We start from the raw sequence: 72,089 nt of genomic DNA, 5'->3' as shown, positions 1-72,089 counted from the left end.
CACAGTCAAATATGTTTCAGTGAAATGGGCTTTCAGAGAATAGTACTAGACCTACGATACCAGAGTAAACACAAGCAGTTCAGGAGTTAGACTTTTATTGTCAGGCTGTTACCCTTTTGTTTGCATACAACTTATATGAGACTCTTCCTGCCATATTGTCTGGTTTATTCAGTACATATCATACACAATACAGGTTTTATACTGGCAATTAACTTTCTACAACTTTTGGATTTATTTCTTATGACAGTACATGCAAGATTATTACTAACCTGCTTCGTGATGCAGCCACTGCAGCCTACAGGCATGGGCTTCCTGATTCACAGCCTGCTCTGCTGCTGCTGTCAAAGACATAAGAGGAATATTTAGCCATACCTATCCATAATATACATGAGCTGGCAATTATTAAACAGGTAGTAGGATGAGTACTTACACATGGCTGGGACATCACCCAACTGTCTAGATTCTTGGATCCACTGATCCAAGAGCTCCCTCTTCCTCCATTTCAGGTCGGCATAGTGATGCCTGACCTGTTCACCAGTTCAAGGGATGCCAGTGGCACTGGTGAGGTCACGGGTGAGACGGTCCCAGGCTTTCGCTTTATACTGGGAACCCTGGTATTGGCCCTATAGCAGTCTCTGTTCATGGTCTTTAACAAGGAGTCCTGCCATGACTTTGGACTCCTGGATGGAACAGCGCTGCACCCGGAAGTGCGATCCTTCTCCCACACTGGCCATAATGCCTACAGGAGGAAGCTGCAACCAGTTATGAGATGTACTCCCATCTGTGGGGTTTAAATAGGGCCAATTTCCTGCACTTCGGTTTTGAAAATGCTAAGCTATGGCCAAACCTGCTTACCTAAGGTTGGCATCGCTTAAAGGGGTATACCAATGGGCAGATTGATTTAGCTGGCCTACACATTACTTACACCTAGTAAGCAGGGGTGTATAAAGCTTAGCATTGCTTATTTTTAAATCTGCACACTATTTGCTGTTTAGCATTGATTTTTCCTTCATTACATGTTATATATTTTAGTATCTGTGATTCATGTGTACATACACTGTATGAGGTACTTGTGTTTATAGGGGGATTTCACCACTTTATTACAATGACACCTCACATCTGGACTTAATGCAGTACTCCAGTTCACATATTTATGTTATGTAGTAGGTTATACAACATAAAACTGTGTATAGATTCCTTTCACATGTAAAGTGTGATTTTGCTATAGTAAGGATCTGTTTGGGGATACCTCAATTTTGTGTACTGCTGTGATGGCTTACTGGTTAACTGCTGTGACAATAATGTATAGGGTTGTGGGTTCAAGACCTGCAAGAGATGTTTATTTTGTTGCTGGGCAGAGCAGAAACTGTTGGATACAGAGTGATTAAGGCACTTTTAACAGTTGTAAGTGGGTTTGCGCAGGTTTGCGTGATGGTAAGAAATGCTAACATCTGGTTAAATATGCTTACAAAGAGTTAGCGTCAAAATTGCTTAACCTGTGTGTGGATTGCTTACCCCCACGCAAACAGACTTAAACCCACTTACTACTGCTTAAAACTGCTTACTCCTGCTTACCCCCGCACTAATTTAGAATGAAATGAAACATGGGTCTTGGGAAAGTGGTAGATTTGGACACTCTATGGATTTATCAGTCATTACACATTATACCTTCATTTAGTATCCCTGATTCATGTGTACATATACTGTATGAGGCACTTGTGTTTATCTGTGGATTTTACAACATTATTACAATGACACCTTACATCTGCACTTAATGCAGCACTCCAGTTTACAAATATATGTTATTTAGTAGGCTATACAGCAAAAAAATGTTCATAAAGGGATTTGACATGGAAAATGGAATTTACTACATTGAGAATCAAACCAGTAATGACTGCTCACAAAGCGAACAGTCTGACCACTACACTACTGCAGTATTGCTTCACTTGCATCTATCTTGCTGTCTATCTTCTTGTGCTATTTAAGCTACAGCATGCGTAGCTAAGCAACAGGCAAACCCGAACACCTACGGTTAAATTTAATCTGTTTGAAAAAATAAAATTCTCTACTGCTATTTTCTCTAGGAAGGGACATGTTTCACTTACTGCTGTGGATTCCTGCGTGCATCTGCACATTTGGCAGACATCCTGGCAACCCCACATACCTCTCAACCTCTTCATGCATATTATCTGGACAACATTTGACAACATGAGGTCCAACTATAGACATATTTTAATTATTGCTCAGAAACTTGGGACAGTTGCTAGTGTCACGGGTTAGTTAAAATATACATTTTCTGATGGATTTGAAGTCTGACACTAAAATGTATGCCATTATTTACCAACCTCCATCCTGAGATCATCCCAGTGATTTGCCAGGACAGATGGGGTGCTGTATGGGTGGGGAATCTGGACATTCTGTGATGATTTCTACAGTTTGGAGGTATGCAGCCCCCTATGAGCATTCTCGCTCATTGTAATTGCCGGGTGGCACTTCCTGAGTGCAGCATGTGTACTGTGAGAGCTCTGCTTTCAGGCACACCTCCTGCACTTGTCCAAGCTCCATGTCTGTTTAGGAGCAGAGGCAGCGCGCCTTCATTTCTTTGCATGGCGCACTGCCGTGCTGCCCTTAAACGGTCGTTTCCATGCAGGAATAACTTATTCCTGCATGGAAGATTAGTGAATCACGGGGAATGTCTATCATATTGCTTTCATATGGAGATCGAGACTGAACCCAGTCAAAACAGGTGTTTTGTACATGGAAAAAGAACAGGGAGGACTGAGTCTGTTAAACCCTATCATACATGCTGCATCATTAAATTTATATAGAGTCTTAGCAGGTTATATTAAACAATGTAAAAGTCTGATAGAATCCATATTATATTACAAATATCAATGATATGGGGAAAATGTAAGTAGGAAACATATTTAAGGGCATTATGAATGAAGCGGTAAAAGAATAGCAAAATAAAATCTTATTATAGAAATTGAAATTCAGTATGAGTGAAAAAACAGAAAGGAATGGCATATAAATATTATGAAGCAATATTATTATATTGACCCTTGGAAGTATTTAGAAATAAGACACAAGAAAGCAATATTAACAAGATTTAAATGGTATCATAATATACATAAATGCAAATACTTTTTATTTTGTTTATCTATAACTAAGTTGCCTGTCAAGGCAAATATATCTTACAAAAAAAAATAGGAGAGAATGTGTAATTTTTGTGGTGAATTTGAAATTACAAAGCATATATTTTTGAAATGTGAAAGAGTTATACAATTTTGGGAAGAAATATGTAGTTCTAAAATGTTGGAAGGTTTTACAAAAGAGGAGCAGATTAATATGGACATGATTGAATATGGTTTTTATGACACACAAAAAAAGAAGAAATGAAGAAAATTGATAGAATTATATTTTATGTTTCATTGGCATTATGGACTGAAAGACTGAATGAAATTAAGTTCAACTGTAAATGGGTTTTGGCAGAGGTTCTTAAGAAAATATGCTTTTGTTTGTGGAAAAAAGGGTGGTGGGAATATTCACTGATATGAATGAAAACAGAATTGTATGAAGTGTATATATAGTTGTAAATATTGTAAATATGTACATAATATTGTTGTATATATGTCTTGTTTAACAATAAAAAAATATATACTCTTTTCCATAGGGGGGTGACTAAGCATGTTATGCTTCCCTCTTCCAGTTTCCATGCCAGAGTTGAAGGCAGCCTGGAGAGAATGGAGGAGATATGGACAATGTGCAGAGAGAAATGGTGAATAGTTTATAATTGGTAGAATCACTACCAGTATCGCATGATAACGAGCAAGGAATGGAGAGCTTGTTTGTACCGGTGGGGAATGAGGCACCAGAGCAGAGTATTATGGCAGAGGCAACACAGATTGACTTGGAGGACATTTTTCGACAGGGGTTATTCTAGGAAGATTCAGAAAGTCAAAAAGGATGCATTATTTCAACCCTCCAGTCAGGTGGGCTGCAGGGTGATTATTTAGAGCAAATGATTAACCAAAGTGAACCGGGTAATGATGTAGCAGTATCTTGGAGTGATATTATGGAGAAAATTGAAGAAATGGAGAAAGAAGGTGAACCAAAAACTAAAACCTATACAAAAACTATGAAATAAGTGGAAGAAAGAAATGAAGAAACAGAAGAGGCCAAAAATGGTATACATTTCTATAAGCAGCAAAAAAGAGCAAGGTTTATACAGGCATGAGTTCTGGGACTCCTTAATAGTACCATTAGGTGTTACTCCAAAGGAGATTAGTGCTTTTATTCTCAGTAATAAAGAGACATTGTGTGACTTATTATTTGAAAAATGCTCAATATATGGAAAATTTTCTGGGAAAGCTTGAAGAAAAAAAAATATGTTTATCTTTGGTCAGAATATGTTATACAGTCTTTTTTTAGACAGACGTTAAAGAGTATTGGTTTAATTTAGAACAGAGGTGAAATCAATGGACTTTAAAAGTACTTATTCACTATGTTTAAAGAAGTAATGGACACAACGAAAGTTTGTAATGAAAGAGGACTTTGGACTGGGGGATGGGAATATGGTATTATATACTGAATATGGAAAACAATAATATAAAGCATAAACCAAGTGTTATAAATGTGAAAGGTAATAGAAGTTTCATAAGATATAGGGTGCAACACAAAACTTGTTTCTTTTGTGGAAAAGATGATTATTTAATAGGACAATGTAATAAAAGGAAATGTTACATATGTGGAAAGGTAGAACATGATGCAAAAAATATGACTTAAAATGTAAAAAGTGTGATAATACTGAACATGTCTGGTTAGAATGTGAAAATGAATTAAAAGTTGAAATGGAAGAAAATATGCAAAATGTGGATCAAGCAATTAATGTAAGGCAGGATGAAATAGATCAGAATGAGACAGATGAGGCTTTAGAAAATAATGTTTAAGAAATAAATAAAATAAGTAAAGAAAATAATGAGACAACTGAAGAAGAATATGTAAATTAGACAACAATAAAAGGAAGGAAGAATATGATAGATAAAAGGGTCAAAGAAAGAAAAGGAAAAATAAACACATGACAATTAAAGAGAACAAGAAAGGTAAAGACTAAGATTCAGTTTCTTTCCTCTGTATTTTCCTTTTACATTTTTTTTGTGAAAACTGAAATTGTTAGCTGCAAATGTAGATAGCATGAAAAATATCAAGAGAATAGGAATATTAGAATGGTGTGCAGTGTTGGATGCTCATGTAATTATATTAGAAGACACATGTTACTAACAGAAGAAGAAAGACTACAAACAGAAAAAAAAATGTGGAATGGATCAGTTATATGGAACATTGGGAAAGTAACGTGTTCTGGTATATATATTCTATGTCAAACAAATATTCAAGTACTGGATGTGACAATAGTGGAATTGTAGAGTATTACTGTAATAGATTTAAGATGGAAAAAAAAGTGTTTTTAGAATAATAGCCATATATGCCTATGTGACAAAAAAGAGAAGATATGTTTAAAAAGATATTAGACTATGTATGTGTTAATATGGATCTAATATTGGTAGGAGATTTGAACGGGCGGCCACGGTGGTGCAGTGGTTAGCATTGCCGCCTCACAGCAAGAGGTTCTCCGGTCGGATCCCGGGGGGTGCCTTCTGTGCGGAGTCTGCATGTCCTCCTGTGGCATGGGTTTCCTCCGGTCCACATCCCAAAGACATGCTGCAGGTGGATTGGACACTCTAAATTGGCCCTAGGTGTGCGTGTGTGTGTGCCTTCTGTGGAAGGTTGGGCGCCGGGCTGGCAACTCGACACCGTAAAACTCCACTGCCATTCAATGTGCGGACAAGGTGATCCGCTGTGGCGCGACCCGGAAAAAAACCGAAAGAAGAAGAAGAAGATTGGTAGGAGATTTGAAATGTAATTGAAGAATACATAAGAAGAAAGGATATAATGTTAAAATAGTTAATGAAATTCTGACATGTGGCAAACTAAATGTATGGGAGAATAGACAATATAAAAGAAATGAGATTACAACTGAAACTGATTATTTTCTGATTTCAGAAAGCTTAATAATTTTGCAACAAGGAGTTAAAACACGTGATTTTCACAACATTTGGCAATATGGATAATAGTATAAGAAAAGGAAGGATATATAAAAATAGGGAAAGGATGTTAAAAGAGAAAGAATTAGGATAGGGCGACAGAAGAGAAATATATATTATGGGAAAGTCACATAGGTATGAGAGACTTTTATGAAAACTGGACAACATGGTGGATTAGTTTTAAAGAAAAATATAAAATGTGTTTTTTGGAATTCATATAACACAAGAGAAAAAAGGAAAAAAAATATGTATACGAAATTAAGACAAGATATGTTTAGAAATGTATTAAAAAGAGAGAGTTTTTTTATGAAAAACAAAGAGAAATATTTGAAAAAATCAAGAGAAAATTAATAAAGAGTTTATATAAACAAGAATAGTGTGTGCAAGTAAAAGAGAGGATGTTGCACCATATTTAAAAAAAAGTTAGTAAAAGAAGAAAAAAGAATAATAAGGGAATTAAAGAATAAAGAAGGAAGGCATGTGAAAACACAAAGAAGTATAAGTGAAATCATTAAGGAGTATGTTGTAGAACTGTTTGATAAGAAAGAAATAATAAAGAGAAATGAAATAAGTAAGCTAATTAAAGAAGATAATGAATATCTGGAGAAAAATGTAAGTATTAATGAGGTAAATGAAGTTTTAAAAGATATTAATATGAAGACAGCAACGGGTTTGGATGGTATAGAATATCATATATATATATATATATATATATATATATATATATATATATATATATATATATATACTAGAGTATTGGCAAAAAACAAAACTTGTAGAAGTAATGCATGAATGGTTGGTAAAAGGAAATGAGTATAAAGAAATATGTATAGGAGTTATAAAGTTTATATGGAAAAAGAGGGATAAGGATGATATAAAGAATTGGTGACCAATAACTTTAAACAATACATATTATAAGATTTTCATTAGACTTTTAGCTAAAAGATTAACAAAATAAAATGGAAAAGATATATGAGAAAACTGTTTTTCTTAGGAAAGGAAAAGGAACTCAAGAATTGTTTTGGATTCATCATCAGCATTAGACTCCATTTTCTCATTTTCTACATGGGTTTGGGGTATTGTATTAACTGTCTCCATCTCACTTGATTCAGTGCCACACTCCTGCCTTCTTCAACACTCATGCCTGACTGACACAGATCTTCTTTCACATGACATGATCCATCCACCTCTTTGCTGGACATCCTCATTTCCTCTTACCTTCTTCCTATCTATCCCAAATCTTCTTCACCAGATTGTCTTCTGCTTTTCTGCATGTGTCCAAACCACTATAATCTGTTCTCTTTGATCTTTTCTGCAATTGGAGTTACTTTGGCTTTTGCTCTTATGTCCTCATTTTTTCATCTGTCCCACAGTGTGCATCCTACCACCCTTCTCAGGCACTTCATTTCCATGACCTCTAGCTTCTTCAGCTGTTCTGCCTTTACTGCCCAGGTTTCTGAACCATACAGTAGTACTGGTCACACCACTGTCTTGTACATCTTACTTTTCAGCTTCTTTTTACATTCTTCTGTCATATACTATACCTGAGAATCTATGGTTGGCTGCAACCCCTCAGATTCTAGCTTTGACATCTTCATTCAGACTTCACTTCTCCTCAACCACCCCTCCCAGATACTTGAAGCTAATTACCTGTTCCATTATCTCCCCTTCTATCTCAATTCTCAGCTTCTTTTGATTTCCCCAAGTTGCTGCCATTACCAATGTCTTATCTGTGCTTAGTTTCATCCCATGTGCTTTCAGTCATGCATTCCTTTCCCCTATCCTTTGCTGAAGTTCTTGTTTGGAGTCTGCCTGTAATGCCACATCATCTGCGTACCATAACTTTGTTGATCTCTTCCCTCCATTCTGTTTGCTAATGTAGTCCATCACAAGTATGAACAGTAGTGGGCTCAGATCTAAACCCTGATGTACACCCACTCCCACTAGGAACCCCTCTGTGAGGCCGAACATTGTTCTTACTTGAGTCATTGGGCCCTTGTACATAGCCTGTGCTAATTCTACCAAAGTTTATGGGACTTTGAACCACTGCAGTGCTGCCCAGATCAGCTTTCTTGTGACCTTGTCATATGCTTTCTCCAAGTCCAGGAATGCACAGGTGGACTCTTTCCTCATCTCTACCTTCTTCTCAACTATTTGTCTTACTGCAAACATTGGGTCACTTGTGCTGCATCCTGATCTGAATCTGAACTGCTCATCTCCCATCTTACATTCTTCTACTCTGCATATCCATTTATCAGTCACCCTCTCCAGAACTTTCATGAAATGTGATAGGAGTTTGATGCCTCTGTACTTCCTACAGTTGTGGATGCCCCCTTTGTTCTTGTACACTGGCATGAGAATGCTTATTCTCCAGTCATCTGGGATATGCCTTTCTCTCCACTCTGCTATGAGTACCCTCTGGAGCCATTTCTTCCCTATCTCACCCAGCATCTTTATCCTATCTGCTGTGACGTCATCTGATTCTGCTGCTTTCCCTGACTTCATTTTCCTTAGTGCTGTTCTTACTTCTTCTAAGGTGGGCTCCTCTTCTTCTCTCATTGTAGGCTGTTTCTGGGGCAGTGCAGCTTCTGTGGGGTTTTCTTCAGTCAGAAGTTGCAGGAAATACTCGTCCCATCTGTCATTGATGTCCTGTGGACTGGTGAGCAAGTTTTTTCTGGCATCCCTTATGAAGGGTGTCTTACTATCTTCTTTATCTTTCTGTCTTTGCCTTGTAACCTGACATAGTTTCTTTGTACCACTTACTGAGTCACTTTCCAGAAGTTGGTAGAGCCCAATGTCCTATTCTTTGCTATTTCAAATCCTTTCTTAGCCTCTTTGTTAGCCAACAAATATTCCTTCTTAGTCTGGTCAGTTTGTTTCTATCTCACATATTTTCCTGCACTACTTCTTTCTTATGATCACTTCCTGGACTTCTAAATTCCACCACCAGCTTTCCTTATGTACCTTATTGGCATAACTGGCTTGGCCACATATATGTTCTGTACACACATGCTGTTTTGAGGCACTGCCATTCTTTTTCAACTCAACATATGTCCTCTTCTTCTTGGGATGCTAGAGCCCTGAGTAATTCCTTGAACTGTTGTACTTTCTCTCCAGTCAACTTCCAGGTCTTCAGCCTGGTCACTATTGACCTTAGAGCCTTCTCTGACCACTGTTTGCAGCTGATTGTGGCAACCAGTGGTTTATGCTGTGGGCTGACTGTTTCACCGAGGATGACTTTGCAATCATGGATTTTACCCCAATGCCTTTTCCTTACTAGAAAAAAGTCTACTCAGTTGCATGTTGGCTACTATTGTGTGTGATCTTTTGATTGTCTCTATTTCTGAACCATGTGTTAGCTACTATCAAGCCATCTGCCAGACAGACGTCTAGAATGGCTTCTCCTGTTATGGATTATAAGAGAGGTAATGGATGATATTGTAAACGAAGAAGTTAATGCAAAAATTATGGTAGGGGATATAATTAAAGCATATTATAGAATTCAACATCAATCAGTATGGAAAATATTGAAGTTTTATAAATGAGAAAATAATGTTTTTAAATCAGTATATGTTAAGAATTATGTTAAAACTGATGTAAATGGATGGATGAGTGAGGAACTGAAAATAAATTCAGGAATAAGACAAGGTTGTCTGGGAAGTAGCTTTATATTTTCATTGGTTATGAATATAATACTGAGTACAATTAACAAAATGATAGAAATGGTAGGTTATAAAATGTTAAAAGAATTGCAGCTGCCTGTAATGTATACTTATGCAGACGATATTATAATAGTTACAAGTAATAAGGAGTATATGGGCAAAGCTATTAAAGAACTAAATAGGTCATTAAATAAAACTGGTGTATGTATAAATAAAGAGAAGACAAAAGGATTTGGTTTAATAGGAAGCATAAGCAATATAGAATATAAATGTTTTAGGTATTACATCTGGACAAAAGATATATAAAGAAGAATAGTGGAAAAAGCTGTTCAATGAAATAAGAGATATGATTTCTTTTTGGAAGTCATTTCATTTCTCATATAGAAAGAAAGCCTATTTGATAAATACTATGATATTAGGAAAGATGGCTTATATGGGAAATGTATATATGATTACAACTTTGTATGAAAAAGAGTTGATGAATATACTGTTTTCATTTATGTGAGGGTCCAGATTAAATCCTGTTAAAAGAGGGATGCTTTATGTGAATAAAGAACAAGGAGGATTAGGATTGATTAACCCTATTGTCAAGGGAGCCCACAGGCAGGTGCATGGGGGTGCACTTGCACCCCCGTGGAACCGACTGGCAGGGAGATTCATTTTCTTTTCATTAAAAAAAATGTTTTTTTTAAGGCGTTCTTCTTTACAAACGCCCTTTGCATACAGTCGCACAGATGAAACAAGTGTTTGCAACCTGTTTACATCTTCTCTGTCTGGATTATGTCTTCATCTTCCACGTGGAATTTGAATTCCAGGAGACATTTGGACTAATGACAAACGTACAAGTGAGAGGTAGGTGTGTGCTTGTGTGTTTGTGTGTGTGTGTGTGTGTGTGTGTGTGTGTGTGTGTGTGTGTGTGTGTGTGTGTGTGTGTGTGTGTGTGTGTGTGTAAGAAATAGGTAGGTAGGGGTGTGTGGATGTAAGAAGTAGGTAGGGGTGTGTGGATGTAAGAAATCGGTAGGGGTGTGTATGCGTGTATGTAAGAAGTAGGTAGGTAAAGGTAGGTGTGTGTGTGTGTGTGTGTGTGTGTGTGTGTGTGTGTGTGTGTGTGTGTGTGTGTGTGTGTGTGTGTGTGTGTGTGTGTGTGTAAGTAGTAGGCAGGTCTGTGTGTGTATATGTAAGAGGGAGGTAGGGGTGTCCAACACCTTAAAAACAAAAACATTTGTCTTCTCAAGCCTTGTCTCTCCTTTTAAAAAGAAGCTACTGGAACAAGTATTAAACAGTCCCACATGCTTTTTAGCAAAACTGTGTACTGAGATCATGGAAGCGGCAAGTAGATCAGGACAGTGTGTGCCTGTATGAGGAGGGGAGCCATGCCTTGAAGTTTTAACTGTAATTTATTTTTTACTGGTTGCAGGTGTTTTGGCAGGCTACTTTGAATTACCCATAAATACAGCTGCAGCTTGTCATATTCCTTGTGGACTGTGTTTGTGTTACGGTATTGTTGCCGACAGTTGATCACATTATTCTTCCATTTATGCACTTTTGCATAATGCCGCTATTTCCTTTTAAGTATTTCTGGCGTCAGAGGGGACTCTTTACATTTTAGATGTAGCAGTTGGTGATTTTATTTACTTATTTTTCTGTTGTCTTTTGTTGTCTTAGTGCCTCTTTGCTTCTGTTACCTGTGTAAAACTACACCATAAACAGGTGAAAAATGAACTGTGACAGCTACAAAACAAGACAGAAGCATGCTTTCATTAGCTTATGCCCCTTCTCTCTCTAGCTACTCAATTTAATGTCCATTCTTTTTAAGTGAGGTTCTCATAGGTGTGTGTAGGAGATGTCTATATATATGTTTTGCATGCATTTTTTGTAGTTTTATTGTGAAAAAAGATAATTAACTTTCACAGTTTGTTTTCTTAGAAATATATATATATATATATATATATATATATATATATATATATAATATGATCCGTTCATAGTTTGTGTGCCCAGTCATAAGAATCAATCTGACTGTCCCTTCTGATAAGAAATGTATCAATAGTAAGATGAAGGTGTTATTTTCTGGGAAGCTAGAGGGTGGTGGTACCAGCATATTTATGTATGTATTTATTTTAGGAAAACTGTGGAACTTCTTAAGGTGGGGAGGGAGTGCTCTTCATTAAAATGGCTTGGTAGTAAAATGTTTGTGTGTATATATTATAATGCAGCGTGTCTTTGGTCCCATGCAGTAGTTTTTTGACCTTATGATGATTAGTGTGAAGTTTCTTTACTTATTTTTCTAAATAGACAATACATTGTGGGGGGGGGGGTGGCAGCACGGCACAAAACACCCATGTGCATAGTACCTTTCTGCTTAGGCTCATTATGAATTTGGTCTCCCTAGTAGTTATTTGAATGTAATTTAATTTTATTTATTATCTATTTTTTGTGTGTGTAGGTTCTACAGTGCAAGTAAATGTGTTTGTGGAATAGTTATTGATTATTATTTTATCAGATAAGCATTAAATCTTTATTTTGTCTGGAAAAGTGAACTATTTCTGAATGTAATATTTGTTTAACTGTAATATCTACATGGAATTTAACCTTGATTGTACTTCAGGAAGTTGAAGAAACATGGTTATTAATTACTCTGAATCTGTTACTTCTGCTAATTCAGCTGTTTTCACTGGCTTTGTTCTGGTGGAAAGACTTCACTTTCAGCATCAGAAAATTTAGTATAATTTTATTTATTTACTTTTGTTGAGTGGGTTTATCTGACTGATATGACACATCTATTTAGCAGACAGTGGAGTCAACAGTTAATAGGATATTTGGAATTACCAAGTTACAATGCCTGCATTATCAACACTTGCTCTGGTCACATCATCTATAGTGGCACTATATGCTATATTATCATAATGCATATGTAAGCTATACCACCATGAAAAGGGTTCGCATAGATGACCAGATGTCACTCCCAGGCATGTCTTACGTACTTTCAGTATCGCAGGTGCACTACAAGGATGTACAGCTGAATGTACATTGCTGTCGTTTCACACCTGCTGCCAGAGCAACTGTAGGTGGTTCTCTTTCTACAGCCCATACCCCTGTTTGTCTACTTTCCACACACCCCAAATGTCTCCTTTCTATACTGCACCCCTCCACTTCTGAAAATTCCTGGATCTGCCACTGGTGTGTGTGTTTGTGTGTGTGTGTGTGTGTGTGTGTGTGTGTGTGTGTGTGTGTGTGTGTGTGTGTGTGTGTGTGTGTGTGTGTTTGTAAGTAAGAAGGAGGTAGGAGTGTGAGTAAGGGGGGGGAGGTCATATCTCAGCTCGCAATTATCCAGATTTGTGTCTCATATTTTCAGTTTGTTTCTCATAAAATTGTGTTTTTCTAGCAAATCATTGAGGACTGAAATTAGAAAATAACGGCAGACATTTACTCTTTAGACCTCATATCTTTCAGAAAAAGGATACTAATGCAAAACCTGTTCCGTCCATTTTCTAATGAGGTAGGGGGATGTATGTGTGTGTCATACCTCTCAACTGTACATATTTTCACAGAATGTCTAGATTTATGCCTTGTATTTTTGTTCTATTCCTCATAAAAATTCTGTTTTTGACAAATCACTGAGATGAGCCAGGATTAAAGTTACTAAATAATGATATGCATTTGAGTTTCAGGCTTGATATCCTTCAGAAATGCATTCTAACACAAATCCTGTTCTAGCAACTTTCTAAATGTGTCCCTAGTTTGGCATCTTTGTGGATATGTGCATTTATGTATAAGAGGGAGATAGCATACCCCTCAACTGTCCAGGTTTTGCAGAATGTCCAGATTTGTGTCCCATATTCCTCCTAAAAAGGATTGCAGTTGCTAAATAATTACAGACAAGTTTTAGACATCATATCCATTAGAAAAATGCATACTAACACAAATCCTCTTCTAGCCATTTTCTAAGTTCATGATAGCAGTATTTATAATCTGTCACTATTTATTTTAGACTTTGTCCAGATTTCTTGCACTAAGATGTGGAGTTTTGCATGTGTGTGTGTGTGTGTGTGTGTGTGTGTGTGTGTGTGTGTGTGTGTGTGTGTGTGTGTGTGTGTGTGTGTATAAGAAAGAGTGAAACACCCTAGTTAGAGTAAGCATGTGGAATTTATTTTCAAGTGCATTTTCAAGGAAATGAGCTTCAAGGGAAGAGAAGTTTACCGGTGCTTATGCTAAGTCTGCTTAAAATGTACAACTGTTTTGTTAGCAAAGGATATCACTATTGTGGTATAGAATTTTAAAGCTGTGTTAGTAGCACAGCAGGTAGCATACTTGCATTTTGATGTAATGGGCTGTAGGTCCTACTCCCACTGCATGCAGATTTGTATTTTAAGGGGAGTGGGGTGCTGCGTTCATGAGTATGTCCTCCTATTGAAATATAGAAGCTTACCATTTTTTAATGTAACATAGGCAGTTTATTCTTCAAGGGCAGCAGGCACTGAATTTGTATATGAACCACTGAAATATAAAGTTGTTTTCTAGCCACAACCTCTTCATTAGTTTCAAATCTCTTTAATGTGGAATTATTCAGATGACTTTTACTTTTGCAGAGATTGTGCATATTGACTGATATTGGTGGATTGTAATGATAGATGTTTGAGGGGCCTTTTATGGCTGAAATGTTCTGAATTGGGCAGTTTGTCATTATTGGTTCATATGTTTTGTTTCATTGCTTACTGGCAATATGTTCAAAACTATAAATTTAAAATACAGTCTATCAAGTGCTGCTGTATTATACAAGGGATATAATTCAATTATTATAATTGATTCACCTTCCTGATTGTATTAAATAATTTTTCCATGATCCTAAATGTGTGCAAGGGATCTATAATTTGAAAACAACCCAAAGGTAAACTTAACCTGCCATGGGCCAGATGCATTTTCTTTGAATGTGGGTTTCAATTCTGTTTCAGTTAATGTGAGTTTCAAAGTCAGAGACATTTTAATATCCAAGTCTGTTTTCATTGTAAGACTATTACTTTGTTTAGCAAATGTCTATCAGTGTTTGTGCTATAAAGTTTGAAATACAATTTGTAAATTAAATCAAAACATCTGTAATCATCATATAAGTAGAGCATAAAACAGTATCCACACAGAGTTTTGAACAGTGTTTATGGCAACTGGGGAGAAATAGTGAAGTAATGGGACACTGGAATGGCTGTATGGGGGGTGTGAGTGGGGGAGCTCTGGGTTTGCACCCCTCTGCAAAAAATGCAATGGGCTCCCTTGCCTGTTGTGTATGCAGCATCAATGAATTTGTATATGGCATTGAAATTTTATATGAAGGAAGAAGAAAGTTTAATAAAGGTTATTATTAGATATAAATAAAAAGCTTTTTTTAAGAAAATGGAAACAGGTAAAAGATTTAAATAAATAAATGAAGAGATAAAAAGAATATCAAAATTAAATGATAATATGGAAATTAAAAATGAATAAGACAGACAGAAAGGAATGGCATCGGAATATTATGAAAGCTTTTTATTTTGTTGATCCATGGAAAGAGTTAATAAATGAAAAATAATAAAATAAGAGTGAGATTTAAATGGTATAAAAAAATTCATGAATGTAATGATTTATTATGGAAGTTGTTCATAAGAAAGTTACTGGTTAAGGCAAACATGCCTTACAAAAGTAAAGAAAATAGAAGTTGTCATAAATGTGGAGAGTATGAAACAGACATGCTTTTCTTCAAATGTATTAGAGTCGAGCAATTATGGAATGAAATATGTAAATGTAACTTATTTAAGGGTATTATAAAAGTGGGACAGTTAAATATAGATATAACTGAATTTGTTTTTTATGATGATAGAAAAAAACAAGAAGAGGTAAAGAAAATGAACAGAATATTATTCTATATTTCATGGACAATATGGACTGAAGGAACAAATGAAATTAAGTTTAATGGAAAACGGGATTTGGCAAAGATTTTTGAAAAAAAAAAATTTTGGTTGTGGAAGAAGGGAGAGTGAGCACACTATAATGTATGAGAAGTGAATGTTTGGAAATATTTGTAAATAATGTGAATATATGAATATTATACCATGACACCCCATTAATATTCCAAAACGTGCACACTGATTGGCCAGCGTGCACGTTGTAAATCGACTTATACTAATGGAAAAAGGTCCGGTCGCCCAGACTTTTTCCATTAGTATAAGTCTCTTTTAAAACACTGTCTCGCTATGTTAAAAGAGTTTAACATAGCGACACAGGTTTAAAAAAAACAACAGAGATCTCTGTTGCTTTTTTTAAAGCTGTCTGGCTATGATAAACCCATTTAACATAGCGAGACAGGTTTTAAAAAAAGCAATGGAGATCTTGCTTTCTCCGTTGCTTTTTACTGTTTCGCTATGTTAAATGGGTTTAACATAGCGAGACAGCTTTAAAATAAGCAACGGACATCTCCATTGCTTATTTTAAAGCTGTCTCACTATGTTAAACCCATTTAATATAGCGAAACAGTAAAAAGCAACGGAGATCTTGCTTTCTCCGTTGCTTTTGGCCACAGCTCTGATGTACTGCGTAGGCATACGCAGTACATCAGAACTGCAGCGGATACCAGACAGCTGCGGAAGGGCAGCAAAGAGGCATTATACAATGCCATTATTTAAGAAAAGTAATTATTTCTTTTCTTAAATAATGTCATAGTATAATAGCAATAACCCACTTCTGGGTGTGGGTAATGCGGGATTTACCCACAGTTGTCTTTGTTTGGTCCCTCGGTCTTTGCCCTCGGGACCAAACCACGCCAACCGTGGGTAAATCCCGCATTACCCACACCCAGGCGTGGGTTATTGCTATAATATATAATGTATATATGGTTGTATTTCAATAAAAAAACCTAATTGTTACTGTTGTGAATGAGACCCATTTTGTAGGAACACTTCCTGCTCCCATTCCAGGCACATAGGTGGCCCAGAGAAACAGGGAGATGTATGGAGAGAGAAGGAGATGATGGAGTAGTGAAAGAGATGAAGGAGAAAGCAAATATTGAGACTGAAGAATGTGTGGAGGATTCTGAGGAACTGTTTCAAAGAAACCTGTTTGATGAAGATGATTCAAAAAATGATGGCTGTATAATTACAACCCTCCAGTCAAGAGGGTTGTGGGATGATTTACTTAAAGAAATGGTGGTGCAGAGTGAGCCAGAAAATGAAGGAGATGTTTCCTGGGGGGGGGGGGGCATTATGGAGAAAATATAAAAGGAGGATGCAGAGACAGTTATGAAGAATAGTGGTGAGATGGTAAAGAAAACAAATCAGAGAAAGTAAAAGAAGGCAAAGGTGGAATAGCAGAAAAGAAGGCAGAAGAAAATGAAAAATGGAAGGATGTGGTAAGGATTCAAAGTAAAGAAGACAAAAAATGGACTGGTATGAAGTGTGGGACACTTTAATAGCTCCTTTGTGTGTAAAAGTACCTGAGGTAACAGCATTTATTCTTATTAACAAAGAGTCATTTTGTGACTTTATATCTGTGACTGTTTTGACAATGGAAATTTTTCTTGGAGAATATGAAAAAAGAAAGTCTATTACCCATGGAATCTTTATATGATAAAACCATTTAACAGGAAAATGGAAAAGAAGATTTTTACAATTTTGAACAGAGGTAGAATGAAACACTTTGAAAGGACATTTGAAAGTTTTATGGAAATACATGCTGGACATGGCAAACGTTTATGATAAAAGGGGTTTATGGACTGGTGGCTGGGATTCCAATAGCATGTTAAAAATAGAAAGAGAAAAAATATATATGTACCAAGCATGATAAATGTGGAGGGGAAAAGGAGTATTGTAAAATACTGGAGACAACCCAAAACATGTTTTTGTTGAAAAGAAGGACATTTGATAAGTATCTGTGTATAGAAGAAATGTTATATTTGTGGGGAAATGGGACATGATGCAAACATGTGAATTGAAATGTTATAAATGTAACAGCAGTGGACAATTATGGATGGATTGCAAAAATGAAAATAACAGTAATAAAACAGAAGAAAATGAACAAAGAGAAGAAAGTTTAGAAGCAGAAGAATTAGAAGCAAAATTGGATGAGAAAAAATAATAAAGAGGACATAGAAGAAGGTTCTGAAATAAGTGATGAAAAAGCATAAACTGGGAGGTAGTAAAAGGGAAAAAAATATATATTGGTAAAAGGGTAAAAGACAAGGTATAAGTACAAAAGGAAAAAATGAAACTGATGAAAAAAAGAATATATGCAGATAAAGATTGGGGCTTGGTATACTGGTTAAGATGCTTGACTCACAGACACAAGGTACAATATTTGAGTCTTACCTTTGGGGAGGAAATTGGTTAGACTGGTTTGTTAATAAAGCTAGCTCTGTAATTAGCTATGAATTTATAAAGCCATGAATATAATGAAAAGTTTAGAGTGCTTTGTGTAAATGTGAATAGTATTAAGAATATGAATTTTGGAGTGGTGTAGTATGTGTGATGCAGAAGTAATTTTATTAGAACAAAACAGTTTTAACAAATGAAGAAAGATTACAAACAGATACACTATGGGGAGGAAAGATGATCTGGAATTTAAGAAATCAAAGGTGCTCTAGAATCGGTGTATTAAGATAATAGATGTGACTTTAGCAAAAATGGGAAGATTAACCATTGTAGATTTAAAATGGAAAGAGCTAGTTCATAAGTTCATAGGTTCATAGATAGGTACTAGGCTATCTGCCCGAAGGCATTTATAAGCCTAGCCAGAATGTGTTGGCTTTCGCCGCCCCCTTAGATTAGTTCCCTATGCCTCTGTTCAGTAGAGCCATTGAAGTGATCCCATGGGGTAAACCTTCTGTTTCCCATCCACCGGTCAAGGTTTCTCTTGAAGAGTGTTCGCGAGGAGCTCTGCCTAATGTTGATTGGAATCTTGTTCCAGAGCATGGGAAGTCTCTGGGACAGGAATCTATCCCACCAGCATGTCCTATTTATTGTTGTGGTGAGGTTTAGATCCCTAGAGCGTGTAGCTTGAGGGTATATGGTTTTCTTTAGGTGGAGCATGCCCATCAATTCTGGGTTGGACATGGCCTTGTATGTCAGGCATAGATCACCTCTGAGTAGGTGGTATGCGACCGAGTACAGCTGTTTTTTCTTCAGTCGAGCTGCATAGGGCATCTGTTTGAGGCCAGTGATCCTCTTGGTAAGGTACTTCTGTGGTCTTTCCAGCTGTTGCAGGTGTCTTGTAAGGTACGTCCCAAATGGGGCGTTGTACTATATGATGGGTCTGATGAGTGATGCGTAGAGGGGCACAATGACCTCTTTTGATCTGGATGCAAACCCTTTTGTGATTAGGTGGGCCATATAGAAGGATTTTCTAACCACTTTGGCAATGTGATTATCAAAGGAGAGATTACTATCTACTTGGGTCCCCAGATCCCTTATTACGTCTTCCGTATTTAGGGGGCTACCACCTATGTGGTAGTTTGTGGGTACTTTGTTTTTTCCAAAGTGGATCACTATGCACTTTTTGGCATTTAGCTTGAGGCCATGGTTTTGACACCAGGTATCTGTCTCAGTGAGACCCTTTTGGAGGATGTCTGTGTCAGCCAGAGAGTCAATTATGGCCCCTAGTTTGCAGTCGTCTGCGAACTTGGTCAGCCATAGACCTCCTGTGCCGAACAGGAGGGGTCGTAGGACTGAGCCCTGGGGAACGCTACTTGTAACTGGTTTAGAGTCAGACCCATTTCCCGCAACTCTTACCATGTGGGATCTGTCTGTGAGTCAGTTGGCAACCGATCTCATGATGTAGGGGTTTATGTTCAGGCTGGTGAGCTTGTCTATAATACCAGAATGGGGAATGGTGTCGAAGGCCTTTGCAATGTCTAGGTAGGCTGTGTGGACCATTTTCCCCTCATCTATAGCCTTGGCAACTGTCTCAAAGAAGTCCACTAGGTTTAGGAGGCATGATCTGCCCTTAACAAAGCCAAACTGGGTAGAGTCCAGTGTTTGGAGGTTCCCAATGTCTCTGTTAATGAGATCCATGATGATGTGCTCCATATCCTTGCAGACCAAGCTAGTCAGGCTTATAGGACAATAGTTCCTGGGGTCTGTTGTGGCTCCACCTTTGTGGAGCGGAATAACCATTGCTGTGCGCCACTCTATGGGCACGTAGCCAGTGGAGAGGCTGAGTTTAAACAGTGTGTTTAGGTAAGGGGTTAGTTCATCTTTGAGCTTGTATAGAATGCAGCCTGAGACACCGTCCGGTCCCATTGGTGCTGTGCTTTTGGCTTTGGAGACGGCTGTTTTAACCTGAGTGTCTGTGATTTCAGGGGAAAGATATTCTTCTGGTATGGTTATGGGTCCTTTTGGGGGTGAGAGGGGCTGAAGTTTGCACTGAATCTGTCTGCCAGGATGTTGGCGATATCGATTGGTTCAGTGCATTTTGTGCCATTCTGCACTAACTCCGAGCAGATCTGAGAATTTCCACTTAGATTCTTGACATAGCTAAAGAATGCCTTGTGGTTATCCTTGGAGTCCTTCACAATTTTTCTTTAGAAGCTAACCTTGGATGATTTTATGAGGATTTGCAGTTTCTTGCTGATACTGATCAAGGCTGTCTTCCTGTTACAAAAATATGTATTAATGTGTGTATTAGCAATATGCATAGTGCATTTAGAAGCTTGAAAAGAGTTAACACATTTATTCTATTTCATACTGCATAAATCTGTACAAACTGCAGTTGCTTTCTGACCTTGTATTGTTAGCTAAAATCTTGCTTGTGCCTTGGAAATTTACTGAGAAGCAGGTGATTTCTGCTTGCGTTAGGAAAATAATGAATAGAACAATACTACTTGTATGAAACTTAGACAAGAAGTTCCGCTGTGCCATGAGAAAATACACAGCTGTAGAAGTTACAGATAATTAGTACAAAGCCTGCTTGAAAATATGAACTGCAATCAGCATTTGCTTGTATCTGTATTAAAAAAGTACCTTGAAAAGTAACACTGTACAACAGACGCTTGTAAACGGATTAATGGTCACCAAGGCCAGGTTGTTTTTCTGAAAAGTTTCTCACAAATCTAGTCATGTCAGCAGAAAATCTGAAGTAACATCTGCTGTACAACAATGCTAATAGTTGTGTTTGATTACATCAGCTTAGAAGGCCATGTCTTGTAAAATAGTATAAGAATGAACATACTTCCTGTTAGTAGTTAGACAAATCCTTGTATTTGCATGTTTTTGTCTCTTTGCTGCAAGTAAATTAAAGTGCCTTGACTGAACCTTACATGTATTGGTCTTTGAAGTTTTTTCCTTTGACACTTCCCTTCTTGGGATTTTACTCTTTTCTGTACTAGTTTCCTCCTTCTATTATATAGCTTGTTTATGACAGGGGCCCACCAGACTGGTTTCCTTTTCTTGGAGGAGTGAGTCTTGGTTTTGCTTGGGCTAGCACAATCCATGCATTCTTGTAGGTGCCCGTAGAGTGCATTAATAAAGGATTTTGCAGCTTGGGCAGTGTTATCCTTTAGCATGGGAGCTTTGAAACTTTCCACCTCTGTCTTAAGTTACGTGAAGTTTGCTTTTGAAAAGTTTTTCACGGTGGTTTCTTTGACCGGGGGTGGCAGTGGAATGTGGATATCCAGAGTGATCAGTTTATGTTCAGATCGAACAAACGAGGGGTTGACCTCTGGTGTGGAACACCAGTCGCCCATGTTGGTGATGACCAGGTCCAATATGTTGTCACCTCTGGTGGGGGTGTTGACCAGTTGATCCAGGGCATTTGAGTTTATAAGTTCTAGGAAATGTTGGGCAAGGGAGTTAGTACTTGAGTAGTTCTCCCAGTTAATGTTTGGGTAATTGAAATCACCCAATATCAGGGTGTTTGGTAGGACCTTTATATTTCCCAGTGTTTCCAGAAATGTGGAATGGGGGTCCTGGGACATAGTGGGTGTTTTGTAGCAAGCCACAATTTGAATTGCAGTTTTGCCCGTTGTTAGTTGCACGTGGATGATCTCTGAAGCATCGTGCTTTGCCACTGACCTGGAGGTGTGGGTATCCTTGATGAATATGGATATGCCCCCACCTTTTGTATTTCGGTCCAGGCTTTATGGCCGAAATGTATGGTATGAGTTGTAGCCTGATAGCTCTGGGGTGCTCTCTGGATCCTTAAGCCAGGTTTCTGTTACTGCACATATATCAATTTTCTCCATATTGAGGAATGCCTCGAGTGCGTGCATTTTGAGGTTTAGACTTCTGGCATCGAGTAGCATTGCCCTCAGTTTTTTGTTACTTGTGCTATTTACAGTGGTGGGGTTGTCTTTTGAGCCTTGCCTAAAAAAGGCACTATGGGGGTGGCAAGAGCCTTGGCCAGTATTCGAAAGCCTAAGGGTGACAGCTGCAAGCCATCTCTAGCAAAGCAGTGTGGCTTGTCGAGCATGTCATCCCAGGCTGACAGACACTGGATCCCCTTTGAATGACACAAGAAGCTTAGCCAATTGTTGAAATTGATAATTGTTTCTTTATACCATGGTATCATTCTTGGTGATGGCAGGATGCTGCTCAAGGTCAGGGTCATACCGGCCTGGGCTACATGACCAGAGAGCTCTTCCGTGACTCTTTTCATGTAGTCCAGGGAGGTATGGCTCAGGTCATTCACACCAACATGGACAATGACAGAGTCATATTTGTACTTGTTCTGGAGTGACCTGAGTACTTTTGTTATGTGGCAGATCCTGGCACCTGACAGGCAGCTAACAGTAACCTTCTCCTTGTTCAGCCTAGTGAGTGGGACGTCAGTGAACCTGACTATAGAGTCACCTATTCTTAGTGTGTTGGGTATGTTATTTTGCCTTAAAGGCTGTGATTGCGTGGCACACTGGATTTGGGAAGTATGTGTTTCATTGTTTGTGTTAGGGGTGGAGGTTGCTTGGGTGTCTGCTTTGGAGGTATCTGTTGCTTTTGCAGATTTTTAGTTAGAGCCTCCGAGTATGTCTTCATGTATTTATGTGTGTTTTTTGCCGGTGCTGGTTTCATAGGTCTATGTCAGACTGGTGGTGTGATGCAAGTAATTCCCTTCTCCTCTTGACTGTCTTGTCCTGTCTTGGGTTGAAAGAGCTTAGCCTCCAGTTTGGCTGTATAATTGCATCTCTCGCATGTGTTAGTGTTTGGTGGTAGGAGGAGAGGGTTGTCTGTGTACATGAGGCAGTTGTAACATTGCCTCAAAATTCCTAGATTCACCAGTTGGACCAGACAGTACACCTGAAACTGCCCTTTGGACATGCCTGGATATGTACAGTGAACTGTTTTACTGAGTGGCTTGTAAGGCTGAATAGAGAGCCTTGTCCTTCTCTACAGTATAGGGGGGGTCTAGTGCTAAGGTTTATTAATGCTTGCTATGAGTTTTGAGCAAGTGCCGGGCTGAGAAGTGAATGGTTTGAGTGCTTAAGTTGAAAGTTTGTCTAGTTCCAAGGGAAAAAATAAAAAGTAGATTTTGTGGAGCTGGGAATAGTTATACCCTAGCTAACTGGTGCTGCCTGGTGGGCAAAACAATGCAAATGCAGGTTTTATAGCAGGGAAATGGAAGAGATAGAAATTAACCCAAAATGGCCAATAAACTACTAATTTCTGGGCTGAAATCACTCCTCCAGGGACAGATAGGCTTCTCAAAGCTCCCCTCTCTCACAGGAGAACAGAGAAACTTCTTTCTATCCAAGTAAGGTATGGGCAAACACAGAAACTTGTAACACAGCACTGAATTCAGCACTAACCTGAAAACTGGATTATACTAGCTTAGAATGGTGGGAAAACAAGTATTTTGTTTTTTTTTCCAGAAAATAAAGCAGATACAATCAAAAAAACACTTTAAATGCACAGAAATGGCTATCACACTTGAGTTTGTAGCCCACAACAGTTAAACAGGTAATTTAATCACAAAAACATCTTTGTTAACATTCAGGCAGTAAAATAAGTACAATATGTAGCTGAAACAAGCTTTTTAAATCACAGAAACTCTAAAAAAAAATCTGCATTTTAGGTGGAATTAGCTAAAGGCAGCAAGAAAATGCATAAAAATGATACTTAGTCACTCCAAAGTTTCTCTTTTTTTGTCTCTCTCTCTCTGCTGCTGTAGAACTCTGCAGGGCACCAGGCAGGAGCTTACTGAGCTGTATACAGGCGCAAAAGCCTCACAAATGTGGGTTTTATAGCAAGGAAATGAAAGAAATAGAAATTAGCCCAAAATGTCCAATAAACTACTAATTTCTGGTCTGAAACCAATCCTCAAGGGATAGATAGGTTGCTCAAAGCTCCCCCTCTCACAGGTGAACAGAGAAACTTCCTTCTCCCCTCTCTCACAGGTGAATAGAGAAACTTCCTTCTATCCAAGTAAGGTATGGGCAAACACAGAAACTTGTCTACAGAATTATAACACTGTATGCTTATACTAAGTGTAAAGAAGGGGAAAGCTTATTTCATCATATTTTAGACTATGTAGTGATAAATATGAATGTTATAATAACAGGGAACTTTAATTGTGATTTAAGAGGCAAGCATAAAAAGAAAAGAAATTATATAAGAAAAAGTTAGAAGTTATAAGCTGTGGTAAGTTAAAACGTTTGGACAAAAATACATGGATTTACAAAAGGGCTGTGGATAGAACTGAAATAGATTATTTTTCAGTATTAAAAGGTTTAGTTATAGAGAAGGGGAGGTAGTTGAAACAGGATTTTCTGATCATTTTGCAATATGGCTAGAGATAAAACAAAATAAGGAATATATTAGAATAGGCAAAGGAATAAAAAAGATACATGAGAAAGCATGGAGTGAAGATGGAAATAGATTAGTAATACAGTTATGGAAAGATCATGTTACTATGAGAACATTTTATAAAAACTGGTCTGAATGGTGGGTGATATTTAAGAAAAACAAAAAAAATGTTTTTGACAGTGGCAATATGATGCAAGAAAAGTAGAGAAAGAAAAATATAAAAGAAGATATAATAACGCATTGTAAGATTTAGAACATAATAGAAAACACTTTGACAAAGAAAAAATTATATCAAAGAAATCAAGAAAAATACAAGAATTATTATGTAAGCAAAGTTTTTTTTACAAGGAAAAAGAGAAGAAGTATTGAATTATTTAAGCAGATTAGTAAAGGAAGATTATAGTGTAATGAGAGAAACAAAAAATGTATAAGGAAAAATAGAACTCAGGAAAATATTATGAATAGTGTAGTACAATATATACAATAAATGTTTAAAGAAAAAAAAAGGTAGTGAAAAAACATGGAAAGTAAAAAAGCTACCAGAAAAAGAGAATAAAGAGTTGAAAAAGGACACTTCTTTAAATGAGCTAGATAAAGTATTAAGAGAATTAAACATAGATTTTGCTGCAGGCCAGGATAGAATTGGCTATGAAATGTACAAAAATTTAAGGGACTGGCAAAAAAAAAAATTCAAGATTTTGAAAGAATAGTTAAATACAGGTTTTTTGTATAAAGAATTATGTAGTGGAATACTTAACTTCTTATGGAAGATAATAGATAGAGGGGAATTAAAAAAACAGAGACCAATAGTATTGAATAATGATTATAAGATCTTTGTAAAAATAATGCAATAATACAAGAGATTTGAAACTAAACTGGGAAATATTATGGAAGAAAGCATATATAGTATAAATGGGAAGAGTTGTCAAGAATTATTAATGATAGAGAAAAAGTAGATGATATTAAGAACAGAAAAGAAGAAGTGAAAATCATGATAGCAGAGCTTAATACGGCATTTGACATAACTAGGCATGAAATCATATGGGTAATAATGAAAGAATATAATATAAGTGAGAAAGTTAGGCCATTGTGTATGTCAGCATATAGTAATAAAAAAGTAAAAGATACTTGGAAATGGCTGGTTAAGCCAAGAGGTAAATATGACAAGTGGTGTAAGACATGAATATATTATCAGTTGTATGTATATTCTTTGTATTAGTTATGAATGTGATAGTATGTGAAATAAATTATAAAATAAAGGAGGCATGATATATAACACCTGAAGAGTTAAGCATTTCATTTATTTTAACATATGCAGATGACAATATAATAATTGTAAAAACAATTGGATAAAAGAAGTGATAATTTGCACAAATGAGTGTTTAGAGATGCTAGGGATTGCTTTAAATAAAGAGAAAAGTAAAGATTTAGATGATGTAGTAAAGATCAGGGGTATATATTTTACAATGAATTAAATCTTTGTGTTAGTTATAAAATGTAGGAATAAATATGAAATTAGAATTAATGTTGGTCTACATTAGCAAACAGGTTGGAGGGGGCAGATCACCAAAGTTACTGTATGCAGAAGATGTGGGATTACAGGCAGAGTCTGAGCAAGAACTTCAGCAAAGGATAGGGGAATGGAATGCAAAACTGAAGGCATATGGGATGAGATTAAGCATAGATAAGACAGCTGTAATGCCAGCAAACTGGGAAAATCAGAAGAAGCTGAGAAATGAGATAGAAGGGAAGATAGTGGAACATGTAAATAGCTTCAAGTATCTGGGAGTGGTGGCTGAGGAGAAGGGAAGTCTGAATGAAAAGGGCAAAGCTAGAATCAGAGGGGCTGCAACCAACTGTCATAGAGTCTCAGGTGTAATCTATGACAGAAGAATGCCAAAGAAGCTGAAAAGTAAGGTGTAACAGACAGTGGTATGACCAGTACTACTGTATGGTACAGAAACCTGGGCAGTAAAGACAGAGCAGATGAAAAAGCTAGAGGTGAAGGAAGTGAAGTGCCTGAGAAGGGTCATATGATGCACACTGTGGGACAAATAAAGAAATGAGAACATAAGAGCAGAAGCTAAAGTAGCTCCAATTGCAGAAAAGATCAAAGAGATCAGATTAGGGTGGTCCAGACACATGTCCAGAAAAGCAGAAGACAATCTGGTGAAGAAGATTTGGGACAGACAGGAAAAAGGTAAGAGGAAACAAGGACATCCAGCAAAGAGGTGGATGGACTGAGTGAAAGATTGGTGGCAGTCAAGTATGAGTGTTGAAGAAGTCAGGAGAGAGGCACTGAATCAAGAGCGAGACAACAGTTAACATGATACCCCAACCCCATGTAGAAAATGGGAAAAAGGGTGCTAATGATGATGATGAGGATGTAATTAGAATTCAGTGGAAAAACAATAGAGGAAATAAAGCAAACATGTCTTTTCTGGAGAATATATAAATGATCATTCAGAACAAAGGCTTATTTGATAAATTCTGTAGTGTTGGGAAAAATAGCATACTTAGCACCAACAGTATTTGAAAAGGAATTATTGCAGATAATATTGTCAATTATATGGGGTTCTATATTAAACCCAGTACAAATAGGAGTTGTGTATGCAAATAAAGAAGAAGGGGGGTTAGGGTTAATTAATCCAGTAGTGTACACTGCTTCATTAAATTTATACAAAGTGTTAAAGTGGATAAATGAAAAAAGATGAAAGATTAATTGTAAAACTGTGTAAATATAAGTATGATACATTTTGGAGTATGGTAAAAAAGAGTAAAAGCGAAAAATAGAGAATAAATGAAGAAATAAAATGTTACCAAGAAAAATATTTTTGTAGAAAATAAAAAAGTGATGATATATAAAAAGATAGAAAAGTATGGTCAAGAATGTAATGCTAAAACATCACTGTGTAAAACCATGGGAAAATCTAACAGATGAAACAATTAAAGCTATAAAAATAAGAAGCAAATGGTGTAATCAGAAAGTAGAATGTGATGATTTTTGTGAAGACTGGTAATAGATAAATTGCTAGTAAAAGAAAATTTGCCATATAAAAACAAAAGTGATAGACAATCTTTACATTGTCAAGAAGACACTACAGACCATGTGCTTTTAAAATGAAAAGAATAAAAACGTTTATGAGGAAAACTATGAATAGAAAGGTTTTGAAGATATAAAAGAAGTGGATAAAATAAACATGGATATAATTGCATATTGATATTATAAGAATAGCAATAAAGAATATGTTAAAAGAATAGATAAAATATATAATATAAAATTATATAGGTTACATGGAATGAAAGAATACATGAAATTATGGTTAATGGTAAATGGATTTTAGCAACAATATTAAGTAAAATCAGATGGTGGCTATAGAAAAGGGAGTGGGGTCTAATAAGGATGAACATTTAGCATGATTGTATAGCATATTGAATATTGCTTTGTACATATGTAAATATTTGTAAATATGTAAATATTTTGTAAATAAGACTTATTTTTGTATGTTTCAGCCTGGGGGGCTTATATTTAGTTGGGTAGTATTGAGCTGTTCCTCACACACATGGCTCCCCCATCCCTGAATTACATAAATTGGATAACTGGAAAACCCTAAGTTATGGAAAGACACTGCTTTCATCTAGAAGAGAAAGTTGTGGTCTGAGGTGGTTTGAGAAGGTGCATCTCAATGATCACACTTTTAAACAAGCACAGAAGAGGAGAAGGTATATAATAGAAGGAGTAGAAGGTGGGCACAGAACATGGTAGAAGGATATAGAAGGGTGATATGCCTAACATTATTATTATGCAATTAAAACAGTCTGGTTAGGAAGACAGAGATATAAACAGTAATATGGTAATGCAGAACAATCAATAATGGCCAGTACCAACATGAGGTAGGGCATGGAGGTTCCATGGTGCAGGTTAATTATGAAAGATAGAGAAGTAAGGGATGGAGATGGAATAGTAATCTACATGAATGATGAAAAGATATCAGGTCACAGAGGAAGAGGAACACCACCCCATGAAAGGATTAAAGGGTGCAACTAGTGCCAAAATCTTGGTAAGTGCCCTGGTAGCTAAAGTGGAGCCGGACAGCTAGTGAATTAGCACAGATGTAGGCTACAGACACATTAATACAAGTGACAAAAATGAAAGACAGAATAAAAGACTGTGATAACAGGAAGAAGTTACATTCATGAACAATCTCTCTCTGCCAGGAGCAAACTGGAAAATTCATTGCACTATGACAGAAAAGGAATGAATGGTGAATATGGTCTTAGATCATGAGAACTCAGCCACTTGGTTTCTGGATGTGACCCTAACCAAAGTGGAGGGAGTCAGTGATGTCCAGGTAAGTTTGCTTTTGTCTAATAGTGATCATGCCACTACAAGATTTAAATTGGTGGGGTGTGGGGTATGAACACAAGCTTGAATATGACAGTGGGGATTTTTTGGATGATTGCATTATGCTAAGATGGGAAGAGGGTCAGTGCTGAATTAGGGGACTGGAATAAAATGAGAAAATAAACAAGCTATGTAAATTGATCAAGAATGTGATACTCAGGACTATGGAAGATGGTGCAAGGTACAGATAAAATAGACAGGAAGAAGAGAAGGTCCACTAGGCTACACAGGATGGTGATGTTAGTGATTAGTTCAAAGGGTAGTCATGAAAGAGGTGGAAAGGAGGAGATGTGAGTCAAGCAGAATAGTAACAAAGGAAGTGATGGCAGCAAAGTTAAAACTGAAGAAAAACTGTATGAAGGGGGCAACAAAGAAAGCAAGCACATTTTGGCTACAGAGCAGAAGGGGAGAAGACAAGAACAGAAAGGTAAGGTAGTACAAAGATAAGAGATATTATAGAAGATTGTAAAACTTTGGGTCACTGAATGAATACGTTGTTTCAGTCTTCATAAAGATAAAAAGAAGATGGTATCAGTCTGGGACAGAAGTAGAACATAGTGCAAAGAGAGCAGACAGGCACCTGGTGTGAGACAGAACAGGTAGAAGGGGAACTTGGTGGTCTAAAGTAGAATAAATTTCAGGGATCAGATGGAATGCCTGCCATGGTCATTAGCAATCTGGCCACTGCGGTGGCTGATCCCTTGATGTTGGCTTCCAGCAGATCCCTGGCTAGCGTAGAATTTATGAGGATACAAGGCAGCACCTGTGACATCTTTGTAGTGGGGTTAGAAAAAATTTGGGAAAATCCAGGCCCATTAGCATGGCAATCATGGCAGAAAAATGTTTATGGCTTAGGCAGGCTGCTGTCCTAGAGAACAGGAATCTCTAGGAGTACAACTGGCATGGGTTCCTATCCAGAGATAGCTACCAGTTACACCTGAACTGTTTTTTATGGCTGGATTACAGGTGACAGGGCTTACTAGTAAATGTGGTGTCCTTGTAATTCACCAAGGCATTTGCCTCAGTGTTGCACAGACAGCTGACAGGCAAACATAATGGAATGAGAAACAGGACCTGATATTAAGGAATTGAATTGTTACATAGTTGCTAGGTCAGAGAATGTTGTGGTGTAAAGTACAATACAAATAAAGGAACGTGACCAGTGGAGTACAGCAACAGTCAGTCCTTGGTCCAGTGCTGTTCAGTCTATTTGCTTCAGAAATATTTGAACAAATAGTAAACAGGATCCTAGTCTTCTCTGACAGCTCAAACTGAAGTGGGAGATAGAGAGCAAAGTTCCAGAGAAAGAGCTTAAGACAGTAAATGGGTGAGCAGATAGATATCAGCTGAGGCTCAGTGCAGACATATGAAAAAACATGCAGCACTTAGACAATGGCAGCCTCGGTTTAAAAGTATCATCTAGAGTGAATGGGACTAATGGAAGGAAAACAGTCCGGGGTGTTGGCCACACTTGGACTGAACACCAAGAGCAAGAGCAGCAGCAAACATAATACTTGGGTGTGTCCTCTAGGACGGTGGTACACAACATCCAGCCCAGGGGCCAAATCTGGCCCTCCACGCAATGCCTACCGGCCCCCAAAGAGTAACCAAAAAATTTTTAAAAAAGTGAAAAAATGCTATGCCTTACTCCAGTCATGCAAACTTTCCAGCACATGCTTACTTACCTAAATGACTGCAGTTGCGCATACCTCAAATTTTAGCTACAGAAGTAACTATTCTTTCTTGCTTATAACTTAGAGTCTGTAAACAGTAGTAACTTTCTGCATGGACTTGTAATAAGTCATGGCTGCAAGCCAGAATAAAGTTAAATGCAAAGTTGATGTAGAAAACAGGCAATTTCATGGCTGCTGTCTTAAGTAAAAATATCAGTCATCTGTACCTATTGTTAACTCGTAACGACTTACTATGTTTTGAGGTGGCCCGCAGATGCATTAAGAATTCATGTAGTGGCCCTCCCCCACAATAAGGTTATACACCACTGCCCTAATGAACCAACTACAGATGTAAAGAAGTAATGCTTCCACTCTAGCAGATCCTAGTCTGAACAGGATTGTGAATGTCGGTCGAAGGATTATGTTTCAATGGAAGGCAGTGTGAACACTGCATCATTAAAATTCACTTTTACAGAATGGGAGGTATTGCACTTTCCATACTCTTGGTCGACAATGGAGTTGGTATACAGAAGCAGTGGGGGTTTCACCTCTTACATGGGGGTGATGGGGGCTTGCCCCCTGCAACAAAAGCTTGAAAGGCAAAGTCATCCATGAACCATAATCTCCTTGCCAATACCCACTGTCATTGGGTACCACCTTCCTGCAGGAGGCCAGAACGTTTCAGTCCTGAGAAGAATTTACAGGATCCCATCCAATCATCGGTGTTTTCCTTAAAAGAAGTGACGGTACCATTGTGTCTTTATATATATAATTTAAGATTATTACAGAGATAGTAGGAGCACTAAGCAATAAATCTGTCCTTCTAGCGTCTTATTTGTTTGTTGATAAAGAATAAAACTTTTAGTACTAGTGTTTGTGGAACCATTTGTTTTATAAGATGTAGGAAAGCAGCAAGTTTTGGTCTGTGACAGACATAAGTCACTGGACAGTAGTCTATTACAGACAGAGTACAAGGGAGAGAGTTCAAGCTTATTTTAGTAGTTGAGGATCTTTTAGTTTGCTAGTCTTTTTAGTTAAGAACCTCTAAGATCTTGCTATATGTGTGTTGTGTTCAGACCGATACATAATAAATGTGCATTGTATTTTATAATTGGTCTGATAAGGGTACAGTACAAAAACAAGATATCTTCTTTTTGACATAAATGAGAAAACTTTAGTTGTTAAGTTTGCTATGTAGAATAATATTCTGACTGCTATTGCTAAATAGTCATCAGAGGACAGGGAGCTGTCTGCAGAGGTGCTGAGATCTTTGTTGACCATATCATACACCATTGATTTATAGGTCTTAGCCTTGCAGTATTAACATCATATTATCTGCTGAGTTACTGATGATATCCAGCTTGCAATCATCAGCAAATAGTTAGACATACACATGGATAAGTGGTTTGGAGATCCAAGGAGTAAATACCAAAAAGAAGAGGTCCTAGTACTGAGCACCAAGAAATGCCACAAGTCACATTTTTGCATTCTCAGGTGGCACCTATGTCTTCTTTAACTACATGGGATCTATCTGCATCTCATTTTGCTATCCATCTTACAGCATAAGGGTTAACATTTTGGGTTTTAGGCTTATTTACAATTCCAATAAGTAGGACAGTGTCAAAGTCCTTAGACAACTCCAGATATGTTGTATATGATTACTATCCACACCTTCAATAACTTTTTCAAAGACGTTAACTAAATTAAGTAGAAGTTATCTTCTTTTGACAAATCCATATTGCTGTGAGTGTTGAGCAATAAGACTTTTAAACTGGAAATTATGAAATAAGATATTATACATTTTATACTTTGCAAATTACGCGTGTTGGACTTATAGGTATATAATTCCCCGGGTCCAAGGTAGAGCCTCCCTTATGGTATAATTATAGCTGTTTTCCATGCATAAGAAACAAACCATGCGTCGATGCTTAAGCTGGAACTTTTGAGAGGGATTCAGAGAGACTGTGTTTGGTACTGTTGATTAAGCAATGAGGTATATTGTCAGGGCCTCTACAGGTGTTTTTGGCTTTAGAAAGTACAGCTAAGGCTTCTTTGGAGGATGAAGGGACATGGGAATTTGTGGAACTTCACTGACTGTTGTGTAAATCTGCCATGAAATTTATCTGCAAAAATGCCACCATATCCGTAGGGCCAAAATAGGTGATACCATTTTGAATTAATTTATAGCATTGCTGAATGCTGTCTATTAATCATCTTATGTAGTTACAGAAATATTTATGATTATCCTTGGTTTTAAATGCTAATTTTAATTTGTGTTTTAAAGATGAGACCATTAAAATAACAATACAGGTTGTCCCTATCACAATTACGATTTTCTTTGTTTTCATTTTTTTTTATTTTCTTTTTCAATTTACTGTTCCCTTCTGCCATTCTTCCCACAGGCTCCCAATTACCCTTCACACTGTCTACACTGGTTTACTATCTCTACCCAGCTATCCCAGTCCTATTCACAGGGTTTCTTGATTTCTGCGGTTCGCTCACCTTGCACCTGCTATATATTCAGCCAAGACTACAAGTACCAGACTGTCCATTTTAATTATCAACTAAGTTTTTGAAGGTGTCCGTTTACATTTTTTGAGTTGAAATTCTACAGTTGTTAAATTTACTCTGGCTAAATACACTACGGAAACATGTTTTTGGGTCACCCTGTGTGGCACGGCAGCAAGGAACCTGTCCCCCCAACTTAACTTAGCCAACTATAATTGTCAGCCTCTTATTATTCCTAACTATCCCACAGATAAGGCTACTCAGGGACAATAGTTGTTTTAAAACACTGAGAGCCAGTAAACACGTTATCTTTCCTTTCTTCATATATTATGTGAACCCTATCTATTGGCATTGTTTGTGCTTTTCATGGAATGCTCCATTCCTGAGTATTCTCATCTTATTCAGTAAAAGATAACTTTCCCACAATGGTTTTCTCTTCTTTCTCCTACCTTTTACTGATTGTTTTCTGTGAGCGCTGATGCTAGCTGCTGGTCCCTTCCACCTTGGTCTACCAGAAGTGATTTAGCCTACCTGAACTTTTCAATTTACTGTTCCCTGCTGCTGTTCTCCCCACAGGCTCCCAATTACTCTGTAAGTTATTTCTACCTTTTCTTTTGGTATATACTATGCACGACACTCTCTTGGGGTCAAACTAGTCAATTATTATACTGCTTATTCTCGCTATTGTCACTATTTTTTGTTCGTTTTGTGTAATTTATATGAGAGAACACTTTGCAGCTGTTGATATGAATGCATAGTACCTGAACGCATAGCACACTTGTTTTTATTACATGCTGTAAACATTAGGTGAACAGCACAGTCTTAGGACATACTATGTAATTGCTTGTCTGTCCTGGTTTAGTTTTCTTACTACAGGAAAAGCTGTATACATTGTATATTTCTGCAAATATCTGCACTGCTTCATTAGCACTAGAGGTGGCTGTTGCATTTTACTTACCTTCAAGGACCACTCGGTAGGAGCGGCATATTTACATGCTCATATGATTTCACTGTATTAGATGTACCATATAATTTGGAGGAAATGGTTTTAATTTATGGCATAACTATATGTTGTATCATTGCCTCTTATTGTGCCTTGCCTTGAATACTGTTTCTGTTACATAGCCACTGTAAATTATTTGCTGTGAATATTTTACCTCTGGTTAAACTGTGTTTCTGTTCTACATCCTGGCCTGTTTTCCCACTCCCAACTTGTACTCTATTTGTTTTTTTTCCTTTTTAGTTACGCTGCCTATACTGGGTTACTATCTCTACCCAGCTATCCCAGTCCCATTCACAAGGTTTGTTGATTTCTGTGGTTCACTCACCTTGCGACTGCTATATCTTCAGCCAAGACTACAAGTACCAGACCATCTAGTTTAATTATTAATTAAGTTTTTGAAAGTGTCTGTTTACATTTTTTGAGTTGAAATTCTACAGTTGTTAAATTTACTCTGGCTAAATACACTATGGCAATGTGTTTTGGGTCACCCTCTGCGGCATGGCAGCTAGGAACTTGCTCCCCTCAACTTAACTTAGCCAGCTATAATTGTCAGCCTCTTATTATTCCTAACTATCTTACAGATAAGGCTACTTAGAGACAATAGCGGTTTTAAATCACTGAAAGCCAGTAAATGCGTTATCTCTCCTCTCTTCATATATTATGTGGACCCTATCTATTGGCATTGTTTGTGCATTTCATGGAGCGCTCCATTCCAAAGTATTCTCAGCTTATTCAGAAAAAGATAACTTTCCCACAACACTTTTCTCTTCTTTCACTTACTTTGTACTGTTTTCTGTGAGTGCTGATGCTAGGTGCTAGTCAACCCGCTCCGTTTGCACTCGCTATGCTCAGGCTCACTTAGCTTCCCTACCCTGCCCCCATTCCCACCCACACCTTCATTACATTTATATCTAAATCAACCCCACCCACATCTCCTGATTATCCAATCCCAGCACTCCCAACCCCCTCCTTACTTCTCCTCTTATCTTTTTCTCTCCTCCCTCTCCAGCAACACCCTAATTATCTACTACTTCTACTACCTGCAGCTCACTTACTCCTCTATATATGCCTTCACTGTATCCCACCCCCCATGCAAAATTACCCTGTCTTACTCTCATTTCACTCTCCTACCATCACACATCTTTAACCTTCCACTACTCATGGCTCACACGCACACTTCCCCCTTCATCTCAGCTATCCTATTAACTTACATTACATTCCTCACATCCATTCCTACTAACCTTAATCAATCTCATCCAGCCGTTACCCTGTCTTATCCACTACTCTCCAAGAAACCCTCCTTACCCTTCCCAATTTCCTCTTCTCTTTTCAACACATCCTTTTCTCAGTTTCACAGACTCAGAATATTCCCTAACTTATCATCTTCCCACAAACCTAAATATAAACCTAATTATCTCTATCCATACTATACTAAACCAAACCCTCTCTCTAACAACCTACCACCTGATGGAGACATCCACCCCAATCCTGACCCTTCCACCCCACCCACCACTAACATTAACCTGGCTAAACGTCTCAATATTTGTACAATAAACATACAGAGTCTTTCCAACAAAATCCCAGAGCTACACTCCTGGATCACTCAGTATTCCCCACATATCATAGCCCTATATGAATCCTGGTTAAAACCACACACCTCTGATACTGAAATGTTACACCCCCACTACAACATTTACTGCATTGACAGAACTCCTAAAAAAGGTGGAGGAGTTGCAATTATCTACTGTGACCTCCTCAACCTATCACTCCTACCTTTATCATACCCTAACTTTCACCCTGCTGAGCTACTTTTTCTTAACTGTCACCTGACCCCCACAACAAATTTGCCATTGTAACTATACACACACACACACACATATATATATATATATATATATATATATATATATATATATATATATATATATGTGTGTGTGTGTGTGTGTGTGTGTATGTATATACCACTGGGAAACAACATTCCTATCCTTGAATCTATCCTATCTTGGATTTCTCTGCATATCTCCTGTGAGACCTTACTACTTGGTAACATAAATATTGACTGGCAAAAACTATCTGCCACCTCTGCCTCCCACCATATTAACCTTCACTGTTTGCATCAACTTATATCAACTCCTATCCATTTTAACAATAAAAACAAAATCTACTCCATTTTGGACTGGATTCTTCCCTCTGAGCCTAACCTATATCATAATCCCAGAACCCTGCTCGACTCCCTAAGTGACCACCTACCTACTCAAATCATACGACACTCCCCTCAACTACCCAACTCCCACCATATTAGAGAAAAGCACAATCTTTCTTCATTTAATACTGAAGCCTTCAATGACAGGCTCTCAGCCATTAACTGGTCCTACCTGAAATACCTTCTGCTTAATGGCGCAGTTCTACAATTTAATCGCACATTCCTGAATATTCTTGACTCCTTAGCTCCCCTGTGAAAAGTTAGGATCAAATCATAGGTTTATAGGTTCATAGGTAGGTACTAGGCTATCAGCCCAAGGGCTTAAGTAGGCCTAGCCAACAAGGTTCCCTGGCTTACGCCACCCAAGAAAGTTAATTTCCTGTGCCCCTGTCGAGCAGAGCCACCGAAGTGGTCCCCGGGGTGTATTTCCTATTTCCCATCCACTCATCAAGATTTTTCTTGAAGAATGCTCAGGAGGAACTTTGCTTGACATAAATGGGTAGCTTGTTCCAGAGTATAGGAAGTCTCTGGGACAGGAATTTATCCCTCCAGCATGTCCTGTTTATTGTGGTGGCAAGGTTTAGGTCCCTAGACTGTGTAGCTCAGAGGGATTGGGATTTCTTTAGGTGTAGCATGTCCAACAGCTCTGGGTTTGACATAGCTTTATATGTTAGGCAGAGATCTCGTCAGAGTAGACGATATGCTATAGAGTAAAGCTGGAGTTTTTTGAGATGGTCAGTGTAGGGCATCTGTTTGAGGCCAGTAATCCTCTTTGTGAGGTACTTCTGTGGCCTTTCCAGCTGCTGCAGATGTCTTGTGAGGTACATTCCAAAAGGGGAGTTGTACTCTATAATGGGTCTAAAGAGCCCCGAGTAGAGGGGAACAATGACCTCTTTTTTCCTCTAAGAGAACCCTTTTGTGATGAGGTGTGCCACATAGAAGGATTTCTTAACTACTGTGGCAATGTGATTATCAAAGGAGAAACTACTGTCCACCTGGGTCCCAAGGTCTCTTATCACACATTTAGTATTAAGTAGATTGCTGTTTATGTGATAGCTCATAGGTACAGAGTTTTTACCAAAGGGGATGACAATGCACTTTTTGGCATTGAGCTTCAGGCCATGCCTCTGACACCAGGCATCTGTCTCAGTGAGGTCCTTCTGTAGGATGTCCACATCATTTGGGGACTCTACTATGGCTCCTAGTTTGCAGTCATCTGCAAACTTTGATAGCCAGAGGCCTTCTGTGTTAACCTGTACTTCAGAGAAGTAGATAACAAACAGGAAAGGTCCCAGGACTGAACCCTGTGGTACTCCACTTGTCACTGGTTTGAAGTCAGATTTGGAGTCTGCAACTCTTACAGTGTGGGTTCTGTCAGTGAGCCATTTGGTAACCCATCTTGTGACATAGGGATTTATACCTAGTTTAGTGAATTTAGCTATAATTCCAGAATAGGGGATGGTGTCAAAAGCCTTGCCGAGGTCAAGATAGGCTGTGTGAACCACCTTATCCTCGTCTATGGCTTTGGTGACTGCCTCAAAGAAGTCGATCAGGTTCAGAAGGCATGATCTGCCTTTCACAAACCCGAACTGGGTGAGGTCCAGAGTTTGGAGGTTACCAATGTCTTTGCTTATGAGTTCCATGATGATACGTTCCATGGCCTTGCAGACCAGGTTTGTCAGGCTAATAGGGCAATAGTTCCCAGGATCAGTGGTGGCTCCCCCTTTGTGGAGTGGGATAACTGTTGCTGTATGCCATTCAGTGGGCACAAAGCCTGATGTGAGACTATGACTGAACATGGTACTTAGGTGGGGAGCCAGTTCATTCTGAAGTTCGTGTAAAATGCAGCCTGGGATGTTGTCCAGTTCCATGGATGCTGTGTTTTTGGTTTTACAGAGTGCAGCTTTTACCTGCATAGATGTGATTACAGGGACTCTGCATTCTTCCTGTATAGATATGGGCCCTTTAGGGGGTGAGAGGGGGGTAAAGTTAGCAATGAACATATCTGCCAGGATGTTGGCAATATCAGTTGTTTCTGTAATTTTCATGCCGTTGTGCTGTAACTCAGAGCAGATCTGGGTGCTGCCATTGAGATTCTTGACATAGCTATAGAATGCTTTGTGGTTGCCCTTAGAATCAGTGGCAATTTTGTTTTCGTAGCTAGCTTTGGAGGATCTTATAAGGGATCTCAGCTTCTTACTGAGGCTGACCAGGGAGCTCCTCCACTCATGGGATTTTACAACAGTTTCTTCCTTCTGTTGTAGAGTTTGTTTATAGCAGGGGACCACCAGATTAACTTCCTTTTTTTGGAGGATAGTGTCTTGGTTCTGTTTGGGATAGCACAATCCATACACTTGTGTAAGTGCTTATAGAGTGCATTTGTGTAGGACTCAGTAGTCATAACTGTATTGTCCATCTGCATGGGTGTCATGAAGTTCGCCACTTCTGTCTTAAGAAGCATGAAGTTGGCTTTGGAGAAATTTTTTACCATGGTGTCCTTAATGGTGGGTGGGGGTGGAACGCGGATATCTTGATGATTAGCTTATGGTCGGATCTGACCAATGAGGAGTTGACTTCAGGTGTGGCCACTGGTCACTCATGTTGGTAATGGCTAGGTCTAGGATAATGTTGCCCCTGGTGGGGGTGTGGATAAGCTGATCCAGGGCATTGGAATTTATGAATTCCAGAAAGCGTTGAGCGAAAGAGTTGGCACATGAGTAGTTTTCCCAGTTAATGGTGGGGTAGTTGAAATCACCCATGATTAGGGTGTTTGGTTGAACCCTAATATTTTCCAGTATATCAAGAAAAGAGGAATAGGAATCCTGGAGCATGGTGGAGGATCTGTAGCAAGATACAATTTGGATTGCAGTTTTGCCCAGAGTTAGTTGCACTTGGATAACCTCAGATGCATTATGTTGTGCAACTAATCTGGAGGTGTGGCTATCCTTAATGAATATGGACACACCTCTGCCTTTGGTGTTCTGGTCCAGGTTAGATGGCCAAAATGTGTGGTATGAGTTATAGTCTGGTAATGCAGGGGTTCTCTCTAAAGCCTTGAACCAGGTCTCAGTCACTGCACAGATATCAATGTTCTCCATTTTAAGGAGTGCCTCAAGTGAGTGTATTTTGAGATTTAGACTTCTTGCATTGCTCTCTAGAGACAGCCTAACTTTTATGAAACAGACAGATAGTTACTGGAAACAATGGCTAAAATCCAAATCTGCAACTATTCTCCAAAAATACAAAGAATTTTGAAACCTTTAAAAAAAACTAACCAGTAATGATAAGAAAAACTTCTATTATGATGCACAATTTACACATAAGTCCAATCCAAAATAATTCTGGCACACCATGAAGAAAATTCTACACTCTGGTCAACCTACCACCACCAATCCCTTCCCCAATAAATCTCCCCAGGAAACTGCCACCTCACTTAAAACCCACTTTATTGAATCAATTCAAAAATGATCCCAAACCTGCCAAAGTCAAAACACTCCTCACACTACATATACTCCTACCAACACTACGCCTTTTATCTCTCAACCTTGTCCCCACTGCTTACATAAAGTCCCTTTTACTAAAACTCAAACCATGCTCTCCCTCCTCTGACAACCTTCCTCCCCATTTCCTCAAACTTGCAGCCCACCCTATAGCCTATCCTGTCTCAATCCTCATAAACAGATCCATCCAAGAAGCCACTGTCCCCGACATTTGGAAATCCTTTTTCACCATACCACTACACAAAGGACAGACCCATCTAACTACAGACCCATCGCCATTCTCTGCCCACTCCCCAAAATCCTTGAAAACTGTATTCACAAACAGCTTCTGAAACACCTAATTGACAAAAATCTTATCAGCTCTACCCAGCATGGCTTCAGATCCAATCATAGTAACACCACTGCCCTCCTATCCTTCTCCCACACTGTAGCTGAAGTCAGAGACAAAAATCTTCTTGTATCTTCCCTCTTTCTTGACCTCTCCACGACTTCCACACTGTCTCTCATCCCAAGCTAATTGCTAAACTAACTGATCTTAACTTATCCCCTTCTTCTATCCAGTGGTTCACTAGCTGTCTCTCAAACAGGCTCCAGTCTGTGTGTTGGCAATCCACCTGTTCCCCTTTCCTACCTATCCAAACTGGTGTCCCTCAAGGCTCTATCCTTGGTCCTCTCTTTTTCAACATCTTTATTAATCAACTATACTCTGCCTGTACCACCTCTTCCCTCATTCAATACGCCAACGACTCAACACTCATTTCTTACACCAAAAACATCTCCAACCTTCTTTCCATCACCCAAAACACTTTCTCACCTGTGGAAAAATGGCTTATTCTCAACCCCAAAAACACTAAGCTCCTATTACTCCTTCCCAGATCTCTCTCTCACCACAAATCCACTTTTATCATCTCATCCACTGACAGCACCCTAATCAAAGCAGAACCACACACCAAATTACTTCATGCTATAACTGACGACCAGCTAAAATCTGACTTACACGTACAACACTGTGTCAATAAAAAAAAACAACCAGAAATTCGGTATTCTTTATAAAAATAAAAAAAAAATCTTAGCTCCCAACTCCAAACGCATTCTAGCTCAGGCCTTCCTCCTTTCATGCCTTCTCTATGCCTCTCCAATCCTTACCCATCTCTAGTCATCCCTACTTACCAAACTTGAACAGACCTATAACAATATAGCCAGATTTGCCTGTAGCTAACCTTATAAAACACATCATTGCCTTGCCTTGAAAATTCTTCAATGGCTCAAATTCCCCAGCGCTTGCTTCTTTCCCAGCTCCAACTTACACACTCCTTGCGAGAAAAGCCCTCTGTCTGTCCATCCCTTTCTTTCCTAGTGTCCTCTTACATCGCTGCTTGTTCACTTTGTAGCTCTGACCAGAACTTACTTGCCATTTATAAACCAAACAAAACTATTGGCAAACTCCTCTACAAAAACTCAGTGTCCCAAGCCTGCAATTGGCTTCCTCCAGACATCTGTAGTATTAACTGTACCAAGTCTTTCAAGGATGAAGTCAAAAAATACTTCTTGAACTCAAAATGCTGCCCTTGTCATCATACCACCTAATTTCCACTCTCACTCCCTATTCTTTCCTGATTCTCTTCTATCCTACTTTCTCAAAATACTTTGTTCCTCCTTCTCACCTTTCTTCCCACGCAGCTATGTACTATTTCAGTGTTATGACCATCTCTATTTTATTGTATTGTCTATGCAATACATGTACCCTACGTGTATGATGATATCTCTATTTCCCTGTTTATGCTACTTTTGTAATCCTACTAATTTTTTATAATCAGTTATAATTTTTCTGTATACTGGAGCTTTTCTCCTCGGGTCTCCACAGAAAAAAGGGTCCTATGACTCAGCTGGACCAAACCCAGTTAACAAATGTCAAATAAATAAATAAACAAACAAATAAATAAGTAATTTTAGGTATACTTATCTAGTTAATTATTTGTAGTGATATGCTTCTAGTAAGAATGGGTGAGTTTATTAACATATTTTATTTTTTTAATTAAATTGCAATATTTTTAACTTTTTTTAGAATCATGTGTTTTTAAGCAACTGTACTTAGGATGAAGGTACTCACCAATAAATAATTTCTTCCAGTTTGCTGGAATATTTTGGTGTGTTGAAATTAAGGTGTTTGTGTGTGTGTGTGTGTGTGTGTGTGTGTGTGTGTGTGTGTGTGTGCGTGTGTGTGCGTGTGTATTATATATATTTTAGAGAAAGATTTTTAGAACACCATCAGTTTTGAGGTAAATAAAATAATTGCCTCAGTCTGAGTGGGGTCTAATACATAATATATTCTTTATTTCATGAAAATAATTATTCAGGGAAAAAACGAATTTGATGAATCTTGCATCAAATTTTAAGCTAATTTATTCCCTTGATGTGTATGAAAAGAAACATGCAATTCTCTACCTCCTTCCCAAAATCTCCAAACCTCCTTCAACCAATAATTATAAACTGATTTGCATATCCCCTGTGCTAAGAAAACTACTAGAAAAATTGGTATCCCGAAAATTAACCATGTACATACAGCAATACTCTCTCTTTCTCCTCGGTAACATAGAATCTTAACTGGTAGAAGCACTATAAACACCATTTCTTTCCTAAATGATGACATACTTCAAAACATATACTGGTGCCATCTTCACTGATCTTGTTAAGTTTTCAGCTAAGTAGACCATCTCAGACAACTGAATGCCCTTTTGGCAACGGCATCAGAAATGGTGCTCTACAATGATTGAAAATGTACCTGGAAGATAGATTTCCTCAGTTGAAACTGGGTCACAATTGTCTAGGCATGCCATTTTAATAAAACGGGTGTCATATCCTCCATGCATTTCAGTAGGCTTCCATCTAACCGTCATCAACCTTTAATCATTTTATATATAGTAATCTATAGATTGAATGCTTCACCCTCAATAATCAAATATGAGCTTGAAAATTACCTTTAAGATATTTCTGATTCAGTAAAAACCCTTACTATTAAAGACAAGAAATGCAAAAGTTAGAAATCAGGCCTCCCAAGTGGAGGATAACTTTAATCAGATAACATACTATTATATAAAGTATAAACTATTAATTATTTTGGGGGTACACCACCTAAAGTAAACTATACATGTCCTAAAAACCTATTTACACCATATTTACAATATATTTACATCATGGATGTCAGAGGACCTCTCCGAATAAAATGACATAAGACAATTAGTAAAGTGTAATGTTTACATTATCAAATAATTTTGGACCATACCTAGTACAAAAAGGATCCAGCTTGGAATGCAAATGTATAAGAAAAAAAAATATTATTCCGGATAAGATCAAAGAGATTTTCCCAATATTTTTTAAAAATAATTCTTTTTCTTTTTGCTATTCGTGCACATTTTGTGCGCTGATATATATTTTATTGCCATATCCTTAAAGATTTCCCATGAAATTGCTGAGGGGTTGATACAATTTTTAATAATGAAATATTTAAGGAGAGCACAAACTGAGACAAGAGCATGATGGCGAATACCTTTGATTTGAATAGGAACAATATTAAAGATCATAGTTTTCAATTTCTGATTTCTATTTGTATTATGTTTTTCTGGGGCACCCTAGTGTATGTTTTACCTGTTCAGGAGTAAGGTACTTGTTACAATAACTGCTTGTCTACAAATCAAAACGTGTTGTTAACTGTTTGTATTAATTTAGAATGTACTTTACTTTCTTTTTCTTGGTTTGATGTACCTTATAAGTTCCTTATCTTGTATTTATTTTCATTTCTTTTTTTGTAAAAGTTTTAAAACTAATAAAAATATTTTTGAAAAAAAAAAAAAGAAATGCAAAAGTTGAGGTATTTGGAACAAAACATAAACTAGATTTGCTTCTCAAATGCTGACATACAGTGTTCAAAAATCAGACACCACAAGAAACAGCAAATCAATTTAGATACGTGAGATTTTGCCTTTACCAGCAATTAAATGTTCAATACCAAACTAAAGAAAGAGTATCAAAACTTAAAAAATTACTATTTTTGGGCAGAACGATTTCCAGTTCCTTTCTCCAGAAGAACAAATAGCCACTGGAAAAGATGATATTTTTGTACAGATAGAGCACGGTCTACTCCTCATAGTGCAAGCCTTTAACAGAAAATGCACTTCCCTCCAAACTGTCACTAACAAGCAGTGTAGGTTATTTACCCTTTTCCCCTAAGACAGAGCCCATTGTCACACCTTAAGGGAGGCAAACCCATTGTTATACCTTAAGGGGGCTACATAGCTCCATGTTCAACAAACTACTACTTGACTCCCTAATTTTCAGGATTTTTAAAAAGACCCTTTCCTCTTTTCTCCTATCAGCTGACTATTAAAACCTATTCATTCTATTTCAAATTCATCTGTCAGACAGCTCCAGTTTTATAAACGGCTAAGATTAATCTTCACAAAGCTGAAATTAGTTTCTGACATATAGCTTCCCAAATGCGGGAATCACTCCCAGCCACCCAAGATGACATCCAGCCATACCTAAAACTGTGATAGCAACTGAAAAAAAAACTCTTCAGACTGAAGCCATGTTTTCTTGATTTCGTGTCTGAATTCTCACTTCTCATTCACATTAAACTTGCCTACACTGTCAAATGCTTAGTATTTTGGATGCGTAATAAGTTATAGCCAGCTATAGACCCCTCCCTCCATGACTCAGGACACCCATTCCTCTTACCTGGACCTACTTGAGTCCATCAAGGTACCCCCTAACACACTGATCCTTGGTGACTTCAACTACCCCACCATAAACTGTTTGAACTATTCCTGCTCTAATGCACTCACCCAACGATTCATTGATTTCATCAATTCTAATGCACTAGACCAGCTTGTCTCATCCCCCACAAGGGGAGATAGCATTCTAGACATGGTTCTCACCAACATGGGTGACTGCTGCACCAGCCCCATAGTAAGGTCTTTGCTGGTGAGATCAGACCATCGGTCTGTCTTATTTGAAGTGTGTATCCCATCCAACCCCCCCCCCCCAGTGGCCATAACCAGGCTAAAAAGACTTCTCAAAAACTTACTACAACCTCTAAGGGAGGGTATCAGTAGTTTCAGACCACCGCCCCCCTCATAGAATGCAGACAAATATACTGAACAGTATGCCAGTGCAGTATACAAGCACCTGTACAACTGCATGGACTCAGCCATACCCAACAGAACTAAAACCTGCTCCTCAAGGAAACACAAACCTATGTGGTGGATGTCCTCTATCAACAGGTTTTACAACAAAAAGAAGAAACTGTTTGTCCAAGGGTAAAAAGGCACAAATTCCCAATTGGAAAAACTCCCTCCTTAGCCTTAACAAGCAAATTAGGTCACTAGTGAAAACCTCCAAAGCCAATCATGAATCAAAACTAGCCTCCGAAACAAAGGCTAACCACAAAGCCTTTTTCAGTTATGTCAGAAACCTCCATGGCAAAGCCCAGGCTTGTTCCGAATTAGTTCTTAATGGTGCCACTTACACTGATCCTGTTGACTTAACCAACCTGCTAGCAGATAGGTTCAGCACAAACTTCACCCCCTGTCCCCCCCTAAAGGCCCATTCAACATCCCCGATACTTGCCCCACACCTCACATCTCCATAGATCAAGTGTCAAAGGCTCTATCCAAGGCAAAGAACACAGCTTCCATGGGACCTGATAGTATCCCAGGCTGTATTCTGCAACACTTCCAACAAGAACTAGCCTTGCCATTGACCACCCTATTCAACCATAGCCTAAGTACAGGCTTCATTCGAGCAGAGTGGAGAACTGCAGTTGTCATCCCTTTGCACAAAGGTGGTGCCACTACTGACCCTGGTAACTATCGCCCCATTAGCTTGACAAGTCTTATCTGTAAGGCCATGGACTGTATTATTATGGACCTCATAAACAAGGACATAGGTAATCTCCAAGCACTTGACCCCACCCAGTTTGGATTCGTCAAGGGCAGATCTTGCCTTTTGAACCTGGTTGACTTTTTTGAGACTGTCACCAAGGCACTGGATGAGGGAAAATCAGTGCACACAGCTTACCTTGACTTGGCCAAAGCCTTTGACACAATTCCCCACTCAAGCATCATCAAAAAGCTAACAGAACTTGGTGTAAATCCCTATTTTATGAGGTAGGTGACCAGCTGGCTCACTGATAGGACCCACAAGGTCAAAATAGGTGCCACTACCTCTGATAGCAGACCTGTTGCTAGTGGTGTCCCCCCAGGGATTTGTCCTGGGGCCCCTATTGTTTGGCATCTACTTCTCAGAGGTCCAGGCAAAGACAAAAGGCCTGTGGCTGAACAAGTTTGCAGACAACTGTAAGTTGGGTGCTGTCATTGACTCCCCAAATGATGTTAACATACTTCAAGAGGGTCTCACAGCAACAAATGACTGGTGCAAAAGTCATGCCCTTAAGTTAAATGCAGAAAAATGTATTATCATACCATTCAGCAAAAGCACGACCTCTACTGATTACCACATTAGCGGCAACCCCCTAAGCACACAACCTGTGTTGAGAGACCTGGGTTCACAAATTGACAACAATCTCATATTTGACCATCACGTAGCGGCAGTGGTCAGAAAAGCCTTTTACTTGGTTCATCTCATAAGTAAAGGGATTGCATTCAGAAAAAAGGAGGTTATTACCTCTTTGTACTCCTCCCTCATTAGGCCAATAATCGAGTACAAAACCCTGTTTGGTTTGTACCTCTCCAAACACCTGTACCAAATGGAAAGGCCACAGAAATACCTCACAAAGAGAATCCATGGCCTCCAACACCTGTCCTTTGTGGACAGCCTCAAATCACTATCAATCTACTCTTTATCATGCAGATTGCTCAGAGGTGACCTGTGTCCTGCCTACAAGGCAATCTCAGACTTTGCTCTATTAGAGATGCTCCATATCTGTAAGTCTAACTCCTCACTTAGTACCCAATTGAAAGGCTTAAATCTAATATGTGACATTAACAAAACCTGCTGGAGAGATAGGTTTGTCTCCCAGAGGCTGCCCCATCTCTGGAATAGACTCCCCATACATGTCAAGCAAAGTACATCACTGACCCTCTTCAGGTGCAACCTTGATGAGTGGATGGGCAACAACAAATTTGTACCAGGGGTTCCACCTGTGTCCCTCATTGACAGGGGCGACAGGTGCTGATTGTGCTTTCTTTTCTGGGGATAAACTTTTGGCTAGGCTTGTAAGGGCCCCAGAGCCATTAGACTAGTAATCTCCTATCATCCTATGAGTAAATATCACTTCTCAAAATACTACTTCCCTTTATATACCTATTTCCCCTCTGTCTCACCTACCCCTTCCATTCTCTATGCACATCTTTTTCTCTCCTGTGCACAAAAATACAGCTATCATCTCAGTTTTACTTTCCTAACCTTTCCTCCTTCAGATATTGTTTGTATCTGACTTTCAAGACTCTGATTTATTTATTTTTTCATAAAATGATATATAGCCAAAAGCAGTTAATCATTCTGTAAATATAGCAGCATGCGATATAGGAATGTAATCCGCATTTACATTTGAACTAATTATAATGCCTTTGTTCTTTATCCTGTTACTGTCATAATACTAAATATTTTCAATTATTTACTTTTTTGTATGCTTTTCCTTTGTAACTCTGGGCAGGCATGAAAAACGTCCATATGAATCATTGCTGTGCCTCAGATAACAAATATAAGCAATCAAATGAATAGATTAAATATGAAGAATGTTTATATTGTGTTACTAAGAAAATATATTTGAAAAGTCTCTTACCTGTATCATGTATCTGTAGTTTATTTAGTCTAGTGTCAAATCTGTAATGCTTTGTTGGAAAGAAAGGACGTGTTCTGATATAATGTGAAATTATTTATTTGTACTGAAGAAGGGTTGTTTAGACAAGACCTTTTATAAACCTTCGGTCACTCATCTGAATTTGAAATGTTTGACATTTCAAGTTTTGGAATACGTTAGATAAATTTTGAGGGTTTATTAAGTTACTGCTGTAATATAACAAATTTTATTGGATTTTTTTATTGAAAGCCAAAATAAAACATGAGTTAGATGTGTGTTCCTTTAAAGCATATGTTGGGGGCGAGACTCCTCAAGCATTAGAAAAGATAAGTGACTGGTGTAACATCATAAATAAGAATAATATATACTGTGCTGATTTTATTAATTACTTCATCTGAATAAGTATGCTAAGGTATTCATAATAAAGTAGTTATCACTGGTTACTAATAATTATTTGTTTTCTCAAATTTTATAGGTATTATTTTTAATGGTAATAATATCTTTATCTGCAGGACATTTTAAGTTTAAACAGTGACAGTACTTAACCTTTTCTGCTGACTCTTTTATGTCTTTTCCATGTTACCATGGGCTTTTGCTGAAGTCTGTAATTTTCTCACATATATGAAAAATATGTAGACAGTTGAACTTATAAACCTTTAGAATCACCACAGGTGTGCATCAAGTATACAATATCTATGCCGACAAGGAGATAACCGACACCAGAAGATCGACAACGGAGATGACCGACAATTGAAAATTCCGACGCTGACATGTTAAGGTAAGTGTGTGATAGTGACGGACATTAGGGTCAGGGTGCGGGTAAGGTAAGTGCGCGATAGTGACAGACTTTAAGGTTAGGGGTGGGTTAAGTCAGTTAGGGTTAGGGTGCGGGTAAGGTAAGTGTGCGATAGTGACAGACTTTAGGGTTAGGGGCGGGTTAAGTGAGTTAGGGTTGGGGCGTGGGATAGGTGAGTGTGCGATAGTGACGGACCTTAGGGTTAGGGTTTAGGTTAAGGTTAGTGCATAGATAGTTGTGTATGTATTTGAGGTATTTGGAACAAAACATAAACTATATTTGCTTCTCAAATGCTGACATACAGTGTTCAAAAATCAGACATCACAAGAAACAGCAAACCAATTTAGATACCTGAGATTTTGCCTTTACCAGCAAGGTTTGTAAGGTTTTTGGTGTGCTTGTGTTGTGTGTGTGTTTTACGGAAAAGGTATTTGTTTTGTTTTGTTGATTGCCTGGATTGTGGTTTGTCGGGCATGTGAAGTTTTGTGCTTTTGAACTTTCGGTTTTGTGGTGTCGGTTATCCCGTTGTCGGTGTTTTTGCGTGTCAGTGTTTTCAGGTAGACCCCTATATATATATATATATATATATATATATATATATATATATATATAGAGAGAGAGAGAGAGAGAGATGTGCATTTTTGTGTGTGTGTGTGTGTGTGTGTGTGTGTGTGTGTGTGTGTGTGTGTGTGTGTGTGTGTGTGTGTGTGTGTGTGTGTGTGTGTGCATGTGTGGCTCCCCAGCTAGATTGGTCATCTGCCTTCCAGGTTTCCTGGATTGGCTCTGGCTCTCTTGTGACCCTATACGATAAAGCCTATATCAGAAAATGAATAAATGAATGAATGATTCATATCTATCATTGTTAAAGTTTTATTTGAGATTTCACCTTTCTAGCTTAGCAAGGCAGTACATTTGGAGTCTTTGGGGATGGGGGGTGTTACTAGGGTATTTGCTCACCCAAATATTTTCTACCTTTACTTTTCTTCTTGTTTAGTTGTCATGTGACTCTACTTTTAGCTTAGTTCTTTTGTTGAACATGAATCCCTCATAAACATTTGACTAATTTTTGTTTTACTTAACTTGTTTAGTTCATTTCTCGCATCTTTTTCCTACCTCTCATTCTACTTATCTGCCCTCTGGCATTTTCCTTATCCTTTGATTAGAAGACAGGACTGAGGAAGACAAGAGATGCTGACAGCTACTGGTTAGCCAAGAGAATTGCCTCAAGGGTGTTTCTGTCTTAATACAGTCAAAACAATGTGCACCCTTCCAACTGTTTTTATAAAAGGGGTTAATTTGATCCTTGTCTTAATGTGCTTGAGAAATGAGTGAAATATTTGAAAAAATCAAGAAGAACAATTATTTTTATTGTACTTTTATTTGTATTTGGCGGCTGGGTAGAACCCTGGTCTCCATGGTCTTTTTGTCAGACTCAGTACAGGAGCACTGTCTAGTTAAGTGACTTGCCTAGAGTATCACAGTTAGGTAATGAATGCTGAAGTAATCAAAACCTGGAGCATTAGACCACAAGAAACAGCTCATTAACCCTCGCAACCAACTGTCAGACTTAGTATGTACTATTAATATAGAATTAGTATGCCTTATTCATGTAATCTCCCAAATTATTACATCTGTAGTTTCCGATGAATGAAGCACATGTTTCTTAAATGAAACTCGGCTCAGACATCAGAACAATGCATACTTTCAGTACAACTAGAACTGTTGTAGGTTGTTTTTATTGGTATATTGGCACCCTCTTTTGGTCAAGGGAAGAAGCACAGGCCGCAAAACTGATTGACAAAACACAGTGCCAAGGCCATCCGTTTAAACTGGTGGCCACTATATTTTGATATGCAGGTTGCAGAAAGAATACTGGTAAGGAAAGGTGCAATCACAGAGGGATTAAATTCATGAATAACGTTGAAGGAATTCCTTTATCCTCTTTAGATACCTTTCTGTTTACACATCTTCCCTCATCCATCACCATAAGAAAATTCAAAGTTCATTGGTGTTTTAATATTCTCAATGGCAACAATATGGATACATTGCAACTTCTAAACATTTTTGCTTTAAATAGTCTTTGACCTTCCAGAAAGTATAAAAGATCTGGATGTAGAATATCAGTATTCTTATGACACTACCCTGGGGATTCAATAAACTTGAGGCCTACACAGAGTTTACATGTTTGCACAATGAGCAGCAGCACTAACTGCATATGCATGCCATCCATTGCACTTACATGAATACAAGTGAGGTTTCGTGGCTGGCCAGAAAACCGGGCAGACGAGCACAAATGCATAGGGAACATGCATACAAATCTGCCTACAAGCAAGCATGCTCTACAATATTGCACACACAGCCACGGTGACCTACAGTGGTGAAATTACTACAATAATAGAAGTAAGAACACATAACAGAAAAGTATACTAAGTGCTGGGGTGCCTTCTGTTCGGAGTCTGCATGTCCTCCCTGTGGTCGTGTAGGTTTCCTCCGGGTGCTCCAGTTTCCTCCCACAGACATGCTGTAGGTGGACTGGACACTCTAAATTGGCCCTACATGTGAGTGTTTGCATGTGTGTGCCTTCTGTGGAAGGTTGGGCGCCAGGCTGGCAACTCGACACCATAAAACTCCACTGCCAATCATGAGTGGACAGGTAATCTGCTGTGGCGACCCCTAACCGGGAAAAGCTGAAAGAAGAAGATACTAAGTGCTATATACACTACAATGAGGTTTAGCATAATGAAATTTTGCATGTTGGGGTGATCAGCAAGAGCAAATACAATGCAACAATAATACACTAGGCCAGGAAAGTGTGGTGACTCAAATGGCCTCTGACATAAATGATAGGAATGAAGAAAGAGGATGAAGGTATGTACAATATGGCAATGTACACAAGATAGGTTATATCAATGTATGTACACTTTAACGACAAATCAGTAGCATAACATTAATCACATATATACTTAGCATAGTACGTACTGCTGTTTACACATCCTGTGTGAGTATATTCATATCATCACACATGATAGTATATATGCAACTGTCACACAAGCATACATACCACTATGGATGAATGGTTGAGATGTAAACATCACTGATATGTTCACTGCAGAGGACACTTAGCAAGGATGTTTTATACAATAGGGGGTATGCACATGTTGTGAAGATTTGCAAAATGACTTGCTTGAATATAACTGAAATGTCAGCATATCTCACAACCAATCATGGAGAAATAAGTGACAGATTTGTGGACAACTGATGACAGTAGCAGGCACAATCATAAAAATTTATAAAATATTAAAAACATTAATCTGTGATATTGCCAGAATGTGTGAGCTTAAGTTATTAAGCATGTTCTGCAAGAATAGATATGTACAACTATAATGATTGCCAGTATTCTGTAGGGGTAAGTCACCATAACTTTTCCAAAATAAACTTTGGATGGGTTAAGTGGGACAGAGTTACACCTGGAGTTGAATTCAGGGGTGATCCTGGCCATTTGAGAGGTTTGCATAACACATAAGCAACAAGCCACATGTGCAAGAATCAAACCCATGCCAATAATGTTGTCAGTGATCTCTGTATTTACTGTATGCAGCACAGTAGGACATATCACATATGCATCTTGTACAAGACCTTGAAGGGAATTCTGCACTAATTCCTACTAGGTATGCATACCAAATAACAGTTCTGCATGGGCAATAATATGTGTTCAAGCTCACTGTGCCAAATGTTATACACTTGACTAAAGCATCACTGACTGACATAGGTATTGTCCTTAAGGTTAACAACACTTACAAACACCACACTATTATGAGTGAATTCCCTAAAGTGAGCTGTATATTGCATGCATCTGCCACATGTAATAGAAATGGATATTGTCTAACGCATCTGCAATTGATGAGTGAATTAAGAAGTGGTGTATTATAATGAATGATACAACAGTATGTGAGACTGATAGCAGTGCATCAGCTATGGCTGTGTGCACAGAAAGTACAGCAGTGTAAAGTCTAGCATCAACAAGTGAGGAATCTGTCACTGTGATATTGTTCACATACCAAAAAATGCATGGAACACACTGTATAAGGACATGTCAAACCTGAAGATATGTGCCACATTATCACTGTACCCCTGGCATTGTCAGCGAAAATTTTATACTGGCATGAAATTGTGACATATATGCATACATGGTCATGCAAACTATCAAGTGGTAATACTGATGTGATGTACTGTTATGTCTGCGTTGCTGTATGGATCACTACAGCTGTACCTAGTACACAATTGGACTTCATAGCTTTATAGTTTCATAAGAGAGTACTAGGCTAATGTTCTAGGATGACGTACAATTCTAGCCCTATTTAGCCTGAGTTTCACAATTTTAAATAGCTATGTGAACAAAGTTCACACATTTATGAGTCTATGCTATGTTATGTTATCTAAGACCAACTGCATCTATCCATGAGGGGCATGGGCATGACATCATGAGTATAATTAACATTAATCATCCATTAATGTAGATTGCACTTGAACAGGGTCAGGAAAGGCCTTTACTTTACATGAATGGGAAGCTTGTTCCAGTGACATAGCAGTGTCTGAGAGATGTTTTTATCTCTCCAACATGATTTATTATGTCAGAGGCTAGGCTAACATTCTTGGAACAAGTGACCCTCATGCAGTATGCTTTAAAATGTGTAATATTTCCATCAGGGACAGATGGCAGAATGCCCTGTAGGGCAAACACAAATTGGCCATTAGTAGTCTGTAGGGGACACAACACAGTAATATGCCTTTCGATCTTTTGATGTAGGACTTGTCTTCTACACCCTGTGTCTTCATTGTGCCATATCTCTGGTGTTGCTCCAGCTGTTGCTGATGTGTGGTAAATGACATGCAGATGAGTACATTGCTTCCAGTTATTGTTGTGATGAGCTGTGAGAACAATTGAACTATAACATCCTTTGATTTGGATGACATGTCCATAATTATGAGTTGTGCCACATAGAAGGGATTTGGCACCACTGTGGACATATGGTGGTCGAACGTCTTTGCAGTTTACCTGAGTACCTAGATCATGTACCAAGTACACTCATTGGGGCATTCTGACTATATTGTTATTAGCTTGGGTATTTGCTTTATAAAAGGGAATAATAATGCTTTTTTGAACATGTTAGTGTATCTCTATGCCTCTGGCACTAATCATTTGTGAGAGTTAATACTTTCTGCAGTATATCAGTACCATTACTGGTTTCAAGGATTGTTCACAATTTGTAGTCTTCTGCAAATTTGTTTGAACAAAAGCTGACTACATTTGCCTTGACTTCTGTAAATTAAATACTAATCAAGAAAGGGCCCAGTATAGAATCCTGTGGTACTGCACTATTCACTGGCCTCTTGCTAGAGGTGAATTCACAGACTTTGACAACATGTTTCTTGTTGGCGATCCATTGGGCTACCCACTTGGCGATGTAGTGGTTTATGCCCAATTGAGACAGTTATTCTGTAATACTTGAATGTGGTCAAATGCCTTGGCTAGCAAAGTTAGATGGGATGCGCATTATGTCCTTCATCCATGGCCTTAGTGATCTTCTTGAAGAAGTTAACAAGAGACATGATTGTGCCTTAACAAATAAAAATGGGTTGGTTGCATACTCAGGAGATTACCTATGTCCTTGTTGATAAGGTCCACAATAATAAGGTTCACAATGATTCTTTCCTTTGGCTTACAGATGAGGCTAGTCAGGCTTATGGGTCTATAATTACCTATGTCTGGTGATAGTTCACCCTTGTTCAGACAGATGACTGATGCTGTCCTCCATTCTGCCAGAAAATAGCATGTCTAGAGACTGTAGTTAAGTAGGGATCCAACTGTATCTGCTAGCTCATGTTTTAATTTATTGATAAGGAAACCTGGGATGTTGTCAGGGCTTATTGATGCCATGTTTTAGCCTTATAGAGCACACAGATTATATACTTCATTGAAAAAATATGCTGAGTAATGTTTGTATGTATACATTGGGTGATAAACAATGTGGTCAGGGAGCAACGTTTGATTCAAATCTGTCAGCTAGCAGGTTGTCTATTGCCTCCAGCTGAGTATTGGTAGTGCCATTCACAGCCATGTATGTGCATAACTGTGTATTCCCCTTAAGATTTTGTACTTAATTAAAAATGCTTTGTGACAACACCACCAAATGCAATCTTGTGTATGCATCACATGACACACAGTGGAACTGTTAACATGGTCGTACAACTCATACTACTTCATGTCATTACATCAGTTGCTCATCATATGCCTATACATTTATCATTGGAAAGGGTGTGTGTGAGGGTTTGGAAACCATACATGGGCACATTACAAATGGGGTTGATGTGGTTCATGCAGAACAGTTAATAACACAAATGCTGACAGTCACACGATGCTGCTGGATAACACCTGAATAATCAGTGTGAATAGCAACACAGTTGTGCATACAATCAATTCCTAAAGATTGCAAGCAAATCTGACATGGTTATATGTTTGTGTATATAACAGCATTACAATAGGTGGATAAAATGAGGCATGTGTGCCCATGTAATCAGTATTATGTAATATTGCCATATGTCACATAGCATTTCATGTGCCATACTGCAAGTATCACTGTGATAGATGAATAAGAAATGTGTGTAATCTTAACATACTCCACTACAAGAGGATATGTCCTTACTATAACAACTGTATACATAGCATCATCCCATGTCAACAGTCCTCAAGAGGCATATTACTACAGCTGTTATAGAAGGAATGTGTAATAAAATGGCAGCAGTGTCCATCAAAACATTACCTCAAATCACAGATTGGAATTCAGTATTGTAGAGTTACCATACATCCACAGCTCAACATAGGACATGTGGATGACAGCAGCATTGAAATGTGCAACCTTCATAGGGTCATAGGACATTACTAGGCTAATGGCCAATATCACATTTCATTCTAGCCATTATTATAGCATTTAACCAAAATCATCTTATCTATATGATGGTAAATAGTAGGGCTACATGCATATGTGTGTATGTGCAGGATTGTACTACATACTGCCTTTGTCTATATGTAACATGTGTACCACCCCAAGATAGAATTAACAATCACAAATCCAGTGGTCTGCAAATGGCTTGCAGAGGGGTCTAGAAATCTGTGTTTCATGATGTATGTAAGCATCTATGAGATGGTGACATCATCCATGATTCTGCAGGAAGGATGTCATGTTGGAGGAGAGAATTTGGGTATCTTGGATTCATGAGGCAATATTAAAGGTCATCCTAAGTGAGACTTAAATGAAAAGAGATGCAAAAGATCAAATACTGGCAGCAATATACCACCAACCACACACATAGGTTCATAGGATCATAGGTTAAGTACTAGGCTAACTGCCCCTGCGAGCCATTGTAAGCCTAGCCAATTATCCCTTGTGAGACTCAAACCCTGCACCTTGTGTTTGTAAGGCAAACACCTTAACCATTAGGCCACCCTCCCATCCCCCATAGCAGTTGAATTAGGTCAGATTGGAACATTTGGCCTGTGTATGTACACAAATTGGATTGTATATGACACAACAGTAGCACCACCACAGATGTCTGACTTTACTGTGGCACAGTGCACTTTATAGATGATTACAGCTGAGATGAAGATGTTGGGAGGACTGTGTCACATAGATGTGGATTCACATTTTGGTGCAAAATTGTTTACCCATTCATATTTGAATGAACATACACACACACATAGGCTGCTGTGAGATTAGAGCCACAAGCTATCTAACTATACAAACTAGAGAACACAGTAGTTAATGCTTGTGACAACACAGATACCTGATTGTAATACTGTTGCAGTGAACTTTAGAGAGGATCACATTGTAAGTATATGTTGATAATAAGAAGTGGACAGGAGTACATGACATAGCTGTAGTCCCACATGCAATTATAAATTTATTTCCAGACTGATAGTAGAATGAACATACACACACACATTGACCTCATTGAGAGTAGTACCCCCACCTACCTATCTACACAGGTTACAGAACACAGTACTTAATGCAAGTGTCACGGAACAAGTCAGATTTTCAGACTGTCAGACAACACTTTATAGCAGATGAGAGCCTCAGTGTCTGGTGAGAAGAAGATGTTGGAAGGAGTGTCTCAAATGCTGCTCTAAAACGGTCTCCAGAATGACAGCTAATGGAAGACACACATACAAATTGTCCACAGTGAGATTAGAGCTTCTACCTCACTATATACACAGGACAGTACTTAATGCAAGTACCACAGCACAAGTCTGTCTTGCATACTGTTGGAGAGCACTTTATAGCAGATGACAGCCTCAGTGTCTGGTGAGAAGAGGATAGTAGTAGGAGAGTCTTATAGTCTGCTCAGAAATGGTCTCCAGAATAAGAACTAACTGGGCACAAACACATGCAAGTTGAATGCAGAGAAATTAGAACCCTTACATAGCTATAGTGCACAGTACTTAATGGAAGCACCACAGCACAAGTCTAATTTTCAGATTGTCAGACAACATTTTATAGCAGATGACAGCCTCAGTGTCTGGTGATAAGAAAATGTCAGTAGAAGTGTCTCACATGCTGCTCTGAAATGGTCTCCAGAATGGGAGCTAACTAATCACAAACACACAGGCTGACTGCAGTTTGATTAGAATGCCTACATAGCTATCTAGAGAACGCAGTACTTAATGTAAGCACCATGGCAAAAGTCTGATTTTTATACTGTTACAGAACACTTTATAGCAGATTCATGTATGAATGCAAAACTTTGTTCTGTATGAGACCTGAGTGATGTCAGTAGGACACAGACTCATGCTCTTCTGACTATGCACACACACACACACACACACACACACACACACACACACACACACACACACACACACACACACACACACACAAGTTGACTGCAGTGAGATTAGATACTCTACCAAACTAGTTACATGTGCTAGAGAATACAGTACTTAATCCAAACATCATGCCACAAGTCTAACTTTTATACTGTTATAGAACAATTTATAGCAGATGACACCATTGGTGCATGTTGAGAAGAAGATGTTTGGAGGGCTGTAAAAACTTGCTATGTATTTATGTATGAATGTAAAATTTTGTTCTTAGTGAGACTTGAGTGATATCAGTAGGACACAGGCTCATGATTGTCTGATGATGAAGACACACAAGTTGACTGCAATAAGATTAGAACCACTACCTTACTAGTTTCAAAAGCTAGAGAACACAGTACTTAACAGAAGCACCACATCTCAAGTCTGACTTGTATACTGTTGCAGAACACTTTATAGCTGATGACATCATCGGTGGATGTTGGGGAGGCTGTATGAACTTACTTTTTAGTCATCTACATCTGTAAAACTTTGTTCTCCATGAAATTTGAAGGACAACAGTAGGACACAGAGTCATCTTCATATAATACACACATACACAGTTACAGATGGAGGCAACTACACAATTTGTCTGTTGTGCAATTGGAATCCCTATCTATTTATTCCTTTTGAAGATCACAGTACTTAACATTTGTGCCGTCAATAAAGTATGATTTTTTTTCCTCGTCATAGTGGACTTTATAGATGGTGATGTAATCATTTTATGCTACAGTTAACATATACTGTCATGAGACTGGAGTGTACAGTGTGGACATTTGCTTTTGTGCTTGCAATCCACACATATGCTTTAAAAGACAGCTTCTTAACCTATCGACAATAACATGTCATGAATGCAAGTTGTAGAATTGAGACATAAATGTACATGTTTCTCAGTGTGTTATGTACATACACTCAAGTTTTCTCTCTCACATACAAACACACATAAACATACATAAATGCCCCCCCCCACACACACACATACACACACACGTGAATATTCATTTTTTGCTGAACTGATGTCCACAATAAGACATGTATCAGATAATCTTAATGTCTAGTGTCAGTATAAAGCTTTAAAAAAATGCAAAACTGCAGTTGTTTTCTTTATTTCTACATTGTAATTGACAGTAAACCTATTAGTGACATATCCATTTTCAAGTGCATGGGTGCAGGTAACACATGAGTCTGAATAAGTATGTGTTTAGTGACTAACAACTGCATTTCCTATTGTGTTTTTAAATGCCTTTTAATGCAATGAAGAATAACTGGGCAATAAACATAATAATATATGTAAAACGCCTCTTTACATAGCTCATTGCTGAGAAACTGATCTTGCAAATGATGGCAAAGCATTTGTGCATGCAAGATCCAATTTAGTGTATAAAACTTGAACTTGAAAAGTATTTATGCATATATGCTATGGGAGAAATAGCTGGCAGATACTGTGGTGTTCATACTATAAAAAAGCACAGACACACAGAAACATGACTGAATAAAACAACCACCATGTAAAAGTAAATGTTTTAATGGTAAAACTGGTAAACACTTTCTCTATATAAAATAGCTTCTTTGGACCAAAGTGAAAACATGCAAAATCCACATTTAAATAAGATTACATCACTACCTGTTAAACAACTAGCCAATCATAGAAATCACGTGTTTAAATATACAGGTATCTGATATCTATAAGACATAAAACAAAAAACATACTTCTAAAAATGTATAAAAGAAAAAATCTAAAAAATAAAAGCATCATATAAATATGCAGAAATTACTTCTTCTTCAAATCCCTAGATTTTAAAACTGGGTGTATAGGAATATGTTCATTTAATCCATGGCCATATGGAACTGCAGTATGATTATCCATCTGATCTCACTTAACTCAGTCTGATTTTCTACATCCCCAATTTTAATGTCATTCCCCATCACATCTATAGCTATAAACTTAAAAAATGTGTTAGCTCCAGGTGTATTTAGAAGTATGTTTTTTGTTTTATATTCTTGTAGTAAGATCCCAGTACTTGTGCTGAAATGTTCACTGTTGTGCTATTCTGTACAATATTATCTTGAGAAAACAGCTATAACAGTAACACCAAGGAGAAAGGGTACACATTCCACCACCAATGGCAAGGTCACCGCAGCCACCTACAGGTTCACAGGTTCATAGGTGTGTACTAGGCTAATGGCACTGGAATCTCTACAAGCCTAGCCCATAGAAGTGCCCCGGCATTGTGACACCCAGTGTTAGTTCTTAGTGCCTCTATGAAGTAGAGCCACTGGAGTAATCCTGGGGAGAACTTTCTATTACCCATCCACTCATCAAGATTCCTCTTGAAGAGGGACAGCGAGGTGTTCTGCTTGACATGTATGGGAAGTCTATTCCAGAGTATGGGCAGTCTCTTGGTGAGGAAACTGTCCCTCCAGCATGTTCTGTTGATTGTGGTAATGAGGTTGATGTCTGTGGAGCATGTGGTGTGGAGGGATTGGGATTTCTTTAGATGTAGCATTTCTAACACAGGTAGGTCAGACATGGCTTTGTTGTCAAGCAGAGATCGCCTCTAACTAGGCGATATGAGACAGAGAATAGCTGAAGCATTTTAAGTCTGTGTAGCATGTGTTTAATGCCTAGTATCCTCTTTGTGAGGTACTTCTGTGGCCTCTCCAGCTTTTGCAGGTGTCTAGTGAGGTACATGCAAAATGGGGCATTATACTCGATGATTGGTCTAATGAGGGAAAAGTAGAGAGTGATGATGATCTCTTTCTTCCTGGACGCAAAACCCTTGGTAATGAGATGTGCCACATAGAAGGACTTTCTGACCACAGTGGCAATGTGGTGGTTGAAGGAGAGGTTGCTGTCAACCTATGCCCCCAGATCTCTTATAACGCCTTCAGTGTTCAGTGGGCTCCCATTGATGTGGTAATTAGTGGGAACTGAGTTTTTAGGAAAGGGGATGACAACGCATTTTTTTGCATTAAACTTAAGGCCATGGTTTTGACACCAGTCATTGGTCTCAGTGAGGCTTTTCTGAAGGATGTCTGCATCACTTGGGGAGTTAATAATGGCTCCTAGCTTGCAATCGTCTGCAGACTTGGTCAGCAAGAGTTCCTTTGTGTTGGTTTGGACTTCTGAGAAGTAGATGCTGAACAGGAGAGGACCCAGGACTGATCCCTGTGGGACTCTACTCATGACTGGTCACCAGTCTGACTTGCAGTCCACTGTTTTCACACTGTGTGTTCTATTTGTGAGCCAATGTGCAACCCACCTAGTGATATAGGGGTTGATGCCTAGTTTGGTGAGTTAATCACTAATTCCTGAGTGAGGAATGCTATCAAAGGCCTTGGCCAGATCAAGGTAGGCTGTATGCACTGCCTTAACTTCATCCATAGCCCTGGTGACTGACTCAAAGAAGTCAATCAGGTTGAGCAGGCACAATCTCCCTTTCACAAAGCCAAATTGTGTGGGGTCTAGAGTTTGGAGATTTACTATATTTTTGTTAATCAGGTCCATGATGATGTGCTCCATAGCTTCACACATCAGACTCATCAGGCTAATGGGGTGATAATTTCCAAGGTCAGTAGTCACTCCCTCCTTTATGGAGAGGGATGACTGTAGAAATTCCCCATTCAGTAGAAAAAAAGCCAGAGGTGAGGCTGTAACTGAACAGGGCACACAGACGTGATGCCAGTTCACTTTATAGCTCATGTAGAACATAGCCAGGGATATTATTGGGTCCCATGGAAGCTGTATTCTTGGTATTGGACAATGCAGCTTTAACCTGTGCTGCAGTAGTTCTGGGTACCTGGCATTCTTGAGCAATTGTAATTGGTCCTTTAGGGGGTAGAGAGGGGTAGAGTTGGCACTAATTCTGTCAACCAGTATGTTGGCAATATCTGTTGGCTCAGTATAGGTGGTACCATTGTGCAGCAACTCAGATCAAATCTGGATATTGCTGTGGAGGTTCTTGATATAGCTATAGAAGGCTTTGTGATTGTTTTTAGTGTCTGCCACAATTCTACATTCATAGCTGGCATTCGATGATTTGATGAGGGATCTCAACTTTTTGTTGAGGCTAATAAGGGAGTTTTTCCAGTCTTGGGACTTCACCTTTTTCTGCAACAGTTTCTTTCTTTTGTTGTAGAGTTTATTAATGGCAGAGGACCACCAGATTGGTTTCCTTTTTTTGGAGGAGAGCATCTTCATTCTGTTGGGTATGGCTAGTTCCATGCATTTATGTACATGTTCATACAGTGCATTGGTGTATGATTTGGCAGTCATGCAGCTATTTTCCATTGGCATGGGTGACGTGAAGTTAGCCACTTCTGTTTTAGGAGTCCAAAGTCAGCTTTGGTGAAGTTTTTCAAGGTGGTTACCTTTGTGGAGGGTTTGGGTGAGATGTGGATTTCCATGGTGATTAGTTTATGATCAGAGCTGACCAGGGAGGGATTGACTATTGGTGTAGAGCAACGGTCGCCCATGTTAGTAATAACCAGGTCAAGGAAGTTGCTTCCTCTGGTGGGGATCAGAATGAGCTGGTCCAGGGCATTGGAATCAATGAATTCCAGGAAGCATTGGGCCAGTGTATTGGTGGTTGAGTAGTTTTCCCAGTTGATGGAGGAGTAGTTGAAGTCTCCTAATAAGAGAGTGTTGGGTTGGACCTTGATAGATTCCAGGGTGCTTAGGAAAGTGGAGTGAGAGTTTAGAGACATGGTTGGGGACCTATATCAGGCTATGATCTGGATTGCCATCTTACCCAATGTTAGTTGTACCTGAAGTATCTCAGATTCATTATGCTGGGCTATTAGTCTGGAGGTGTGCATAACCTTTATGAATATGGAGACACCACTGCCTTTGGACCTTCGTTCCATGTTTCAGGGCCGAAACATGTAGAATGAGTTATAGCCTGGTAGCGCAGGGGTGCTTTCTGCCACTTTCAACCCGGTCTCTGTTACAGCACAAATGTCAATGTTCTCCATTTTGAGGAGTGCTTCGAGCGAGTGCATCTTGATATTTAGACTTCTTGCGTTGAGCAGCATGACCCTCAGATTGCATTTATTTATAGCTGTTATGGTGGTAATTTGGTCTTTGGAACACCACCTAAAAAGGCATTATAGGGGTGGCAAGAGCCTTAGCCAGTACCTAGAAACCCAAGGTTGATAGATGCAGGCCCTCTCTGGCAAGGCATCGAGGTCTGTCAATCATGTCATCCAAAGCAGACAGATACTGGATCCCCTTAGAATGATACCAGAAACTTAGCCAATTGTTGAAGTTGATCATTTTTTGTTTGTACTGCGGTATCATTCTGGGTGATGGTAGGATACTGCTCAAGGCTAATGTCATACCTGCCTGGACCACAAAATCCAAGAGCTCCACCATGTCTCTTTTCATGAAGTCCAGGGAGGTGAATCTCAGGTCTTTCACATCCACATGTGCAGTGAAAGAGTCATACTTGTACTTGTTGTGGAGTGATTCTGGCACCTGATAGACAGCTGATTCCTTATTCAACCTGGTGAGTGGGACATCTGTGTGCCTCACTGTAGTAACCCATGATTAGTGTATCGGGCAAGGTGTTTAGCCTTAGAGGCTCACGTTAAGGGGCACACTGTGGAGATGACCTATGTGTCCTGTGGTCTGTGCTGTGTTGCATTGGTCGAGTGCATTTCTGTCTTGGAGGTCTGTGCTATTTGGGTACATTTCTATTGAGAGCCTCCACGAAGGTGGGTGTGTGGTTTGTATTTTTATATGAGAGCTGTGACAGTGGGTGTTCTGGAGGGCTATGTGTTCCATGTGGTGTGATGCAGGTGCTGACCTTCTTCTCTTAACAAGCTAGTCCGGTCTTGGCTGGAGAGTGCATAGCTTCCAATTTAGTGATATAAGTGCATCTCTCACAAGTCTAAGTGTTGGAAAGTAAGAGGAGAGGGTTGTCTGTGTACATGAGGCAGTTGCTACACTGCCTCACAATGCCCAGGTGCACCAGGTTTATAGGAGAAAGCACAGAGAACTGCCCTTTAATCATGCCAGGAGGGATGGTCATAACTACTAAGTACTGGAACTATTTCCGTGAAGAACGACTAGTGCTGATGGCACTTAGGTCTGCTACAATAATTGCTACAAAAACCTTTTGAAGTGCAAAGCAATTAGGCTAGTTGAAGTGCCTTAGAGAAAGAACTAGCAGGATCTAAGGGAAAAACTGAAGAGCAGACTTTCTTGCACCAGTAATAATTCAACTCAGCTCAGTGCCACTGCGCAGAGCTTAAACAAGTGTAAACCTGCACAAACATGGGCTTTTAAACCAGAAAGGTGAAAGGAATGGTAAAACTGCCCAAACGGCCAATAAACTATAATTTCTGGGCCAGAAACAACTCCTCTTCTGGTAGATAGGCTACCTAGTGCTTACCACTCTCACTGATAAGCTAGAAGGCTTCCCTCCAACACAGAAAGGATTGGGGAGCTCAGAATCTTACAAACAGTCCTGGATACAGCAAATCTGTATCTGGACTAGACTAGTTACAGGAAAGGTGGGAAACAAGCACAAACATGGGCTTTTAAACCAGAAAGTTGAAAGGGATGGAAAAACTGTCCAAACAGCCAATAAACTACACTTTCTGGGCCAGAAACCACTCCTCTTGTGGTAGATAGGCTACCCAGTGCTTACTACTCTCACTGATAAGCTAGAAGGCTTCCCTCCAACACAGAAAGATTTGGAGGCTCAGAAGCTTACAAACAGTCCTGGATAAAGCAAATCTGTATCTGGACTAGACTAGTTACAGCAAAGGCAGGAAACAAGCTTAGAACTTTTTTTATAGAAAACCAGCTAAAACAGCAGTAAAAACAAATCAAATGCAGTGCAAGCTAGCACACTTGAGTGTGTAGCAATATTAAAGCAAATGCACTTTAAATAAATGCAATTAAATTGAAAAATGATTAAAAACAAGTGCAGAAAGAAGTAAATTAGGAAAAAATCAAGATGGAGACACTTAGAGTATCAGAAAACAATGCCAGCAAATATATAAATAATTCAGTCAAGCAAAAATTAAAACAATGCAAAACTTTGAATAGTTAGAAAGTGCCAAAAATATACTTATCAGCTCTATATTTCCAGATTGTTTGAGAAGCACACTTAGTCAGAACACAAGGAGATTCTAACAATGGTATAGTGTAGCAAAGTTTTGTTTTAGTAAAGTGGAAAGGGAGAAAGGAGGAACAGAAGATAATTCAATGTTAAGAAACTAAGTGGGTTGGCCTTCTCAAATGTTCTCTCTGTATTAGGTACAATGAGCTAATGACACTAGACTGGGAGGAGTGTCCCAGATCAAATTTACAGCAGGGACAGGCAACTGCAAATCCACCAAGTATAAGAAAAAGACACAGGGAAACAGGCAGGGTGGGAAAATATACTACAGCATCTAGCTCACTATTTTAGGCAGAAAACACTACAGAAATGTTTACCACAGCAGAAAAACAGCAGTGAGCCACTAAATGAAAGTTTTAAACAGATAAAGGAGCAAGGAATCTCTAGAGAATGTTTTTAACTGCAAACAAATCAGTTATATGATACACTCCTCGGCAGGAAATCAGAACAAACAAACAGATGCTTAAGAAATGGAAAGTCAGAGGGGGAACCACAAACCACTTCTGGGTACAGGCAGACATAGGCATGCACAATATCCCCTTCCCCTGGCCATTGTCCCACCCGATGTATCTATGCACCAGAACTCTGACTTCAGCAGCCCAGATACATGCTCTATGATATTTCTTGTTTGAGCATGTGCCTCATTATAGCATTCCTCTGTGGGTGTAGGTGTATTTCTGATGAGCATCATCAGCCATGATTCGAGTATATACATTGCATCATCTAGTAAATGGCTTTGTGGATACTGCCTCAGGAAAACCTCTGGTAGAGCTGAGAGTTGGGCTGGATATGGGAGTCATGGTAGCTGCTGGGGGTTGCTAGCACACACATTCAGGATGATTCCCTTAGCAATGCACACAACCTGACAGTTAATGGAGTAAAATCCCTTTCTCTTTATGTAGACCCTTCCCTGTTCCCCGGGTGGTGCTTTGATCTCAATATGAGTAAAGCCTATGCACCCAAGACTTCAGGAAAGTATGCTGTTGGATAGAAATCCTGCATAGTTGTAGCTCATTCCTCAGTGGGGTATTGGGAAAAACATATGTAGTTACTGGCATTCAGTAGCATAGCATTTGGGAACTGATGTAGGATCCTGGATGCTGATGCCTGTGACACCCCAGCATGTCCCTTGTTGGTCTCTGTAAGGTTCCTCTATCTAAAATTGTAAGTGCTACACATGCCTTTGTCTCCATAGGTATTGGATCCCCACAGTTTGCCCTTGCTCTCAGCTGAGGATGACAGGTGAAGTGTGTCTCCTTCCATCCTGTAATGCTCTACTATTTCCACCTCATGCACACCATGAAAAGTTAAATAGAGTCTAAACACCCTTCTCCTTCTTGGCAGAGATGTATTAGCAGCAGCAGCATAGACCTGGGCCTGTTGCACATACACATGCAGAAGAGCAGCATCAGCCCCTAATATTCTCTCTGTGTAATGTAGTTTCCATGGCTGTATTCCAATAGGTTCTGGAATTCGAAGCCAAAACCTACACTGAGTGTACACGATTGCTTTCTAGCTTGTTGAATAACTCCTCTATCTTGGATTGGTTGATTAGCATACAATTCCACTGCTTATGCTTTAGTTAGCATGCAGCAATGTTTACTGCATTTGCACAGCTGTACACACTGTGTAGAGCCATTTACTGAATACAAATCAGAGTGCTACAATGTGCACCACAACATGCACACAGTTTTAGCAAGCTGGGTAGAGTTTATTGAATTCAGTCCTTTATGTTTTCACTTTGAGTGCAAAAAAAGAATATTGATGAGTAATTGTTCAGAACTGTGATGTATGAAACTGCAATTCTAATACCACATGAGTCCGGTCTTCCTTCTAGCAAAAAGACCTATTACAGGTAATGCAAGGATATTATCAGACTGAATCTACATCTGTACATTAAAATGAGATTATAGCAAAGCAGTTCTAGAAACTTAACATTTGCACACCTAATTAAAAGTTTTGACTATAAGCTACACCTGAGTTTGCATGAGTTTTGGCTGCTGACTTGTAGTGTACTTGAAATTACTGATAATAAGGTAAAGTACAGTTCAACAGCTACTAGGTATATTATTGAAACTGCAACAGTCAATACTGATGGAAAAAAGTATGCGATCACTTTTCCAAAGGATTTACCTCTGAGACTTGGAGGCATGTGTTGACCACTGCCTCTGCTCATCATTTTAAGAAATTACGTTTTCTCCTGTGTATCCGCGGTGGTGGTGCTGTGGTAGCATTGTCGCCTCACAGTAAGATGCTGTCCAGTTCGATTCTCAGCTAGAGCATCTTCTGTGTGGAGACATGTGTGAATGGGCATACCTTCGTTGAAGGTTGTGCGTCAGGGCTGGTAACTCAGCACGTAAAAATCAATACCAATCATTAGCGGAACGGAGTTCCGCTGTGGCGACCCCTAACCGGGAAAAGCCGAAAGACACAACAACAACAACAATGTTTTCTCCTGTGTACAGCTTTTACTATTCAGGGAAAGTGCAGTGAATTTCCATATGTCCTCATCACTCTATACATTTTTGCAGTTAGCACAGAGGATTAAGGCTATAAGCTGTTAACGAGCTGCTTCCTCTAGTCTAGGGTTTGATTCCTTCAGCCTCAGTATGCCTGCTGTATGACTCTGAGCAAGCCCCTTAACCAGACAGTTTTTTTTTTGGGGAGGGCTAAGTTTTTCAATGGTCTTCTGGACTGCAGACCTAATAACTACCTACCTACCTAACTGTGTCCTGACCTGGAAATATACATCATGATCTCTGTACCTAAGCACAGATTCCTTGATGGTTATAGTACCCAGTCTCTTATGATCAGACTGCGTGGCTTAATGTCTGGATATAAGTGTAGTGAACTGTGGTATAGTTGTAATAAAATCAGTCTATTGTCTTGACCTGTTGCATGCTACACAACATGCTTGTCAGTAATAGAATACAGCAAGTCTAGTGATGACATATTGATTCTGGTGGAGGGTTTGGAAATTTAAAGAAATTGTGCTGCTACCTTGGAGGAAGATGAAATGGGTGAGGATCTAGGGTACTGCAACCAAAGGCATTATTCAAAACCCATACCAGAAAGTGATCTTACTACAAAAGGATGCCCCATGTCAAAGGGCCTGATTTTGTCAAGAAAGAATTATACAGACAAGCCTAGTACAGCTAATATACAGTGGTATTTCATACCAAGCCACACACATACAGACACACACACACACACACACACACACACACACACACACACACACACACACACACACACACAGACACATAGACAATGACAATAGCACCAACACTCAAATATATGTGGAAGACACAGCAAGCCACACCCTGAAATTAAATGACATGAACTTAAACAAGTGTGGCAACCAAATAATGGGTGTGTGTGTGTGTGTGTGTGTGTGTGTGTGTGTGTGTGTGTGTGTGTGTGTGTGTGTGTGTGTGTGTGAGTCACTTGAGCAATGTGCTGCTAATAGGTAGGCACAGGGGTGCTACACTGCCTCCCAAATATACCAACAGATATAGTATGTCCACAAAAAAGCAAACAGTGACAGGGAAGTGTGTGTGAGGCACAGGGTCATGCACAACAGTGAGGTGATGAGATGCACTTGTTGCAGAGATGTTGTCTGTAGTACATTCAGTGTGTTTCTGCATCCCACTATGCCCATTACATTGTAATATCATTTTTAACAAGTATAATATCACTGTGTGCTGCTGTGTGCTGCTGTAACAGTACTGAGTGGATGTAATATCATGTGATGGTGTAATATTGTCTGTCTGTGTAGTATCACTGAGTGTTAGTGTGACATCATTGTGTGCTGGGGTAATATCACTGTGTGCTGCTATGATATTATTGTGTGCTGCTGTGTGTGTGTTGTAATGACACTGTATGCTGGTATAATAACATTGTATTCTGGTGTGTGTGTGTTTGTATATGTGTGTGTGTGTGTGTGTGTGTGTGTGTGTGTGTGTGTGTGTGTGTTTGTGTGTGTGTGCACTGGTGTAACATCACTTCATGCTGGAATAATATCAGCGTGAACTAGTATGGGTACTAGTGCTATGCTAGTGTAATAGCACTATGTGCTGGTGTAATATTTTGTACTGGCATGTATGCTGGTATAAAATCAGTGTACGCTGGTGAAATATCACTGTGCACTGGTGTAATATCACTATGTGCTGGTGTGTTCACCTGTATAATATCACTGTGTGCTAGTGTAATATCAATGTGTGCAGGTGTAATATCACTGCTATTGTGTGTGCATCAATGTGTGCAGGTGTAATATCGCTGCTATTGTGTGTGCTGGTGCAATATCTCTGTGTACTGACATAATATTTTTTTATTTTGGTTTAATATTATTCTCTGCTTCTGTAGTATCATTGTATACAGGTCAATGAAATGGAGTAGTATAATTTTGTGTGTGTGTGTGTGTGTGTGTGTGTGTGTGTGTGTGTGTGTGTGTGTGTGTGTGTGTGTGTGTGCATGTGTGCTCACACGTGTTGGCTAATATCACTGTATGTTGCCATGTATATTGATGTAATATTGCTATATTATATATTTCTGCCTTCTTGTAGAGTGCCACTGTATGCTGGTGTATGTCCTGGTGTACTGTCACTGTATGTTTGTTTAATATTACTGTGTGCTGGTACTGGTGGTGATGTAATATCACCATCACTGTGGGTGTAACAACACTATAAGCTGGTGTAATATCTTTGTATGCTGGTATTTGTGCTGATTTAATATCACCATCACTGTGGGCGTAATAACACTGTTAGCTGGTGTAATATCTTTGTGTTTTGGTATTAGTGCTGATGCAATATCACCATCACTGTGGGTGTAATAATACTGTGAACTGGTGTAATATTACTGTGTGCTAGTATTGGTTGCTGGTGTAATATCACCATCACTGTGGGTGTAATAACACTATGAGCTGGTATAATATCACTGTATGCTAGCATTGGTGCGGCTGTAATATCACTATCACTGTGGGTGTAATAACAGTATGAGTTGTGTAATATTACTGTGTGCTAGTATTGGTTGCTGATGTAATATCACCATAGGTGTGGGTGTAATAACACTCTGAGCTGGTATAATATTACTGTATGCTAGCATTGGTGCAGCTGTAATATCACTATCACTGTGGGTGTAATAACAGTGTGAGTTGTATAATATTACTGTGCGCTGGTATTGGTGCTGATGTAATATCACCATCAGTGTGGGTGTAATAACACTGTGAGCTGGTATAATATCATTGTATGCTGGTATTGGTGCTGATGTAATATCACCATCACTGTGGGTGTAATAACACTATGAGCTGGTATAATATCACTGTTTGCTAGCATTGGTGCGGCTGTAATATCACTATCACTGTGGGTGTAATAACAGTGTGAGTTGTGTAATATTATTGTGTGCTAGTATTGGTTGCTGATGTAATATCACCATCGGTGCGGGTGTAATAACACTCTGAGCTGGTATAATATTACTGTACGCTAGCATTGGTGCGGCTGTAATATCACTATCACTGTGGGTGTAATAACAGTGTGAGTTGTATAATATTACTGTGCGCTGGTATTGGTGCTGATGTAATATCACCATCAGTGTGGGTGTAATAACACTGTAAGCTGGTATAATATCACTGTATGCTGGTATTGGTGCTGATGTAATATCACCATCACTGTGGGTGTACTAACACTGTGAACTGGTGTAATATTAATGTTTGCAGTTGTGAATGTTGGTGTTAATATTCAGAAAATATAGCTTTTCATTTTTTTTAAAACAGTGCTACTATATACCCTAACATTATTTGACTATACAGGCTTTTTCTTATAAAATGAGTCGAAACATCAAGGCATGAGTTTTTATTATATTCATAAGTAATGCCTTAATTATTATCATTATATTAATCATTGGGTCCACTATGAATAATTTGGGGTTCCTACTTTATCTCTAAATTATAGATTATCTGCATAAAGTTATTTATCTCATTCCCTGTGGACAGAGGCTTAATCTTCCACTTTCTAGCTGTAGTCTTTATTTGTTTGTTTATTTTTTTGTCAACATTAAAATATTTTTGTAAAGGGCTTATGAGGGAGACTGTTTTAACACCCCTCCCTACCACATAAGCAGGAGTCTACTTCAATCTATTCAATCTCGTCATATATTTTCTGGGTCACAAACTTAAGTTATGTCAGCACTGTGCAGTACTGGAATACATGCATCCAGTCTCCTAATTCTAAACCCCAGATTTCCAATGAAAGAATATTCTAGCAAATCTAGATAAGTGTTAAAAACATTTAAAGATTGAAACTGAATCTTCAAGATTTACTAACATACATTGCGGCTAATAATATTATTTGGCATGATTCCATTACAACATGCACTTTCAGCTCCCTCTCTGAAATTCTCCGATAAATATCTCCTTCCACTATTCTCCTTCCAAGAAATATTTTATATGTAGAGATAATAATTCCCTTACTCAAATAAAAATCCCATGCAGCTTGTACCAGCCAGCCGAACTTACAAGGATGGTAATGTTCTTTGACAGAAGACCTTTTATTTTATTAAAAACAGGTACCAGGTAATTGTAAACTAATCTCTGGCCCTGAAGATATCTAATTCTTTTAATAATCTGACCTATGTGTCTGTCAAACTCTCAAAATGGGAGTGAATGAGACTTTTTATATGCCCCAATGCTAGAAAAATTTCTTCCAAATGGTTTTTGGTATCAGTTAATGTTAAGTTCCATTGAACTGCTATCAGTAGCTCTTTTCCAGAAGGAAGCACACATCTATATTTTTCTTGGATTACATTTTTTAAATTTTTTATACTTTTCACCAGCTTCCCATTATTTTTTTCAAAATATTATTCCAAATAGCCTGATACTTTCCAATTGTTATGAAACTGTCTTAGCTGCTCTGCCGTACCATGTATCACAAAATCAGAAACTCCAACATTCCCATAAGTGTTGAAAGAATTAGACCTTTATTTAGTTGAGGTTTGCCTCCCTTCCATAAAAAAAAAAAAAAAAAAACTCTGTTGCCATTTTCAGCAACATAGAATAATATTAATTTCGTTGGAGAGACCAGTATTCCATGACCAGCAAATGTTTCAAGTGGGGCAAGAGACCACATCAGAAGAATAATTTGTAAGAAACCTGACAAAATTCATTTCCATATTATAAAAAGCATTTAACATTTTCACCTTTTGTATTTGATGACCATAAGTCAGGGAGTTAGAAGCAGACAGAAAATCATGTAAATGAATGCTCAGCTAATATTAACTGATTATTATCTAACTGAATCCACAGTTATATATTAACTGATGATCATCTAACTGAATGCACAGGTATATATTAACTGATGATCATCTAACTGAATGCACAGATATATATTAATTGATGTACTAACTGATTATTATATAACTGAATGCTCAGCTATATATTAACTGATTATTATCTAACTGAATCCAGTTATATATTAACTGATGATCATCTAACTGAATGCACAGATATATATTAATTGATGTACTAACTGATTATCATATAACTGAATGCTCAGCTATATATTAACTGATTATCATATAACTGAATGCGTATACACACACACACACACACACACACACACACACACACACACATA

Source organism: Protopterus annectens, chromosome 8.part0, assembly GCF_019279795.1.
Source record: "Protopterus annectens isolate FY-2018-M chromosome 8.part0, PAN1.0, whole genome shotgun sequence".
Taxonomy (NCBI): Eukaryota; Metazoa; Chordata; order Ceratodontiformes; family Protopteridae; genus Protopterus; species Protopterus annectens.
The sequence above is the reverse complement of the archived record's forward strand: the minus strand, read 5'-3'. Positions refer to the sequence as shown.